Source organism: Hyperolius riggenbachi, chromosome 4 (genome assembly GCF_040937935.1).
Source record: "Hyperolius riggenbachi isolate aHypRig1 chromosome 4, aHypRig1.pri, whole genome shotgun sequence".
NCBI lineage: Eukaryota > Metazoa > Chordata > Amphibia > Anura > Hyperoliidae > Hyperolius > Hyperolius riggenbachi.
In genome coordinates, this window is record NC_090649.1 from 53,741,492 (window position 1) to 53,813,580 (window position 72,089).

Below are 72,089 nucleotides of genomic sequence, written 5' to 3' on the forward strand. Positions count from 1 at the left end.
GAGGAGACACATCACTTTTTGAAAAAGGTTAATTTTTTTTTCTTTTTTTAAAAATGTAAAGCTGGAGAAAGAGCGAGATTGAGAGAGAGAGAGATCATGAAGCATTAAAGAGGAACTCCAGCCTAAACAAATATACTGTCATTAAGTTACATTAGTTATGTTAATTAAAATAGATAGGTAATATAATCTCTTACCTACCCTGTTTTAAAAGAACAGGCAAATGTTTGATTTCATGAGGGCAGCCATCTTTTTGGTTGAAAGGAGGTGACAGGGAGCATGAGGCACAGTTCCAACGGTCCTGTGTGCTGATCACCCCTCCCAGTTGCTAGGCAACGTAAATAAGAACATTGGAAATCCCGTGTTGTGGCGACAATTGTAGCCCGTGATTATGGGCCATTAGACAACCTCTGAGGCCCTCACAGAGCAGCTGTATTTGTACTGACATTAGATTGCACACAGGTGCACTCTATTTAGTCATTAGCACTCATCAGGCAATGTCTATAGGCAACTGACTGCACTCGGATCAAAGGGGGCCGAATAATTATGCACACACCACTTTGCAGTTATTTATTTGTAAAAAATATTTGGAATCATGTATGATTTTCGTTCCAATTCTCATGTGTACACCATTTTGTGTTGGTCTTTCATGTGGAATTCCAATAAAATTGATTCATGTTTGTGGCAATAATATGACAAAATGTGGAAAACTTCAAGGGGGCCGAATACTTTTGCAAGTCACTGTATGTATGATGCAGAGGCCATAGGGAACGCCTACGTAATAAAAAGGGCGCATGGATATTTAGGTGCCCACAATAAACTATAGTAGAATATCGGTAAATGTAATCTACTATTAAAGTGTAAAAAAGGATTGTAAAATACTGGTATTAAATACCGATATTTTACTATAGTTAAACCTGAAAAGACTTGGTGGTGTTTCTTTAACATTTTCAGATCATCAGAACTTTGTTTTTCTTACCTAAGCCTCATTTTTAGCTCCACAGAAGAAAACTGCCTAGGCATTTTTCCCCTGATGCTGTGCAAAGCATGATGGGATTTCTGATGTTGTTGTTCTTCTTCTGTTTTTTTTAATTTTTTTTTATTTTGAATTTGAGATTTGAAGCATAGCGCGCGCAGCTGGGAAGGGTGATCAGGACACAGGACAGTTGGAACTGTGTCTCATGCTCCCTGTCACCTCCTTTCACACAAAAAGATGGCTGCCCCCAGGAAATCACAAACATTTGCCTGTTCTTTTAAAACAGGGTGGGTAAGAGATTATATTGCCTATTTTAATTAACATAACTAATGTAACTTAATGACAGACACACACACACACACGCAAAAAACGAAGAATAGAATTGATTCAGCCAGTAAGTGCAAGTACCGCAAAATATTTCCTCATTCAGAATCAATAGTTCAGCAGATCCCTTCCTTAAAGGGACTTAGAGACGAAATAAGATAAAAGATTTATACATACCTAGGGCTTCCTCCAGCACCATGCGTTCCATCTGTAGTGCGCAGGCACCGGAGAGACGAAGGGAGTCACTGCGTATGAGTAAAACTGGCCGAGACTGGCCAAAATTCTGAGACCCGGTACCGGCAACAGAGAAGGCTGAGGATTGCGGCTTGGGAGCAATGGGGCTGGAGGAAGGCCCAGGTATGTATAAATCTATTATCTTATTTCGTCTCTGAGTCCCTTTAAAGGGAAGGTACGAGGTGTTTAAAAATCAAAAATCTACTTACCTGGGGCTTCCTCCAGCCCCATGCAGCCGTCCTGTGCCCTTGCCGCAGCTCTGCTCCCTGCCAGTGGCCCGGGGTCTCCTCCGGTGCAAGATGTCTACTGCGCACCAGCGTGCGGCTCACGTAGTCGCACTGACGTCATCCGGACTGTACTGCGCATGTTCAGTAGTTCCGCACGCTGGAGCGCAGTAAGATGCGGACCTGGCGAGGTCGGCATCTGCACCGGAAGGAACCGGAAGCCACCGGAGCTGCGGCCAGGGCACAGGACGGCTACCAGGGGCTGGTAAGCAGGGGCGCCTCTAGCCATTTTGTCACTCCAGGCGAGAAATCCCCCCACCCCCATGGCGCCCTTCCATGAAAATAATCGTAATGCGGCAGCGTTTCACCAGGAAATAATCATAATGCGGCAGCGTTTTTCATCAGAAAATTCGCAATGCGTGCAGTCAGTGTTTCACCAGAAAATACACGTAATGTAAGGCTGCAGAAGTGAGCATACGGGCTGCAGGCCAGTAAACTATTAGACGCCGCAAGCCTGTTCACCACCTGGGGACACAACATCTGGCAGGGAAGGGTGTGACCACGGTCCCCCTTGCACAGCAGTCATGATCGCCTGGTCGGCCTGGCACCCTCTACAATGGGTCAGAAGGAGGCACAAAGGGGGACAGAAGGAGTCACAGGGGGACTAAAGGAGGCACATGGGGACAGAAGGAGGCACAAAAGGGGCACGGGGACAGAGGAAGGCGCAGGGGACAGAGGTGGCACATGGGGACTGAGGAGGCACATGGAGACAGAGGGAGGCACAAAGGGATACAGAAGGAGGCACAGGAGGACAGATGGAGGCAAAGTGGGACTGAAGGAGGAACAGTAGGGCAGAGGTAGCACAGGGGGGCAAATAAAGGCAAAGGAGACATAAGGAGGCACAGGGGGACAGGAGGAGGCACAAAGGGCACAGAAGGAGGCAGAGATGGCACAAAGGATGAAAGAAGGATGCACAAGGCACAGAAGTGTCAGCTGCCTGCAACTTACGCTAAGCAGATGCAGCAGAAGCAAGAAATAGAACACCCACATGGGTGTGACTTAATTTTGGATGGGGCTTAATTTTGGGGCGGGGCTTAATCCAGCAACATGGCGCCCCCCAGGACCAATGGCACTCCAGGCAATAGCCTGTACTGCCTATGCCTAGAGGCGCCCCTGCTGGTAAGTAGCCCCATGACACAGAGATAGCAGATTCCAGAGTTCCAATCAGCAAGGTGAGCTGATTGTCACTCTAGGCACTAGTAACAGAATGTCATTTAGCTAGGTAGAATATGGAAGAAACCGGGTCAAGTCAAGAAAACTTTAGCTCAGGTTTGCTTTAAGCGCGGAAACATCTTCCCGAGGGAGCAATGTCGTTTAATACACAGCTGTGCAGCAGAGGCACTTATCTCACCGCCTCCATCAGCTAACACCTTATCCCGCTATGTAGAAATTATCTTCCTGGTGCACAGCCTAATTTATTTGTGATCATTTTGCCCACAACAATTTCCTTATCTCTGTGCTCCGAAGTGCTGATATCAACGGCGTCATGGCTGAAACGACCAAGTAATCAGTGTCACAGGCAGCCTCATTCCCCGCCTTGTCTTCTAGCCTTACTGCGCAATTTACCGACTGTGCTAGGCTGCTGGGATTATACTGCGATGTCACTGCAGTGTGCCAGTCCGTAGAAGGACGTGTCTTGATGCAGGGAGCATGCTATAGGACAGTGTTTCTAGACACTATGGTGTTATGTACCCACTTATGAAAACCTCTGCTTGCCAAATAACCCCTGGTATAATAATTATTATTTTTAATCTATATAGTGCCAGTATCTTCCGTGGTATAATTATCTCAAGTACCCCCTTACGCATGCACCAATCAGGCACAACAAACGACTGACTACTGGTGAGATGAAAAACATTGATCAATGTGTTATGATGGCACTTGTCAAGGGGTGGGAGATATGAGACAGCTAGTGGACAGTTCTATCTTTAATGTGATTTGTTGGATCTAACGTAAGCATCTTTGCACAGGCCAGATTGTGATGGCTAGATAGCTGGATCAGAGCTTCTCTAGAACGCCAGGTCCAGTGAGGTGTTCCTGGTAATGCAGGGTTAGTAATTAACAAAAGGAAAGACAACCGTGAACCTGGAAAAGAGCCATGAATGACCAAAAGCCCATATTTTCACAGTATATACCATACCTCCCAACTTTTTGAGTTTAGAAAGAGTAGCAAACCCCTTCTACACTGCTAGATATGCCCAGCCACGCCCCTAGTTAAGCATATCACAAAAAATTCAAAAGCTTAAGAAGCAGTTTTATTATGAAAACCACACTGGTCCTTTTTTATCATCATCAGTTTTATTTCATAATAACATTTCAAAGAAAGAAATATATTAATGTAACCTCTTAATCCAAACTGGACAACTATAGTCGTCCAGGTAGGAGCCGCTGTAGTCTATCTGGACACATATATACGTATGATCTCACAACAGAGATGCTGCAGCACAATTAGCTGACAAACGTAATGCTGGCAGTGAGAGAAAGAAGTCAGAACAGATAGTGCTTCACAACCAGCTGTATATGAATAAACATAGACACAGATTGCTATAGAATGACAGCAAGCACTCCTCCGTGCTCACATCATGGAGGGCTGCACACAAATTGCACATTGCTGAGCTGATTTCAGCAATACATATCAGTGTGGGATGTGCAGGCATAGCAGAAAGACCCAGTAGCGTAGCTTAGGAGCTCTGGGCCCCAGTGCAAGCTTTACACAGGGCCCCTTCAAGCGCTCTATAGATATCAAGTTAAATGGTGCACCAAGACCTGACAAGGACAGCTGCAGTGTCAGAGAGGTGTATGCAGGGGAGGGGATAGCTGCAGTGTCATAGAGGTGTAAGCAGGGGAGGGGACAGCTGCAGTGTCAGAAAGGTGTAAGCATGGGAGGGGACAGCTGCAGTGTCAGAGAGGTGTAAGCAGGGGAGGGGCAGATGCAGTGTCAGAAAGGTGTAAGCTGGGGAGGGGACAGCCATAGTGTCAGAGAGGTGTAAGCTGGGGAGGGGACAGCTCAGTGTCAGAGAGGTATAAGCAGGGAAGGGGACAGCTGCAGTGTCAGAGAGGTGTAAGCAGGGGAGGGGACAGCTGCAGTGTCAGAGAGTTGTAAGCAGGGGAGGGGCAGACGCAGTGTCAGAGAGGTATAAGCTGGGAAGGGGACAGCTGCAGTGTCAGAGAGGTGTAAGCATGGGAAGGGACAGCTGCAGTGTCAGAGAAGTGTAATCAGGGGAGGGGACAGCTGCAGTGTCAGAGAGGTGTAAGCAGGGGAGGGGACAGCTGCAGTGTCAGACAGGTGTAAGCTGGGGAGGGGACAGCTGCAGTGTCAGAGGTGTAAGCAGGGAAGGGGACAGCTGCAGTGTCAGAGAGGTGTAAGCAGGGAAGGGGACAGCTGCAGTGTCAGAGAGGTGTAAGCAGGGGAGGGGACAGCTGCAGTGTCAGAGAGGTGTAAGCAGCGGAGGGGACAGCCACAGTGTCAGAGAGGTGTAAGCAGGGGAGGGGACAGCTGCAGTGTCAGAGAGGTGTAAGCAGGGGAGGGGAGAGCTGCAGTGTCAGAGAGGTGTAAGCAGGGGAGGGGATAGCTGCAGTGTCAGAGAGGTGTAAGCAGGGGAGGGGACAGCTGCAGTGTCAGAGAGGTGTAAGCAGGGGAGGGGACAGCTGCAGTGTCAGAGAGGTGTAAGCAGGGAAGGGGACAGCTGCAGTGTCAGAGAGGTGTAAGCAGGGGAGGGGACAGCTGCAGTGTCAGAGAGGTGTAAGCAGCGGAGGGGACAGCCACAGTGTCAGAGAGGTGTAAGCAGGGGAGGGGATAGCTGCAGTGTCAGAGAGGTGTAAGCAGGGGAGGGGACAGCTGCAGTGTCAGAGAGGTGTAAGCAGGGGAGGGGACAGCTGCAGTGTCAGAGAGGTGTAAGCAGGGGAGGGGATAGCTGCAGTGTCAGAGAGGTGTAAGCAGGGGAGGGGACAGCTGCAGTGTCAGAGAGGTGTAAGCAGGTGAGGGGAGAGCTGCAGTTTCAGAGAGGTGTAAGCAGGGGGGGGGGAAGCTGCAGTGTCAGAGAGGTGTAAGCAGGGGAGGGGACAGCTGCAGTGTCAGAGAGGTGTAAGCAGGGGAGGGGACAGCTGCAGTGTCAGAGAGGTGTAAGCAGGGGAGGGGATAGCTGCAGTGTCAGAGAGGTGTAAGCAGGGGAGGGGACAGCTGCAGTGTCAGAAAGGTGTAAGCATGGGAGGGGACAGCTGCAGTGTCAGAGAGGTGTAAGCAGGTGAGGGGAGAGCTGCAGTGTCAGAGAGGTGTAAGAGGGGGGGGGGGGAAGCTGCAGTGTCAGAGAGGTGTAAGCAGGGGAGGGGACAGCTGCAGTGTCAGAGAGGTGTAAGCAGGGGAGGGGATAGCTGCAGTGTCAGAGAGGTGTAAGCAGGGGAGGGGATAGCTGCAGTGTCAGAGAGGTGTAAGCAGGGGAGGGGTCAGCTGCAGTGTCAGAGAGGTATAGGCTGGGGAGGAGACAGCCACAGTGCTAGAGCGATGTGAGCAGGGGAGGGGTCATATAGTTTCTCAATAGCACCCTCAGAGCACCTCAGTTGAGTGTTGGTCAGCGGCAGCCAGCACATGGAGTAGAGAGTAGACAACCAGCACAGTAAGAGAGTCACTCACCCCTCCACTCGCCTCCAGCGCCAAAGCTTCCTCTTTCCCTTCGTCATCAGCCACCATTGTATATCTGTCCCTGCAGCCGGTGTCTCTCACATGTGACTTGCCGGTAGGTTATCGGCGAATCACATGATAGGAACCACCGCTGCAGAGATCAATACACAGCGGTGGCTGATGGCAATGGGGAAGATGAGGTTTTGGCAGTGGAGACGAGTGTGCCATCCTGGAGGCGCGCAACCAGGGTCACATGTGCGCAATAGTCACAGTTGCACACTGGGCTGACAGTGCAGAATGGAGGGGACTGGTCAGACACAGAGGGAGCTGACGGACTACAGGGGGCTGGTAGAAGCCCCAGGTAAGTATAAATTCTCTTTATGTGACAGGTACACTTTAATGTTTTTACTGGTCAGTATATGCATGTTTTAGTAGTATACTCCAGTTGTGCATGCATGATTTCAGGCACTCCCTGCCACCTTTAACCGCTTGCCGACCGTGTCACGCCAATGGGCGTGGGCGCGGCGGCAGCCCCAGGACCAGCTAACGCCGATTGGCGTAAAGTTCTGGGGCAGCAGTTTGCAGGGGTCGCGCGCAGGCTGCGCGCGCATCTCCCGCTTGGTGGGTGGAGCTGAGCTCCACCTTCTGTCTCCGAGCGGCGATCGCCGTGTATTTACATGTACAGCGCTGCGATCAGCAGCAGCGCTGTACTGGGGACAGCCATGTGACACGGCTGTCCCCCTGGGGGACAAGAGAGTGATCGGCTCTCATAGGCAGAAGCCTATGACAGCCGATCGCCATGATTGGCCGGCTGGAAGGAGGAAGGGAGGGATACAATTTAAAGCAACAGGTATTTTTATTAAAAAAAAAAAAAGAAAAGAAAAGAGGGGGATCACTTGTGTGCTGTGTTGTGCGGCCCTGCAGCTTGGCCTTAAAGCTGCAGTGGCCTATTTTACTAAAAATGGCCTGGTCACTAGGTGGGTTTAGCACTGCGGCCCTCAAGAGGTTAATCACCAGAGATACTTATTACGTTTTTGTTTATATATCACTTTGTAAAAGTCAAAATTTGCTCTATTTACTCAGCCCAGTGTCCCCTGTAGAGAACGCAGGCAGTAGGAGACATGCATAATTCCAGGCCCGGCGGGACTTAAGTGCTGGGTAGGCAAACCCTTCTCACGGCAATACTCCAGAACATCCAGTACAACTCTACATCCTGCAAAGCTTTGCAAGAATTGCCTCTGCCCAGCTGGAGAGAGAGATCAGAATGAGACACAAGAGGAACATCGGCTGCAGAAAGGAAACCTGCCGAAACACTGGCCATATGTAGCTCCATACATGAGAGAGCACATCTGCCTCTTCCAATTCAGGGAAGCCAAACTCCAGTTTAAGGAGGGTTTCAAACTTTACAATTCTTCACAGTACTGGTCCTTTAGGCCTCTTTTCCACGGGCAGTTGATAGGCAGTGAAATGCCTCTTAAACTCTCACAAATGCTTGGTGCTGCCTGGCAACTGTTTGCTGCAGCCTGATAACTGCAGACTGCTGCCTAGTAACTGCTTGCTGAGCACACAGGTCAACTGTCCGTGGAAAAGAGGCCTTAAAGTACAACTGAAGTGAAAGGGATATTGGAGGCTGGCATATTTCCTTTTAAACAATGCAAATAGCCTGGCAGCCCTGCTGATCCTCTGCCTCTAATACTTTTACCATGTATGCAGATTTGCTTCTCCATTCCAGTAATGCCCTCTCTTTCCTCCTGTTGTCACAGCTCTCTCAGGTTCTCCCTGTAGTATCCTCCATCACTCACTTTTATTATAGCACCATCCAGTGGCCCATGCAGTGTCCTCCATTGCCTCATGTTGTTACAGTAATTACTGCCTGAGCTCCCTCTGATTTTTTCAGATCAGAGGAATGCACTGCAAATGGAATGAAACTTCATATTAACTGGGAAAAATAAATCGTCCAGTAAGAAATTACTTATTTAGCTTACCTATACTGTTGTTTTTAGTGTTCACTGTCAGAATTTGGAGAAATGTGATATAAAAAGACATATTTTGATGGTTTCCATCTTAACTGTTTTTTCTGTGATGCCAAAAGTGACATCATTTTTGTCCTTATCTTTTTTTTTTTTTTCAACCCAGCTCCGTTAATTTTCTCTCCCTACCGCCACAGCTTACTGTCCCTCCCACAGAAAACATCACCTAGACAACACGCTTACATCAACTTCTGGCCATAGTATTCGTATCTTATCTGAAAGAGGAAGCTTTCTGTTATTTGCATGCTGAGATAAGCTTGTTACAGTATCTAGCAAAAATAAAACTTCCCACAATCCTGCTGGCACTGCACAGTTCCTCCAGTTGCAGTAGGCAACAGCACCCAGAGTAGGTATATTTTTGGAGCAGTAACCATTTTTTGGAATTTTTTTATTTTTGGTCGTTACAACTAGTGTTGGGCGAACAGTGTTCGCCACTGTTCGGGGTCTGCAGAACATCACCCTGTTCGGGTGATGTTCGAGTTCGGCCGAACACCTGATGGTGTTCGGCCAAACTGTTCGGTCACATGGCCAAACTAAGAGCGCATGACCGAACGTTCCCCGAACGTTCGGCTAGCGCTGTGATTGGCCGAACGGGTCACGTGGTTCGGACCCGACCGCGCTCTGATTGGCCGAACTGTCACGTGGTTCGGGTAAATAAATACCCGAACCACGTCATATCTCCGCCATTTGTCTGTGGGTTTAGCTTTGGGTAGGCAGGCAGGGTAGTTCACGCTCCAGCCACGCTAGCCAGGGTCCCCCCAGTCATTGTGTCGCTGCTGGGAATAGTAGTACACCGCTCGCTTAGCCACACTATATAGCATTCTGTTTACTGCCACTCTGTGTACCTCGCTCAGCCACACTATATAGCATTCTGTTTACTGTTCTGTGTCTGCTGGGAATAGTAGTACACCGCTCGCTCAGCCACACTATATAGCATTCTGTTTACTGCCACTCTGTGTACCTCGCTCAGCCACACTATATAGCATTCTGTTTACTGCCACTCTGTGTCTGCTGGGAATAGTAGTACACTGCTCGCTCAGCCACACTATATAGCATTCTGTTTACTGCCACTCTGTGTACCTCGCTCAGCCACACTATATAGCATTCTGTTTACTGCCACTCTGTGTCTGCTGGGAATAGTAGTACACCGCTCGCTCAGCCACACTATATAGCATTGTGTTTACTGCCACTCTGTGTACCTCGCTCAGCCACACTATATAGCATTGTGTTTACTGCCACTCTGTGTACCTCGCTCAGCCACACTATATAGCATTCTGTTTACTGCCACTCTGTGTCTGCTGGGAATAGTAGTACACCGCTCGCTCAGCCACACTATATAGCATTGTGTTTACTGCCACTCCGTGTACCTCGCTCAGCCACACTATATAGCATTCTGTTTACTGCCACTCTGTGTCTGCTGGGAATAGTAGTACACCGCTCGCTCAGCCACACTATATAGCATTGTGTTTGCTGCCACTCTGTGTACCTCGCTCAGCCACACTATATAGCATTGTGTTTACTGCCACTCTGTGTCTGCTGGGAACAGTACTACACCGCTCGCTCAGCCACACTATATAGCATTGTGTTTACTGCCACTCTGTGTACCTTGCTCAGCCACACTATATAGCATTGTGTTTACTGCCACTCTGTGTCTGCTGGGAACAGTAGTACACCGCTCGCTCAGCCACACTATATAGCATTGTGTTTACTGCCACTCTGTGTCTGCTGGGAATAGTAGTACACCGCTCGCTCAGCCACACTATATAGCATTGTGTTTACTGCCACTCTGTGTACCTCGCTCAGCCACACTATAGAGCATTGTGTTTACTGCCACTCTGTGTCTGCTGGGAATAGTAGTACACCGCTCGCTCAGCCACACTATATAGCATTGTGTTTACTGCCACTCTGTGTACCTCGCTCAGCCACACTATATAGCATTCTGTTTACTGCCACTCTGTGTCTGCTGGGAATAGTAGTACACCGCTCGCTCAGCCACACTATATAGCATTCTGTTTACTGCCACTCTGTGTACCTCGCTCAGCCACAGTATATAGCATTGTGTTTACTGCCACTTTGTGTCTGCTGGGAATAGTAGTACACCGCTCGCTCAGCCACACTATATAGCATTGTGTTTACTGCCACTCTGTGTACCTCGCTCAGCCACACTATATAGCATTGTGTTTACTGCCACTCTGTGTGTGCTGGGAATAGTAGTACACCGCTCGCTCAGCCACACTATATAGCATTGTGTTTGCTGCCACTCTGTGTACCTTGCTCAGCCACACTATATAGCATTGTGTTTACTGCCACTCTGTGTCTGCTGGGAACAGTAGTACACCGCTCACCCGCCACTGTATAGCATTGTGCTCTGTGTCGCTGCTGGGAATAGTGGTACACCGCTCACCCGCCACTGTATAGCATTGTGCTCTGTGTCGCTGCTGGGAATAGTGGTACACCGCTCACCCACCACTGTATAGCATTTTTGTACTGCCACTGTACTGCTGCCAGTCAGCGTGTACTTTAAGGATAAGTGAAATGAGGAAGAAATCCGATGAAAGAGGGAGGGGCAAGGGAAGAGGTGTTTCCCCTGACGGTTCACGTACAGGCCACAGGGGAGCACCCAAGAAAACCCACTCAATACTGCCCATGTTGTCCAGGACAACAACCCTCACAAATCCAAAAGAACAGGACCAGATAATTACTTGGATGACCTCTCAAGCGTCCAGCAGTGGGTTAAGCAGCACCAGCACATCACGCACGAGGTCCGAGTCCTCAGCCAGTTACAAGGAGCCAGTGGGCACAAAGCTGACACAACCGGCAGCGACACCACGCACACAACTGCCAGATAACCAGTCCGATGAATTACCTCAGGACACAATGGGGTATTCGCAGGAGCTATTCCCAGCCCAACAAACTTCCACCTTTCAAAGGTCAATGGAGGAACAGCCAGAAATGTTGTGCCCGGATTCACAACCATTAACTGTGGGAAATGCACCGCGCACTGAAATACAAGGCGAGTCCGAGGAGGACTCGGAAACCCAAATCCCAGAGCAAGTTGGGCAGGAGGGGTTGCAATTGCAGGAGGTCGGCCGACAAGATCTGGAAGACGACGTTGGAGTGAGCTGCGCAGAGGTTGTTCTGGGGAGCTCTACTCCACGGCGGCGGCCCCCCACAATGACATATGACGAGTTTCAGGAGATGGAAGAGGAGGGTATGGACAATGTGGACATAGACCCAGATTTTGTTTGTGAACGAGAACATCGCCGTCGTAGCAGCAGCACAGATGAGTCTGTTGAAGAACCCACTGCTGCACGAGTTCGCCTTGTGCCACAAGGTAGGCGGCGCGCAATTTCAGGCACCACAAGCGTGGAAGTTCAAGTGAGAGGCAAAAGAGGCGCAAACAGAAATCGCCAGCAAGGCAGGTGCTCCAAAGTCTGGGCTTTCTTTGAAGACTGCACTGAGGATGGTACTATGGCGATTTGCAAGGTGTGCAAGACCCGCCTGAGCAGGGGGAAAAGTATTAACAACCTCTCCACCACCAGCATGAGCCGCCACATGCTATCCAAACATCCCACTCTGTGGGCAAACGCGGCAGGACAGGGTACCAGCAACACTGCCTCCCTTGGGGTCACCAGACTCACCACCAGACCCGCCTCAGCAGCAGCAGTAGCCCAGCCATTGCGTGGTTCACAACATTCACAAACATCAGACGCCGACACTGTCACTTTCCGGAGTAGTGCTCTTGAGGTCTCCCAGTGTTCATCAAACACAACAACCAACAGCCCTTCAGTGTGCAGCCCTACGATTCAGTTGTCTGTCTCGGAGATGTTTGATCGCAAGAGGAAATTGCCAGCAAATGACCCCCGGGCCGTGGCAGTAACAGCCAGCATAGCCAAGCTTCTGGCCTGCGAAATGCTGCCATATCGAGTGGTGGAGACAAACAGCTTCAAGGGCATGATGTCAGTGGCCATCCCACGTTACGTGGTTCCCAGCCGCTACCACTTTGCGCGCTCTGCAGTGCCTGAGTTGCATAAGCACGTGGTCAGCAAAATAACCCGAAGCTTGAAGAATGCCGTTGCCTGCAAGGTTCACCTCACCACTGACACCTGGACGAGTGCGTTCGGCCAGGGTCGATACATCTCCCTTACCGCGCACTGGGTGAACCTTGTGGAGCCTGGCAGCGATTCCTCACCTGCTACGACGCGGGTGTTGCCCACACCGCAAACAGCTGCACCGCCGTCCCTCCCACTGGATAACAACAGCAGCACCTACCTCTCTGACTCCTTCTCCTCCAACGCATCTCAAAGCTGTACCTCATCCGGAGACGCTAACCCAGCAGCAGTAGGATCGTGGAAGCAGTGCAGCACAGCTGTTGGCATGCGTCAGCAAGCGTTGCTGAAGCTGATCTGCCTTGGGGATAAGCAGCACACAGGGGAGGAAATTTGGAGGGGAATAAAGGAACAGACGGATTTGTGGCTGGCACCGCTGGACCTGAAACCGGGCATGGTTGTGTGTGATAATGGGAGTAATCTCATTCGCGCTTTAAGGTTGGCTAAGCTGACACACATCCCTTGCCTGGCGCACGTGATGAACCTAGTAGTTCAGCGGTTCCTGAGGACATAACCAGGCGTGGCCGATCTTCTGTTGAAGGTGCGACGAGTGGCCAAACATTGCAGAAATTCCAGTACTGCTTCGGGGGCACTCGCCAAGATGCAGGAGCGCTTCAATCTCCCCCACCATCGCTTGCTGTGTGATGTCCCTACGCGCTGGAATTCTACGCTGCACATGCTAGCCCGCTTTTGCGAGCAGAAGAGTGCAGGGGTCCAGTACATGACGGTGCAGTACCGAGGCGCATCCGGACAGCTGCCAAGCTTCTGTGGATCCGATTGGGCCAACATGTTGGACCTCTGCCAAGTCCTCCAAAATTTTGAGCAATCCACGTTGCTTGTGAGCAGTGACAACTCTTCAGTCAGCATTACCATACCACTGCTGTGTTTACTGAAGAGGTCAATGTTGAAAATCAAGGAAACAGCTGTCATGATGCAACTGGGGGAATCGGAAGGAGAAAACGATCAGCGTGATGGTACCAACATCAGGCCATCCGCATCAGGAAACGCTGGCCCCAGCAGCTATGACGAAGAAGAGGAGGAGGAACAGCTGGAGTTGGAGCAGGAATTTCCTGCCACCACTGACGAGGGCCAGAGCGGTGCACTTTGGACTTCCACAATTCAGCGCGAATGGTCAGCAGAAGCAGACCAGGAAGAAGGTGACGACTATGATGCATCACAACAACTATCACAACGCTCACAAGAGGATGATGAGGATTCTGGCAGGACTCTGGCACACATGGCTCAATTCATGCTAGACTGCATTGAACGCGACCCACGCATTGTGCGCATTCTGGACAACACCAATTACTGGGTTTATACCCTTCTGGTTCCACGGTACAAACACAATGTTCCAAAACTGCTTGAAGAAAGAGTCAGACAGGTCAAAATGGAAGAATACCAGCAGGCCCTTGTGGAGACTTTAGAGAGGAGATTCTCTAGCCAGTTGTACGCCGACAGACTGACTTCCGCAAACCCAGGACGACCAGGAGGGCAGCAAACAACACAAGCCGCAGCTAGTGCCCAAAAGGGAATGGTATCGGCAGTGTCCTTGGAGTGGGAAAATTTTCTGACACCCATGCAGCAGCAGCCCACAGAACAGCAAGCGTGCAGATCCACCTCCAACACCGATCGCCTGGAGAAGATGGTCAAGGACTACATGTCAGATGGCGTAGCTGTGTTGAACAATCCATCTGCACCCTTAAACTATTGGGTATCGAAGCTAGACACCTGGCAAGAACTGGCAATGTACGCAATAGAGGTGCTGGCTTGCCCGGCAGCCAGCGTTATGTCGGAACGCTGTTTCAGTGCTGCCGGAGGCATCGTCACAGATCGGCGTATCCACCTCTCCACAGAAAATGCAGACCGTCTGACTCAAATTAAAATGAATCAATCCTTTATTGGAAACGACTGCGCAACACTCCTGGACCCCAACCAAGTAACATGAACAATGACCATCTGTGATGGGTTAGCGTTTCCGGTCCCTGTTTATTGAACCTCTTATCTGCATTACATTTATGACTGCATGTCGGCAAAAAGCATTGCTATATCCGCACGCTATTTGTCCTCATGCAAGGCCTGGGATGCTGTGTCTCAAAAAGTGTGGCCTTCTCCTCCTGCGCCTCCTCCTGTTCCATCACGTGTGCTGCTGCTGCTGCTGCTGCTGGGTTAGCGTTTCCGGTCCCTGTTTATTGAACCTCTCATCTTTATTACATTTATGACTGCATGGCGGAAAAAAGCATTGCTATATCCGCACGCTATTTGTCCTCATGCAAGGCCTGGGATGTTGTGTCTCAAAAAGCGTGGCCTTCTCCTCCTGCGCCTCCTCCTGTTCCATCACGTGTGCTGCTGCTGCTGCTGGGTTAGCGTTTCCGGTCCCTGTTTATTGAACCTCTCATCTTTATTACATTTATGACTGCATGGCGGCAAAAAGCATTGCTATATCCGCACGCTATTTGTCCTCATGCAAGGCCTGGGATGCTGTGTCTCAAAAAGCGTGGCCTTCTCCTCCTGCGCCTCCTCCTGTTCCATCACGTGTGCTGCTGCTGCTGCTGCTGGGTTAGCGTTTCCGGTCCCTGTTTATTGAACCTCTCATCTTTATTACATTTATGACTGCATGGCGGAAAAAAGCATTGCTATATCCGCACGCTATTTGTCCTCATGCAAGGCCTGGGATGCTGTGTCTCAAAAAGCGTGGCCTTCTCCTCCTGCGCCTCCTCCTGTTCCATCACGTGTTCTGCTGCTTGTGCTGGGTTAGCGTTACCGGTCCCTTTTCCTGGAACCTCTTCTCTGTATTACATTTATGACATTTTCCACATTTAAAAGACAGTTTTTCCTTTGAAACTTTACAATCAATTTTCTCAAAAACTATAAGCTCTTTTTCAAATATTTTTTTTCCTCTTGTACCCACTCCCAAGGTGCACATACCCTGCAAATTTGGGGTATGTAGCATGTAAGGAAGCTTTACAAAGCACGAAAGTTCGGGTCCCCATTGACTTCCATTATGTTCGGAGTTCGGCGAGAACACCCGAACATCGCGGCGATGTTCGGCGAACGTTCGCGAACCCGAACATCTAGGTGTTCGCCCAACACTAGTTACAACCCACTTTTTAGACTGGGTATAAATCCTTGCTGTGCCTATGATAAATCTTTTGGGCTTAGAGAAAGAAAACCAACAGTAATTTGGGAGGGATCGAGGGGAAGGTGTACACCCCCATTTATACATTTTCAGAACGCTGCTGGGATCATGCAATACAATCTATTTTAGTCTCCAAAAAAAGAGAATATTTTCTATTTTTCTTGTATTTCTTTTTGACACAAATATACTCTTTTCTGCCTTAAAAATGGAGTAATAGTTTAAGAATGGTGTTTCAGTGATTTGGGCTCATTTTGTCTAATGATCAGAAACCAGAGTAAATATGCCATAATAGGAACAATCAGAGAAGAGGCACATTTTCATATTATTGTAATTGTACTTTTCTATAGTATATTTTTTAGTTAGCAATGATTATTGGGTAAAACTACACACAGGCACAGATGGGGATTGAACCCATGATCTTTGGTTTACGAGACCAATGCCTTACCACTTGGCCACTGTGCCACATCAACAGCTTATACTTCCTTTACTCTTCTGGTATTTCCACCCTCTGGGGTTTCTGACCTTGTACAGGTAGGGTCATGTGCTCACTTTACATACTGTATATATTGGGGGTTTCTTCTATGCCTTATGATTCCTGGGCCAAACCATCTCCAGGCAAAGATGGGGCTTGAACCTAGGGGCATCGTTCATCTACTTATGTTTCCTCCTCGGACATTGCAACCCTCCATTGGGTTGTGGTCTCAAACAAGAAAGGGTCATGTTTTCACTTCACACATATGGTAGTTTTATTTTGTTTTCAGTCATATCTGGATAAAAGTTATTAAAGCACAGATGAGGATCAAACCAATGATCTTTGGCTTGATTGCATGCATGGCGATCATTGAGCATGACCAACCCACAGCCGCTGTCCAGCAGTAAAAAAGTGTAAAACACTACTCCCGGTTTGTCCCGGCCTCCTCTGCCACCACCCCCATGTGGCACGTATGTGAGGTGCATGCAGGACAGGTGAGATTTACACTGCACAGGCACTAGGGGGGACATTTACACTTGGGAGGCAGCCAGGCAAGCAGTGGAGGTGTTGTCGCTAGGCCGATTCTTGATATATTTAATGCCTAAATTTATCGGCAATCTGCCTGTGGTGTATGGGCAGCCAACAGATCTGTCTCTTGGTTGATCTGCCTACACACCACTAGATGTATGGGCACCTTTAGTGATATCTGGATAAAAGCTCACTCAGGCCCAGATGTTGCTCAAGCCCATGCTTTTAGGTCTACTGTTAGGCTAACACCTTACTGCATGGCCACTGCATCACATGGACATTGCTGAAGCCTCTTACAGTCCAACCCTGTGGGTTTTAACTTTGCATGCATGGGATGCTATTTTGTGGCAGTATTTATCTGACATGGATGAGGATTGAACCCATGATCTTTAGTATAGGTGACCAACGCCTTACCACTTGGCCACCATGTCCCTTCATAAATTTTTGCTAATTTTTGCTTATTTTTGCTTATTTTTGCTTACTTTTGCCCCACCTAACATTGCAACCCTCTGTCAGGACAGTTTCTAGGCTAAATTGCACCCGGGTAAGGGTGTAAAATTGAGCCCCCCCCCCCGTCGGACCCAGGTATAGGTGCTTGTAGGATAGATTGGCCAGGTATAGGTCACCCCAGTATAGCACATTTTCATATGATTGTAATTTTCTATAGTATATCTTGTAGTAAGTGAGGATTACTGGGTAAAACTACACACAGGCACAGATGGGGATTGAACCCATGATCTTTGGTTTACTAGACCAACGCCTTACCACTTGGCCACTGTGCCCCATGGACAGCTCGTATTTCCTTTACTCTTCTGGTATTTCCACCCTCTGGGGTTTCCGACTTTATACAGACACAATTAAAGTGGACCCAAATTAAAAACACAAGATTTCAGAAATGAAATCTATTTTCTAAATTATAATAATAAATAGCAGCCTTTTTTCAGCGGCATGATGACAAATATAAAATATTTTACATTTATTGGAGAAACCCCTCCCTTCCTTTCAAATTGCCGGGACAGAATCCGGCAGACTGGTGGAGGGGATGGTGTCCAGCAAAGGAGGAATTGCTAATGGCTGCCACCTGTATAACCCTAGTTATGAAAAGAGAAGGTTGAAAAGCATGCACTGAAATGCTCATAGGCTTGAAGGAGTGTTTATTTATCTTTGTATGTGTCAGAGTGGTGCAACTAAATATTTTGAATTAAAAAAATGTTTGGTTTGGGTCCACTTTAAGCCCACAATCTTTGGTTCTCTAAACCAACACCTTACCAGTTGGCCACTATGCCATATGGTCATAAGGCCCATGCTTACTTTCAAGCTGCTCATACAATGGTAAATGGCCGCACGATACCTCCAAAACATAGATCCATCTCTCATCAAAATCTGATCAGAGAGGGATCTATTCTTGCCACAAACTGCACATAGATTTTGAAAAGCTTTCAGACTGAAAGACTGTTATTTTTTAGTGGCTTTTGTTTTAGGACAAGCACTAGGTTTGCTCTTTGTGGAGAGGATTTCTTAGCATCATGTTTGCCTAGTAGCCCATTCAGTGGTAAGGTTATTGTTTATGTTTTATAAATAGTATAAATACTATATAAATAGTTGCACAGCACAAACAAACCTTGATGTTGATGAATCACAGACTTGCTTGCAGCTCACCCTATTCCAGTAGCCAAACCCTGCACTACCCAGCTCTTGTGTGACAAGTGGATTCATTGTTTGTATATAAAAATCAGAATCCACAAAATTTTTAATCCATTTAGAATGCAGTACAAAATGTTTTCATTTCAACAGATTCAGAATCCAGCACTACAGACTGCCTCTAGTGTTGTAGTCAAATGGTAAGGTAGCCAAGCTATTCCTCTAACCTCATCCTTGAGATTTCAAACTTCACCTGCAATAGGATCTCAACTACCAATAGCTTTCTTTTTATGCTGTATAAACCAGTATTGGGCATAGTGAATCTAATATTAGATAGGCCATCAGAACTAAAAGCTCTTTGCTCTTTTGTGAGCTAAAATAAAATGTACATAAGCAGGTTGAATCTTCCAGCTCCAAGATCAGAGACCTACAGAGATGTACAATGCGGTGAACAGCTCCCCCTGGTGGCAGTTGACTGAGAAACAGAGGAAAGCAGAGTTGCAGGCTTTAAAAACAAAATACTGACCTAATTTCATTTTTAAAGCGGACCTGAACTCAGAACTTCTTCATTGCTCTAAAAGATATGCAACAGCATAATAATCTTTAAAGAAAAACATTTCTTTGTTACAGTTGATACAAATCATGCAATAAATCTGCAGTGTGTCTACTTCCTGCTTTTGGAAGCAAACACATTGTTAACATCCTGTGCATTCAAATGAGCTTATCTGCCATCTCCGCCATGGCAGTCAGCTGATACGGGGAGAGATGAAATTACAAATTGTGATTAGACACAGATGAGGGGGAATTAGACAGGCTAAACTCTCTAAATACATACAGGGTGCATTTTCTTTGTTTTCCTTCTGTCCTGTGCAAGAGTTCAGGTCCTCAGAGCGCCGTCAAAAAAACCCCAAAAACTTAATTTTTCAGGTACCGGCAAAAGCGCCCATTGAAATAGCGGCATTGAGGGCTAAATTGCACTGGGCTCCCCGGGCACCCAAATTTCTCCTCATTACTGCTATTTCAATAGCCTCGTATGACGGCACCCAAATTGCCAGCTTCACACATTCGCTCCAGTGGACTCACCTCCATCCATTTTCATAGCGCTTTTTGGAATCACTGTTGATCACTGGCGTCCCAAGACGCTGCTGAACACGCTCTAGTGGGTCCCAGGCCTTCAGCAAATCTAATTTCAAGGACAAGTCTCTTAAAGGGGCACTATGGCGAAAAATTGTAACAATTTAAAATATGTGCAAACATAAACAAAGAAGAAGTAGTATTTTTCCAGAGTAAAATAAGCCATAAATTACATTTCTCCTATGTTGCTGTCACTTACAGTAGGTAGTAGAAATCTGACAGAAGCGACAGGTTTTGGACTAGTCCATCTCTTCATAGGGGATTCTCAGCAAGGATTTTATTCTTTATGAAGATATTCCCTAAAAAAAGATTTAGGCTGGTTTCAAACCAGGATGGTTGCGTTTTAGGGGACGTTAAGGTCGCATAACGTGCCCCTAACGCAACGCCTGGTGCTCTCTGGTGTGGACGTCAGAGTGAGCCGCGTTGTGCAGCTCACTCTGGTGTCCGTGATGCGCACTCTTGGACACATGCGGCATCACGTGGTCCCGCCAGCCAATCGCCGCACAGAGCGGCCGCTCCAGGAAGTAAACACTGCAGGTCACTGAGTGCAGTGAATATTAATTAGCCATGTGCCCGGCCGCTCTCCCCTCCTCCCCAACATTACTGAGCATGTGCAAGCAGTCTAACGCTGCTCTGCCGCGTATAAAGTACTGCATGCAGTACGTTGTGTTATGGCGCAGCGTTACAATGTAACGCAACGTGGGCACTGTGAACAGCCCATTGATTTTTCATTGCTGTGCGGTGGGGTGCATTACAGGCTGCTCTGACGTGCGCATGTAACGTCCCACTGTGAAAACAGCCTTAAACAATGATGCTGGCCAGCTTCCCTGCTCGCTACACAGTTTTTTGGCAGTTGGGCAGAGCAACTGCCATTCACTAAGTGTTTTTGAAAATAAATAAATCCCTGAGAATCCCCTATGAAGAGATGGACTAGTCACCTGCCGCTTATGTCAGATTTCTACTACCTACTGTAAGTGACAGCAACATAGGAGAAAAGTAATTTACTCTGGAAAAAAACATACTTCTTATTTGTATATGTTTGCACATATTTTAAATTTAATTTTTTTTTTTCCGCCATAGTTCCCCTTTAAACTGGAAAGTATTCTGGTTACGGGCACCACCACTGATACAGATGAGCCAGGTTCGAATCCTGCCGTGGCAAGCGCCTAACCAATAACAAGTCTTTGTGCAAGACACAGATTGTGTAGATAAACTCTCATTGTACATGGAAGTGGGAAAATTGGTCAGTCAAGATCAGAAGTGTGTAAGTAACTTAACACCCTAGGCAGGTGTATTGATTGTGTACTAAGGCCTTGTCCCCACTTTAATGCTGTGTGCAACACAGGTTGCCATCACAACGCACAACACTTGCGTTGCTAAGCGATTCTCTGCAATGCAATCGTGATAACATTCATTATGGTGAATGGAATTGCGCTGTATTGCACAAAAAAATGCATGAAACCATGCATTGCGATTCCGCGCATGAGTGAAAACATCAGACAGTGCAGTCTATGCACCTCTGATATCCTTGCAGATCTCTACAGTACGATTCAGTGTGAGAGTAAGGGCCCGTTTCCACTAGTGCCGCGTGCGGCTGCGAGATGCTCGGCGGCACTTCCTGGTCTGCGGGAACGCTGACAAATCCCATATGGAAACTGATGGCAATGTCGGCCAAATCGCTAAGGTAAGCGATTTGTACGACGGCGCCTTTGTTTCCTATGGCAGCGTTTCCCCGCGCGGTTTGCCTGCGGGGAAACTCCGTGAATTCCGCCCGGTTTACGCACTAGTGGAAACGACGGGCCCTTAGGGCCCATTCACACTTGAGCGTTTTGCCGGCGATTTCGGCAAAACGTTCAAACGCTAGCGCTTTTGAAAGCCCTAGTGCAATAAAAGTCTATAGGCCCGTTCTTACTTGGGTGATTTGCACTAATCGTCGCAAATCGCCCAAAATCGCAAAACGTGAATGCGTAGCCCGCACCATTATCAGGCGATTTCCCGGCGATTACGTTTCAGTGCTATAGAAACGCTAAACGCGATCACGAAAAAAATCGGCAAGTGTGAATGCCGATTTTTTCCGCGTTAGTTGCACAAAATCGCCATAGTAAAATGCTAGCAAAAGCGCTAGCGTTTTGCGAACAGCAAGTGTGAATGGGCCTTCACTCATTTAGTCTGTTTTTTGCAATGAAGAAAGTGCTCTCTTCCAAGAACAAGGCAAATCTGCCATCTAGTGGTTACAGTGAAATTAACAAGACAAATTTAGATTTTTGTACTTTAGGCAGCATTCACTAAGCATTACCGCATTCAGAAATGCTAAAAACAGATGATTTTACCAATCACCTTCCCAAATTCCAATTCACTAAGGGCTCGTTTACACTGCAGGCATTTTCTCAATTTTTCTCATTCTTGCGCTTTTTAAAAACGCCCCCTGAACGCTTGTGCAATGAATGTCTATGAGAAGGTTCATATCAGTGCGGGTCGTGCGCTGTGCGGGCAGCAAAGCAGTGCGTGGACCATTTTTGAGGCGATTTCGCCTCAGTGGAAGGTATAGGAGAAATGCAAAAAGCTCACAAAATCGCTTTGTGCATCAATTGCATTCTCGTTTTTAAGAATAAATACATTGTATTTATTATTTTCCAGGTCAAAAAGATCACTTCCTGACTTGCATCAGAGAGTGAATTAAAAAAAAACGCTTGGGAAAAGCACGTAGAAATGCGCATTGCACAAAATTGAATCTGCCACCCGAGCGCCGGGCGGAGAAAAAAAAAAAACTCCTCCGAATCTGGCCAATGCGGATGGACACGCAATCGAAACGCGATGTGAACAAGGCCTAAGGGCCTGTTTCCACTACATGCAGATTGGATGCAGAATGAATGCAGAAAAACTGACTCCAATGAATGCCTATGGGAAAATCTGCATCAGAAAAGTCGCGTTCAGTGGAAACAGGCCCATAGGCATTCATTGGAGTCAGTTTTTCTGCATCCAGTCTGCGTGTAGTGGAAATAGGCTCTAAACCTGTTACTGCACGTAAAATTAGAATTACAGACTAGTGAGGTAAATTACAGACTTGTGCGGTAATTGCCTCAAGAAATTGCAATTCACAATGGCTACAGCAGTCGGTAAATCGGGCAAAAGTGTTCAGTATTTTCCCCCAGCTCTTACCAGCTGATAACTTACTCTTTCCATGCTTTCTCTGTACTGTATAGGGGAGAGAAGACCACTAGAAACAAGGGAACTGTATAGGAGAGGGTGGAGGCCACTAGGTGGCAAGGAACTGTCTAGGTAGGACCACTAAACATCAGGAGGGAGGTCACTAGACACCAGGGAACTGTATAGGGGAGGGAGGGGGTACTAGACACCAGGGAACTGTATAGGGGAGGGAGCGTGGCACAAGTCACCAGCAACTGTATAGGGGAGCGATGAATTGTTGAATCTACGGCCTGTCAGAGCCGCACATCCACCAGCAGGATTTCAACTACGTCTGTCCGGAAAACGTTAAAGAGGAACTGTGGTTAAAAAAACATCATTTTTTTTTCAATATTCATATATAAATGTAGTCATCGTTTCCCATTGAAAAATCTACCCTCACCCTGATTTACTTTCCCTGATATCACAGGATGCAACATCTTTAGTACTGGCAGGTGATCTCTGCAGAATATTTGACTACTGAGAGTTTTAAAGCCAGAAGGAAAGAACTCTGGTCTCCCAGAATGCTCGGGGAGGGTGGAATTCCACATAATAAAAAAGCCTAGGCTAAGCCCCAGTGAGAGGGGGGGGGGCTACATAGGTATATACAGCAATATATAGATATAGGAAATGTTTCTGTTGCCTAAACCAGGAGAATGATCACAGAAGTGGGTATCCTGGATAATTTACTGCATTCTACTATATGCCGTTACTGTTCCTCTTTAACAGCAACACATACATTTTTTGTGCATAGCATATTGGTATTTTTTACAATGAATATATTAGAAATATCTGTCTGGGTCTATTTCTTGTTAAGATAAAGGAGCAATTTTAATGGAGACACAGCTGTCTGAACTGATCCCCTTTTCCCATCATCACCCACTAGGCCCGGCCGGATCACTGTAGGCCATGCAGGCCACAGCCTGGGGGGGGGGGGATCTATACAAGGGGGAGGATAGATATGGAAGAGCTACTCATTGAAGCCCAGGATACAATTGAAAAAGCATAGGAGGACTGCCTATGGAAGGGAAGGGTTTCTGTACTTGGAAGAAAGGGTTAATAGCGGCACCGGATTTACAGCTCAGGAGCCTGTAGGCACAAGTGTCCTGGCGCCCTAAACTCCGCCCTTCAACTCAGGCCACACTCCCATTTTAGGAGGGCTCCCCTTCCCTGACTAGGTAGCCAGATTTTCCCCAGTATTTAGTAACCCCATTAATCTAGGTAATAGATGTGCTTTCCCCAAGTATAGGGAGCCAGATGTGCCTCCCCCCAGTATTAAGTAACCCCCCCAATAGGTAGGGGGACATTTGGTTGAGGGAGCCGCCTCTACTACATAAGGTGCTTGTAGGCACAAGCCTACAGTGCCTTATGGTAAATCCAGCCCTGGTTAACAGACTTGGAAGTCTCACATGGATGTGAAAATAGGTGGGATTACGGTGGCCTAGTGCCACCCTGTGTTGTGCCACCTCCATCATTCTATCTCAGATGACACAGTTGGTGAGAGTGGTATACCAGCATAGGACTTGCACCAACTTATAGGCCTTGGAAAGCTGGGTGTGACCAAGACTTGTAAAATCTGTTACCTGAAATTGGGGGGGGGGGGGGGGGGGTGGTGCAGTACACAGGGGGCTGCACACAGAATGGGGACTTCACAGAAAAGGGGATGGAGGGGAAAGAGAAGGCACAGGAAAACTGGTTTGAAGGGCAAAAACATTCAGCCCTACAACCCACGGAGGGGAGTAACTACAACGGAGCAGCTGCTGCAACCACAGTGGGGGCCAGAGCTGTAAGGGGGCTCCAACTACAAGTTCACGCCCTCTGATAAAGGGGGACATCCTTCAGATCAGGTGTTTTTGTGGCTACATTTGTTATGGGTGTGAAGTTTATGATTTCCACACTTGTTCCATGACCCTTGTGAGATGGGCCTTCAGGCTATGAGGGTCACAAGGGGTTGGCACTGGGAAGAGTGTGAACATTGGGGAAGCCCATCAATGTTTTGCTGAGGGGAAGGCATTATTTATAGTTCTGACCCTGCTCCCTTACTAGCATAGCTAAGGAGCTGTGGGCCCCGATGCAAGTTTTACAATGGGGGCCCCCAAGCACTCTAAACATTTGATATGGCGCACCAAAACCTGCCAATGGCAACTACGGTCCAGAAGGGGATGGGGAACAGTCTGTTAATGATTAACACTATACAAAGTATTGAGGTATAGAAGTGATTATTATGAGCACAGGACCAATAGAGAGCTAATACTGTAGTTGAGGGAGGGCCCTTTGGGGTCCCTCTGGCCCAAGGGCCCCGATGCGGTCGCAACCTCTGCAACCCCTATTGCTACGCCCCTGACTGTACATGAGATAGAGAGGAGGCAGCAGCCAGTCTTTATCTCTCTCTCATCACAGATTGCCTGACAGCTCTGCAACAATATAAAAACAAGAAAAAAAAACAAGGAACACCAAGAGCCCCAATAGTGTAAGGGCTGGTTCAGACGGACGCTTGCAGAGCGTTTACTGCCAGCGTTCAGGGCTTGGTGTTAAACGCTCCCATTCAAGTGAATGGGAGCGTTTGTACCAAGCTTTCAAGCGCGTTTACACAAACGCGGCGTTTGGGTCCCGATTTTCCCTGGCGTTCAAGGAGCCCCTGGAAGCTACATGTAGCTTCCAGGGGAGGTTAACCGCGACGGGTTATGTTCCCCTACGGGAAGAAAAAACGCGACCGCATCCAAACGCACACGAACGCTGCTGAACGCGACGCCAGCAAACGCAACGCCTCCAAACGTCCGTCTGAACCAGCCCTAATATGTACTGGTAAATGGTTACTAGATAGAGTAAATATTAATACTCACAAACTAGGGTTACCATTAGGCAACCACTGTAAAGGCAGGTGGGGAGATTTTCCTGACCCCACTCAGGAATAAGAAGTCGCTCTCTGTAGATGAGAAAAAAGGGGGTGCAACCCTCCACCCAGGGTGGACTCAATATTATGCAGGAGAACAGAGGCGCCAAAAGGATAAAAGGAAGCTAAATGAGCTTAAAAAACAAATTATTGGTAAATAGAGGAGGTAGTGGTGGACTTACCTCCTCCAAGTAGACACACAATGACTGTAGTAAAGACAGTCAATATATTTTATTTATGAACTCCAAATATGCAACGCGTTTCGCAGGTTTGATCCCGCTTCATCAGGCAATAACAACGGAGCAATAGCATATGTGGTCAGTAGAAGAGCCAGGCACCTCTGTTGTTGTTATTGCTTGATGAAGTGAGCTCTACAACAATAGTTCAATTGTAAGATAATATGAATCTACTGAGTTACAGTGCTGGCCACAAAGAGTTAATCTATTGGCAGCCTAGTACAGCTTTTCAGAAGCTGAAGAACACCCACCCTCCTGCCAGGTCCATGCTTGCCAGGTATCTCTGGGTTACATGACTGACTTTAGCATAGGGCTGTGTAGAAAGATGGCTTTAAAGGGAACCTGAAGTGAGCAGGATATGGAGGCTGCCATATTTGTTTCCTTTTAAACAATACCAGTTACCTGGCAGTTCTGATGATCTTTCATGCTCCATTAGTGTCTGAATCATGCACCTGAAACAAGTATGCGGCTAATCCAGTCAGACATCTGATCTGCATGCTTGACCTGGGTGTATTAGAGGCAGATGATCAGTAGGACGGTCAGGAAATGTGCATCGTTTAAAAATGAAATAAATATGGCAGCCTCCATATCCCTCTCATTTCAGGTGTCCTTTAAGTATGAGCTGGCACACACTGCAGAGAGGCTTCTTTCAGCCTCCGCACCAGAAGAGTTTCCCATCTAAAGCAATGAGGTGACATGGTCACCGTGACAACATCCTCAAAAATATTGCAGGAGTTTGTTATACAGCAAAGTCCCCAGTATCCAGCGGGAATAGCCTGATGCCGGATACATGTGCCTGCCAGTTGCTTGAGAAAGCGACCTAAAAAGCACAAACCTCTCTTCCTGTGCAGCATTAAATACGTACTGAGCCTCCAGCATCGTCCTCTAACCATCCTGTAACTCCTAGCAGCTTCTGGCGTCCTCTGTGCATGCCTCCCGTTGTGTCACCTGACCAACATTGGGTCACGTGACCAGGGCCGGATTTGGGCCAAGGCCTGCTAGGCCATGGCCTAGGGCATCACATTTGTAAGGGCACCAAAGCAGAAGGCTAAACTGGTACAGCATTTGCAAGCTTGCAAATGCTGCAGTGCAGGGAGATCATGAGAGACAGAGAGGAAGAGGGAGCTTCTGTGCTGGAGACGAGCGGAGAGGTGACACTGAGTTCTACTGCGGTGTGGAGGTGAGCTGGCTACCTATACTGAAAGGTGGGAGTGGGAAAGAGGGATTAAGGGAGTCCTCATACTTGAGGGGGAGGGGTTATCAGGCTACCTATACTAGAGGGTAAGGGGAAGGGCCATCAGGCTATCTATAGTTGAGGGGGAGGGGTCATCAGGCTACCTATAGTTGAGGGGGAGGGGTTATCAGGCTACCTATACTAGCGGGTAAGGGGAGGGGCCATCAGGCTACCTATAGTTGAGGGGGTGGGGTTATCAGGCTACCTATACTAGCGGGTAAGGGGAGGGGCCATCAGGCTACCTATACTTGAGGGGGAGGGGTTATCAGGCTACCTATACTGGAGGGAAAGGGGGAGGAGTCATCTCGCTACCTATACTGAAGGGGGGCGGCTGGTGACAGTGGCTTTGGGCGGTAAAGAATACAAATCCAGCCCTGCACATGACACACTGTAAATGAAAGCTAGAAAGCTGCTTAGGAGCTAGAAGACCCAGAAAACCCACCTTCAAACTCCTTAAAACACCGTCCCTGTTATCCCTCAGGCATGCCGGTTAGTTGAGACTTCCGGTTGCTGGAGTTTCAGATAACAGGGACTTTGCTGTAATATGAAGCAAAATGCCAACAGTTACTTTCACATAAATGTTCATTTAACGGCGTAAATTGAATCCTTAGAACATACCAGAAAGCTTCCTTTAGTGGTTTAGGATTAAAACAGTAATTGACGCTCCAGGTGCCATTTTGTCTCCCTGCGGAATAGCGTTGGCTCTCGCAGGAGCCGCCTCCCCCTCCTCAGCGCCTTGCCTGGCGCTTGTCACTTTCATCGTCTACTAGGAAGCTATTCAAAGTGTTTCTTCTTATTATTTCCCTGCAGTTGTGTGGGCTTGAGGTGGGTGTTGAGAAGCCGTGTTTTGTGCTTTGAGTGTCATCGTCTGCCAAAAAAGAAAGGGTAAAAAAAAATAGCTGAAAAACAGACAGAAGATGTGTTTTTACCGCAGAACAATTGCAAAAGTTTCTCTTGTGTTCATTAGAAGTGATGAGTTTTGTATGGAACACCTGTCTCAGCACCCCAGCCTGCTCTGCGTTTCATGTCATGATAAATACACCTCCGGCTCTTCTAATTGAAAGCCCTCTGCCCAGCAAAGTGGATCTAATACAGAGTAAAGACACTTCTTACATTTTTGTATTATATGGCACCTGCACAGCGCTAATGATTGGGTTTCTGTGAAGTGGAGGGGGTGTAAACATTTAAAAAAAGGCAGGAAATCATCAACTCAAACAGTGGATACTGGCTGCAGAACAGGCGTGTGGTTGGCGCAAGTCATTGCAGCAAGTGATTTAGTCAGTGTGCTAACAGAACCCACATTCAGGTGCTGTTGGTTTTTATATACTGTACCAGGGGCTTTGCTAGCCCCAAAAATCAGTGGCACATGCAGAGGCGTATCTAGAAGGGTGCAGGCATGGCTCATGCCATGGGCGCCACAGCACCATGGGCGCCATGGCCGTCTCCTCCCTCTGCCCCCTCCTCTCTCATGCTCCACTACCATACTGAGGGATGCCGCTTGTTACTTATACTTGGCGGGCTAACTCTAGCAACCTATACTGGGGAAGCTACTTATATGGAGGGGGGGTTTATCTAAATATCTATGCTGGGAGGGGGGCACCTCTGGCTACCTATACTGTGATGGACACACCTCTGGATATCCATACTGAAGGGAGACCTCCGGTATGGATATGGGGCACAATTTCAGTGTTTGCCATAGGCGCTATATTACCCAGATACGTCCCTGGGCACATGCCCCGGATCTATTCTGGGGTGCCCCGGATGTTCCCCAGGCAGAGTCAGCTGTGGTGCATCAATAGGGGGTATTCTGGGTGCTGTGGTGCCTCTATGTGGGCATGCTGGGTGCTGTGGTGCCATGCATGGCGCTGTGGTGCCTTAAAGCGGTATAAAACCCTGACATAACATTCAATAAAAACATGTTTTCCTACTTTTTTTATGCCATACGGTTATCATATTTGCATTCAGGGCCGCCATCAGAAATTTTGGGGCCCGTCACACATCATCAGGCCTGGGCCCCCCCTCCCTAGGTCCACCCACTGGTTGCTGTGCCCACCCACTAGCCACCCCACCTCCATGCGCGAATTGCGCTGCGGCGAAAAATGTGCATGGCTCCGACACTGAAGGTAACGGCATGCACAGCGTGATGCAGCAAAAAGTGGGCGTGGCCATGGCATGTTGTGGGTGGAGCCAAATACTAGCAAAATACAGGTAGGAACTTGGAGATAGGAACTTGTAGGTCCATTCTTATCCTTTATCCGTTCTCTTTTGTCCCCCTCTTTTCTTCCTGTGCCTCTTTTGTCCTCCTCTGTCTTACCTCAGTTTGTGCTTCTTTTGTGTCCCTCTGTGTGACGTCATGTTCCCATCTCATCCCTTTTCTCCCTGTGCCTCTTTTGTCTGCCTCTTGTAACGATCGGTGTAACACAGAGAGGGTCTGATTACCGGTGATCTGCAGTATCACCGAGAATACAGATATATACCCGATTATTGATGATCTGCAGTATCACCGATAATCAGATATATCTCTAACCTCTGGACACCTGGGTAATAAGAGTGTTTGGTGCAACAGAAATACTTTGAGGACTGCACCTGTGGAGCAGGCGCACAGCAGTAAGGAGTACTGCACAGAATCACGTTCCTTCCGTAAGCCTAAGACTCTCCCGAGGGAGGGGTCAGGCTAGGAGTAGGAAGGACAAGTGTGAGTGACACCAGGGGGAGTGTCACCCACAGGTCTGTGAGCTATCTCTTGGCTGAAGAGATAGCTCTCGAGGTTGGACAAGCCAGGTCGGCAACAGACAGACAGATCTGGGACAAAGACAGGAGACAGAAGCGGAATCCTAAGACAAGCAGAGAACGGCAACAGAGTATCAGATATAGCGAAGTACCTAATCAGAGATCAGAAGAGTAGTCAGGAAAGCAGAAGGTCATAACAGATAAACAATGCAATTAGTACTTTAAGCTATCAAGAATCTGACTCAGTGTGGATTCCCAGCTCCAGCCTGTTCTGGCACACTGTCGGATCTAGCTAAGGTCTGAGAGCTAGCACATATAGCTTTCCCTAGACTGAGGTGTGAGGTCCTTGATCATCAACACCTAGGAACTGGTCTAGATAATAACACAGATAATATCACAGATACTGACAAGGTCTGAGTGCTACCACGTAGTGATCGCAACGCCAGACACCAGAGAAATGACCAGCACCCAGTATATATACACAAGCGCTCTCCAGCGCCTCCCCTAAGTGCTGGACCAATGAAACCTGATAGAATTGTCACCCTTCTGACTGCCATAAAGGCTCTGCCTCTCAGCGCGCGCGTCCTTCTGAACCTGTGTGGACTATCACTCCCAGCCACACCAGACATGTGTTGTAATGCACGCTGTCAGAGCATGCGGCGGCTTCCCCGCGTTCATCCACACTGCTAGTGGTAGGCTCATGCGTGCAAACCGCCGCGTCGGATGCGGAATCCGCCGCCTTGTTCACTGGGCATGCGGCGGCTTCTCTGCGCTCCGTCAGGCTAGTGGATACAGGCCCATGTGCGCAAGCTGCCATGTTGAACGCGGAATCAGCCGCCCTACTTTGAGTACTTGCGGCGGCTTTTCCACGTTTTCTCACACCTCTGTTTCCCCTGTGCCTCTTTTATCCCCCTGTGTTACCTCTTGTCCCCTGCTGTCTCAACTCGTCCCCCTGCCCTAGCCAGGTATAGGTGCCCCCAGTATACGTATCCAGGCATAGGTGGTGCCCCCGTATAGGTAGCCTGGTATAGCTGGTGCACCAGTATATAGGCCAGCAAGATACAGGTGCTCCAGTATAGGTATTCAACTATAGGTGGTGCCTCGGTATAGGTAGCCTGGTATAGTTGCCCCCAGTATAGGTAGCCTGGTAGGGGTGGTGCACCAGTATAGGATAGCCAGGTAAAGGTGCCCCAGTATAGGTAGCAAGCTATAGGCACCCCAGTATAAGTAGTCAAGTATAGGTGGTGCCCCAGGATAGGTAGCCAGGTACAGGTGGTGCCCCAGTATAGGTAGCCAAGTATAGGAGGTGCCCTAATATAGGTAGCCAGGTATAGGTGGTGCTCCAGTACAGGTAGCTAGGTATTGGTGGTTCCAGCTCCAGTATAAGTAGCCAGGTATAGGTGGTGGCCCAGTATAGGTAGCCTGCAGCTAGATATAGGTGGTGCCCCAGTACAGGTAGCTAGGTATTGGTGGTTCCAGCTCCAGTATAAGTAGCCAGGTATAGGTGGTGGCCCAGTATAGGTAGCCTGCAGCTAGATATAGGTGGTGCCCCAGCATAGAAAGTCTGCTGTAGCAGGCTCACTCATCTGCTTCCCACATTCAAGCGCTGATGTCACTCTTCTCTCAGTGCTGGAACGCGGTGTGCTGGTCAGTGAGCCACAGGCCCGCAGCCAGCACATGTGGCCCTTCCAGTGCTTTGGGAGGGCCCCTGGGCCCCTCACTGCAGTGTCAGTTGCAACCCCCCCCCCCCCCCCCCCCCGATGGCTGTCCTGCTTGCATTTGTGCATAAGTATTATTATTCATTTAGAAATTATACGTTCCCAAAAGTACAGTATTTTGCTTTGTGGGCTAACTTTGCATGTTATTAATAACTGGTTTTATTCATTATGTATTGAATTCAGAAATGCTTTGAGTCTGTCTGTGTCTAGGAGCTTCTGCACAGTCAGTGAATGTGTCACATTCCTCACTTGATACAATTAAGTAAACACAAGATAACATAATCTACACTTCAGATGCCCTGTGTGTAACCCTTTGAATGCTGGTCTAGTAATAAAAAAAATGCTGGTTGTATATAATATGTGGTAAATAATTTTTTAGAGCAAAGAAGAAATGCTAGGTTTTATTCCGCTTTAAAGTGAACCTGAAGTCAAATGAAAAAAACGAGATTTACTCACCTGGGGCTTCCCTCAGCCCCCTGCAGCCGATCGGTGCCCTCGCAGCTCCGCTCAGATGCTCCTGCACCCGCCAGCGAACACTTCCGGTTTGGCCGTCACCGGCCGACAGGCATGGGAACACGAGTGATTCTTCGCGTTCCCAGCCTGTATATCGCCCCCTATGCTGCTATTGCGGCCAGGAGGTCGCAATAGCAGCATAGGGGGCGATATACAGGCTGGGAACGCGAAGAATCACTCGTGTTCCCATGCCTGTCGGCCGGTGACGGCCAAACCGGAAGTGTTCGCTGGCGGGTGCAGGAGCATCTGAGCGGAGCTGCGAGGGCACCGATCGGCTGCAGGGGGCTGAGGGAAGCCCCAGGTGAGTAAATCTCGTTTTTTTCATTTGACTTCAGGTTTACTTTAATGGGGGCATGCCGGGAGTTGTGATTCTTCTATGTGGCATGCTGGGAATTGTTATGCCTCAATGGAAGGCTAGTGGAAACATGGAAGGGGATCCACTAGAACAGGGGTCCCCAAACGTTTTTGGTTGAGGGCCGGGTCAGACCTCAGACTGCTGGAGGGCCGGAGTATACATAAAATGATGTCTTTGCGGGCCAGACAGTAAAGCATACCCAGGTGACAACCTGCAGTCCAATTGGACAGCAGTGTCACCTAATGTGGAATTTGATTGGAAATTAGCGAATGACTGCTTTCTGGCTTCCATGTGGATGGGTGGTGCCAGCACTGCTATTCTATATGCGGTCCACCAATATTTACAGATGTAGCTGACCACATCTGTAAGTAATAAATTTTGTGTGTGGGGGCCAGTAAAAAAGCCTCAGGGGGCCACATTCGGCCCGCGGACCTTAGTTTGAGGACAACTGCACTAGAAGATCAGGGAATACTATGGGGGAACTGCCAGATAACCTGGCGGCAGGTAAACCCGCCCAGCAGAAAGCCAGGTACTCTGCCTAGTTATGTTTAAGTGACACTGCCTATTTATATGTTTTGTTTTTTGTATTAATGGAGAGGGGGCTTCCTCCAACATTTTGCTGGGCAAGCCTTTCAGACGGCTCTTACGTTTATGTAAATTTGGCTCCACCGATGGCCACACCCAGATTCTGGTGCATGGCCACACCCAATTTTCAGGTGGAGTGCATAAAAGTGTCCCGGATCTCTTAGGGTCCTAGCAACGTCCCTGTTTAACTGTACATAGTAGCATAACCAAGGCCAGAATTATACATATTCTGGCCACAGGCCAATTTGTGTGGCTCTCTTTCCATACATGCAATGGATGTGTAACATCCTGTACATCTTCCTCCTCCCATTTCATGTGTAACATCCATGTACATCTTCCTACTCCCATCAGGGCTGGGCCGACACATAGGCAGGAGAGGCTTCGGCCTCTGAGCGCCAGGTCATCAGGTCAGGATGGGGCACTTTCAAAGGCATTTCATTCCACAGGCAGTCCTGAGAGACACAACTAAGGGTGCAAAGTGAAAAAGCTCTCTGCACAGTGGTTCTAAAGACTGCATCTGATAAGGAGTCATACATAGTTTTGTAGGAAAGCTTGGTAGACAGTTCCTAACTATTCAGGGAGCTCAGCTGGTCTGCAAGTTTGTTTGTTTTTTAAAGAGAATCTGTATTGTTAAAATTGCACAAAAGTAAACATACCAGTGCGTTAGGGGACATCTCCTATTACCCTCTGTCACAATTTCGCCGCTCCTCGCCGCATTAAAAGTGGTTAAAAACAGTTTTAAAAAGTTTGTTTATAAACAAACAAAATGGCCACCAAAACAGGAAGTAGGTTGATGTACAGTATGTCCACACATAGAAAATACATTCATACACAAGCAGGCTGTATACACCCTTCCTTTTTAATCTCAAGAGATCATTTGTGTTTTTCTTTCCCCCTGCAGCTATCTTCCACTGAAGTGTCAGGCTGTTTCTTCCTGCAGAGTGCAGACAGCTCTGCCTGTATGTAATTCCTCAGTATGTGAAAGCCCAGCCAGCTCAGAGGAGGATTTATCCAGCTTGTAAAAGATAAGAGAGAAGAGAGAAGCTGCTCTAATCTAAATAACACACAGGCAGTGTGCAGAGAGGGCCCTGGAAGGGTGAGTTCATAGCAGAACCACAACACTGAAGAACTTGGCAGCCTTCCAGACACAGGCTGACAAGTCTGACAAGAGAGAGATAAGTTGATTTATTACAGAGATGGTGATAGTAAAACGTGCTGCAGTAAGCCGGAACACCTTAGAATAGCTTTTGGAACTTGTAGGATGATAAAAAACAGGATGCAATTTTTGTTACGGAGTCTTAACTCTTCTTCACTGACTTTAGTCAGTGACATCATTCAGCCTTCTGTACTTTCTCACTACCCCCCTCCACTCCCAGTACTGATAAGGACCTGGACTAAGGCTGCTTTCACAGTGGGACGTTACAGGCGCACGTTAGTGCAGCCTGTAACGCAGCCCAACTCACAGTAATGAAAAATCAATGGGCTGTTCACAGTGCCCACGTTGCGTTACACAGTAACGCTGCACGTTCGTTTGAAGTGCAGCATACTGTGCGTTCTAGCGGCTTAAGCCACGTTAGACAGTTTGCACATGCTCAGTAGGGGTGTTTTTTTTTAATTTGTGTGTGGAGAGGAGGCGGGTAGAGGCCGCTACATAGCCAGGCACACGGCTACTTTTTTTATTCACTGCACTTGCAGTGTTTACTTCCAGGAGCGGCCGCTGATTGGCTGGCGGGACCACGTGATGCAGAGAACTCCGCTCACATGGTCTCCGCAGCGCATCCGACAGAGCAGGCGCACCAAGAGCTGCTTTTAACGCGGCTCTTGGTAGCGTCCTGCTCCAACACCACCAGGCGTTGTGTTAGGGGCACGTTTTGCGCCCTATAACGTCCCCTAAACGCAACGTCTTGGTGAGAAAGCAGCCTTACAGGAATTACACTGCAGGGTCCTAATGCCGCCATGCTAGAGTAATGCTAGCCATACATCTATGGTGATAGCCATACAGCGATGATGGGCAGATTCTACCAAGATACAAATCTCTCTCTGATGGAATCTGAATGGAGAGAGATCTGTCAGCTGCCCATACACCGCAGGCCAATTCCTGATCAGCCGAGTCCCCTGCATCTGCTGCATGATCCGCCGCCACCCCCTAGTGAATACATTTGCCCCCCGTGTATGCATTAATACATAACCTGTCCTGTGTTTCCCACCGTGCGCTGCTCCTCCATCTTCCACTTCCCGCTCCTCCATTTGCGTTTCACATGCAGCTGGCATTTAGCATGCCTGACATCACACATGCACCACACACTATATGCTGATGGCATGTGAGCCACAAATGGGACATGAAGAAGCTGAAGATGGATGGGCATCGTGTGGTAAACGACACAGGACAGGTAATGTATAAATGCACACCTGGGGGCACATTTATACACTTGGGGGAACCATAGTCATAGTCTAGTGTCCTACCATATTATGTATTTATATAGCACTGACTTCTTCTGCAGCACTGTACAGAGTACATAGTAACGCCACTGACTGTCCTCAGAGGAGTGCACAATGTAATTCTACCATAGTCATAGTCTAGTGTCCTACCATATTATGTATTTATATAGCACTGACTTCTTCTGCAGCACTGTACAGAGTACATAGTAACGCCACTGACTGTCCTCAGAGGAGTGCACAATGTAATCCTACCATAGTCATAGTCTAGTGTCCTACCATATTATGTATTTATATAGCACTGACTTCTTCTGCAGCACTGTACAGAGTACATAGTAACGCCACTGACTGTCCTCAGAGGAGTGCACAATGTAATCCTACCATAGTCATAGTCTAGTGTCCTACCATATTATGTATTTATATAGCACTGACTTCTTCTGCAGCATTGTACAGAGTACATAGTAACGCCACTGACTGTCCTCAGAGGAGCTCACAATCTAATCCTACCATAGTCATAGTCTAGTGTCCTACCATATTATGTATTTATATAGCACTGACTTCTTCTGCAGCACTGTACAGAGTACATAGTAACGCCACTGACTGTCCTTTAGAGGAGTGCACAATGTAATCCTTCCATAGTCATAGTCTAGTGTCCTACCATATTATGTATTTATATAGCACTGACTTCTTCTGCAGCACTGTACAGAGTACATAGTAACGCCACTGACTGCCCTCAGAGGAGTGCACAATGTAATCCTACCATAGTCATAGTCTAGTGTCCTACCATATTATGTATTTATATAGCACTGACTTCTTCTGCAGCACTGTACAGAGTACATAGTAACGCCACTGACTGTCCTCAGAGGAGTGCACAATGTAATCCTACCATAGTCATAGTCTAGTGTCCTACCATATTATGTATTTATATAGCACTGACTTCTTCTGCAGCATTGTACATAGTAACGCCACTGACTGTCCTCAGAGGAGCTCACAATCTAATCCTACCATAGTCATAGTCTAGTGTCCTACCATATTATGTATTTATATAGCACTGACATCTTCTGCAGCACTGTACAGAGTACATAGTCATGTCACTGACTGTCCTCAGAGGAGCTCACAATCTAATCCTGTCATAGTCTAATACCCTACCATATTATTATTATGTATTTATATAGCACTGACATCTTCTGCAGCACTGTACAGAGTACATAGTCATGCCACTGACTGTCCCCAGAGGAGCTCACAATCTAATCCTAACATAGTCATAGTCTAATGTCCTACCATATTATTATGTATTTATATAGCACTGACATCTTCTGCAGCACTTTACAGTGTCACTGACTTTAACTACTTTAGGACCTTAGTGATTGAAAACTACGCCCTGTTTTGATGGTTATCTGGCTGCCAGAACCCAGAACATAGATTTCAATCCACCGATGCTGCGCGTTTTCCCCGTCGCAGCTTACTTGCTCTGCCGTCTCTATAACGGCAGAGCCCTGTGGGTGGGTCAGAAGCCGATTTCATTGGCTCCTGACCCTGTCTATCAACGTAAGGCTTACATTGATAGGCAGGGTCAGGAGCCAATGAAATCGGCTTCTGACCCACCCACAGGGCTCTGCCGTTATAGAGATGGCAGAGTGGGTGGCCCAGGTTCCCGACTTCCGGCAGTGACCGCGATTGCGACGATAATGTGCGGCGATCCATCGTTATTCGTCGGTGTTCCGCTTTTTCTGGTACCATCGGTCTCGGGTCCTTAAGGGGGCAGAGACTGCTCGAGGCACTACAGCGAAAAACTGTGAAATTTAAAATATGTGCAAACATATACAAATAAGAAGTACGTTTTTTCCAGAGTAAAATGAGCCATAAATTACTTTTCTCCGATGTTGCTGTCACTTACAGTAGGTAGTAGAAGTCTGTAGAAGTAGTGACAGGTTTTGGACTAGCCCATCTCTTTATAGGGGATTCTCAGGGATATATTTATTTTCAAAAGCACTTAGTGAATGGCAGTTGCTCTGTCCAACTGCCAAAAAAGTGTGCAGCGATCAGGGAAGCTGGCCAGCATCATTGTTTAAATCCTTTTTAGGGAATATATTTATAAAGACTAGAAGCCTTGCTGAGAATCCCCTATGAAGAGATGGACTAGTCCAAAACCTGCCACTTCTGTCAGATTTCTACTACCTACTGTAAGTGACAGCAACATAGGAGAAAAGTAATGTATGGCTCATTTTACTCTGGAAAAAACGTATTTCTTATTTGTATATGTTTGCACATATTTTACATTTTACAGTTTTTCACTGTAGTGCCCCTTTAAGTGGTTAATGAGCTCACTATCTAATCTCTACCATAGTCATAGTCTAATGCCCTACCATATTATTATGTATTTATATAGCACTGACATCTTCTGCAGCACTTTAAAGAGTACATCATAGTATAATCCCTACCATAGTTATAGACTAATATTTTCACTACAGTATTGTTTGAGGGGAAACCAGTTGACTTAGTATGTTTTGAAGATGTAGGAGAATACGATGTGTCTGAATGAAATCTGGGGGCACTTATTCCTGGCTTTCTATACTGGGGCCCCTATACCTGGCTACCTATACGGGGGGCGCATCTATAACTGGCTACCAGGGCCGGGCCGAGGTAGAGGCGAGAGAGGCTCCAGCCTCAGGGCGCAGAGTAGGAGGGGGCACAGAGCTCTCTCAGCTATCATTCCCCTGTTGTACTTGACGCAGAGACAAATAAGAAAAGGGGATATATGGCAGTGACTGCATGCCAGATAACTAGAGATTACTGTTGTTGAGGGAGGGCCCCTCTGGCAAAAGGGCCCCGGTGCGCTCCCCTATTGCTAAGCCCCTGAGCAGTAGGGATGGTCAATGAGATGAAAATAATTTAGAGTTGATGCAGTGTTATGCAAATTTTGTATGCAAATGTCTGCAGCTTGAACGTAACCAATCAAATCCTGCTGAGGTAAAATTCGATTTGTCCATTTTTAAGCTGCATAAATTTACATACACAATTTACAATAAATTTGCATACACAATTTGCATAATTGTGGCAGCTGAATTATGCTGTTTTTATAGTCATTTGGGCTCTTTCTTTTGACAGTGCCCAAATTACTGCCTGAGCGCATCACATTACAGCCTATGGCGGAGCACAGTGTGGTCAAATTTCCTTCCCTGTTTGACACAAAAACCTATGGTGGGTTACGATGACAAAGCTGTAAAAGTACTGTAAGTACAAGCAACCATACTGGACATGTGGCAACACAAAGCCAGTGTAGCACAGTGGCCAAATGGTAAAGTGTTGGTCTCGTAAACCAAAGATCATGGGTTCAATCCCCATCTGTGCCTTGGTAACTTTTACAGAGCGATAATGAGAGGTTAGAAAAAAAATAGCAATATGTACCAGGTTGTAATGTCTGAGAATTAAAAATGAAATACAGGATCCTATTGGGGTTTCCTTTGGTGCTATGTTGTCCCTTGTCATTGAGTGCAACCCTGTGGAAGATTAGCGACAAGTCATTGTCACATATCATATTGGGACAGCGCATCTTCTCTACTTTCTGCGGGGCCGTATAAATGCTGTTACACTTGTGCCTGTTTGACACAAAAAACCATGGTGGCTTGCAATGACAGAGATGTAAGAGTAAGTACAAGCAGCTATACTGGACAAATGCCTCTGTAAAGCCCATGTGGTGCAGTGGCCAAGTGGTAAGGCGTTGGTCTCGTAAACCAAAGATCATGGGTTCAATCCCCATCTGTGCCTAGGTAACTTTTACAGAGATATGTAGAGAGGTTAGAAAAAAATTATAATACAGTATGTACCAGAGGTTTGTAATGTCTGAGAAGTAAGAGCAAGACAGTGAGCAAAGTCCATGTGGTGGCCTGGCCAAGTGGTAAGGGGTTCTCCTAACACCTAGTTTTCTACATGTACCCCAGGGGATACTTTTAAGGGGTACTTGGGCTTGATATACTTAATTAAATATAACAAATTTAAGAGTTTTAGAAAATGATAAATCCTATATAAACAACAAGAAACAAACCTTTCTTGTTTGAGTATTAAACCCGTGGAGGGCTGCAATGTTGGAGGAATAAGAAAAATTAACCCATTCATGTTCTGTCGTTTTCACTTGAGAAATGTTCACCTCCCATTCATTAGCCTATAACTTTATCACTACTTATCACAATGAACTGATCTATATCTTGTTTTTTCCGCCACCAATTAGGCTTTCTTTGGGGGGTACATTTTGCTAAGAGCCACTTTACTGTAAATGTATTTTAACAGGAAGAATAAGAAAAAAACGGAAAAAAATCATTATTTCTCAGTTTTCAGCCATTATAGTTTTAAAATAATACATGCCTCCATAATGAAAACTCACGTATTGTATTTGCCCATATGTCCCGGTTATTACACCGTTAAAATTATGTCCCTATCACAATGTATGGCGACAATATTTTATTTGGAAATAAAGGTGCATTTTTTCCGTTTTGCATCTATCACTATTTACAAGTTTAAATTAAAAAAAAAATATAAGTATTTCATCTTTAAATTGATATTTAAAAAGTTTAGACCCTTAGGTAAATATTTACATGTTTTTTTTTTATTGTAATGTTTTTTGTTTTTTATATTAAACATTTTATTTGGGTAGTTTTGGGAGGGTGGGATGTAAACATGTGATTTAAAATGTAAAAGTGTGTTTGAATTTTATTTTTTTTACTTTTAGTTGTAGTTTTACTTTTTGGCCACAAGATGGCGGCCATGAGTCTGTTTACATGACGTCACTCTAAGCGTAACACACGCTTAGAGCGACGTATGGGGTACGTTACAGCCAGAAAAAGCGAAGTTTCCGAGAGAAGCTGTCGCTTTTTCAGCGGGGGAGAGGAATCAGTGATCGGGCACCATAGCCCGATACACTGATTGCCTGGCTAACGAACCGCGGGCCGGGAGCGCGCGTACACGCGCGCGATCGGCCGCTGGAGCGCGCGGCAGCGCGCATGGTTCCTGGACGTAGTTTCTACGTCCAGGAACCAAAATAGGTTAAGTCAACAAAGTCCATGTGGACCTATAGTTCATGAGTTAGAGCCCCATCTCTGCCTGGGGTTGATTTGGCCCAGAAATCACTAGATGTAGAAAAAATAGGGTTGTTTCTTGTTGTTTATATAGGATTTATCATTTTCTAAAACTCTTAACTTTGTTATATTTAATTAAGTATATCAAGCCCAAGTACCCCTTAGAAGCATCCCCTGGGGTACATGTAAAAAACTAGGTGTTAGGAGAACCCTTTACCACTTGGCCGGGGCACCACATGGACTTTGCTCACTGTCTTGCTCTTACTTCTCAGACATTACAAAGCTCTGGTACATATTATATTGTTTTTCTAACCTCTCTATATATCTCTGTAAAAGTTACCTAGGCACAGATGGGGATTGAACCCATGATCTTTGGTTTACGAGACCAACGCCTTACCACTTGGCCACTGCGCCACATGGGCTTTCAAGAGGCATTTGTCCAGTATAGCTGCCTGTATTTACTCTTACATCTCTGTCATTGGAAGCCACCATGGTTTTTTGTGTCAAACAGGCACAAGTGTAACGGCACTTATACGGCCCCGCAGAAAGTAGAGAGGATGTGCTGTCCTGATATGATATGTGACAATGACTTGTCGCTAACCTTCCGCAGGGTTGGTTGGGCCGAACGGTTCGCCGGCGAACGTGGTTCGCGCGAACTTAGGTGGTTCGCGTGCGGGTGTCGCACGCGAACGTTTTGCGGCAAAAGTTCGCAAAAAATCGGTTCGCCCCATAATGCACCTGAGGGTCAACTTTGACCCTCTACATCACAGTCAGCAGGCCCAGTGTAGCCAATTAGGCTACACTAGCCCCTGGAGCCCCACCCCCCCTTATATAAGGCAGGCAGCGGCGGCCGTTATGGCCACTCGTGTGCCTGCATTAGTGAGAGTAGGGCGAGCTGCTGCAGTCTCTCATAGGGAAAGATTAGTTAGGCTTAACTTCTTCCTGGCTGCATACCTGTTCTGTTCAGTGAGCCCTCAGCCCACTGCATACCTGTACTGTGATCCTGCCACTGCATACCTGTTCAGTGATCCTGCCACTGCATACCTGTTCATTGATCCTGCCACTGCATACCTGTTCAGTGATCCTGCCAGTGCATACCTGTTCATTGATCCTGCCACTGCATACCTGTTCAGTGATCCTGCCAGTGCATACCTGTTCATTGATCCTGCCACTGCATACCTGTTCAGTGATCCTGCCAGTGCATACCTGTTCATTGATCCTGCCACTGCATACCTGTTCAGTGATCCTGCCAGTGCATACCTGTTCATTGATCCTGCCACTGCATACCTGTTCAGTGATCCTGCCAGTGCATACCTGTTCATTGATCCTGCCACTGCATACCTGTTCATTGATCCTGCCACTGCATACCTGTTCATTGATCCTGCCACTGCATACCTGTTCAGTGATCCTGCCAGTGCATACCTGTTCATTGATCCTGCCACTGCATACCTGTTCAGTGATCCTGCCACTGCGTACCTGTTCAGTGATCCTGCCACTGCATACCTGTTCATTGATCCTGCCACTGCATACCTGTTCAGTGAACCCGCCACTGCATACCTGTTCTGTTCAGTGAACAGTTTGGTGTGTCAGTGTGAAGCAGTACCTTAATTACACTACCTGATTGATGTATACACATGCAAGATGTTTTAAAGCACTTTAGGCCTGTCATTTAGCATTCAATGTGATTTCTGCCCTTAAAACGCTGCTTTGCGTCAAATCCAGATTTTTCCCGGGGACTTTTGGCATCTATCCCACTCCGCCATGCCCCCCTCCAGGTGTTAGACCCCTTGAAACATCTTTTCCATCACTTTTGTGGCCAGCATAATTTTTTTTTTTTTTCAAAGTTCGCATCCCCATTGAAGTCTATTGCGGTTCGCGAACTTTAACGCGAACCGAACCTTCCGCGAAAGTTCGCGAACCCGGTTCGCGAACCTAAAATCGGAGGTTCGGCCCAACTCTAGTGCTCAACGACAAGGGACAACATAGCACCAAGGGAAACCTCAATAGGATCCTGTATCTCATTTTTAATTCTCAGATATTACAACTGGTACATAATGTTATTTGTTTTCTAACCTCTCATTATTGCTCTGTAAAAGGCACAGATGGGGATTAAACCCATGATCTTGGGTTTACGAGACCAACGCCTTACCACTTGGCCAATGGCCACTGTGCCACTTAGTGAGCTTAATTTGCTTGGCTTGCACTTCCTCCTCTGCCACACCCTCTGGGGTTTCTGACCTTGCACAATTGGGGTCATGTTTTCTCTTGACATACGGTACATATAATTTCTTGTTTGAGTATGAAACCCGTGGAGGGCTGCAATGTTGGAGGGATAAGAAAAATTAAGTCAACAAAGTCCATGTGGAGCTATAGTTCATGGGATAGAGCCCCATCTCTGCCTGGGGTTGGTTTGGCCCAGAAATCACTAGATGTAGAAAAAAATATGATATGTATGTCAAGAGAAAACATGACCCCAATAATTGTGCAAGGTCAGAAACCCCAGAGGGTGTGGCAGAGGAGGAAGTGCAAGCAAAGCAAATCAAGCTCACTAAGTGGTATAGTGGCCAAGTGGTAAGGCGTTGGGCTCGCAAACTGAAGATGATGGGTTCAAATCCCCTCTGTGCCTAGGTAACTGTTACCCACGTATAGCTAGGAACAATAGAGCCCCAACACTCTACCATTACCATACACGTGAAGTGAAAACATGAACTTTTCCCTCAGTGTAACTTAGAATAACTTAGAGACAGTATGGGGGGCGGGGTGATCTATAAGATGCCCCTGCTCTATAGACACGCTAGGTGTAGTATTTTTATTTTTCCCCGAATTTTTTTACCTCTACACTTAGGTGCATCTTATAATCCAAATCATTATGACGATGTGTCTTAAAGGCTCAGTCACATTGGGGATCGCAAAATGCTAGCAACATTGATTGCGTTTTGCTGTGTGTTTTTTTTTCACTGGACAGAATTTTTGAGTGACTGCGATTTTCTCAATCTCTCCAAAATCGTGGAAAAGCGCTGCATGTACTACGTTTCCAATTTCTGCAATTTGGCAATCACTGGTGATCGCTGCATTGAGATCACTGCCATATACTATATATTACACTAGCCCTTTTCAAAGCTCTACTGATCACCAGCGATTCAAAGAGCTGCAGAAATCTCCTCGGTGTGCATGAGACTGTCTGAATTATTATCCACCCACATAGCTGTATCATTAACAAGGCAGTTGCCTAGGGCCCCGGAGAGAGTCTAGGGGCCTGGTGAATGCTAGCCCCCCACCAAATCTTACAAAAAAAAAAACAGGTGGCCATAGGTGGTGAGCAAAAAGTGCTATTTTGCCCAGTACCCCATTTCATCTTAAAGAGGACCTGAACTCAGTCAGAACGTCCTCTCTCCTCTAAAAGATACGCAACAGCATAATAACCTTCAAACAAAAACATTTCTTTGTTACAGCTGATACAAATCTTAAAATCTGTCTGCACTGTTTTTACTTCCTGATTCATGGAAGCAGGCATATTGATAACTAACACCCTGTGCTTTCAAATGAGCTTATCTGCCATCTCTACCATGGCAGTCATGTGACACAGGGGATAGATCAAATTAGACACAGATGAGGGGGAATTAGGGCGGGTGCACATCAGGGCAGTTTTGGAGCGTTTTTAGAAACGCTAGCGGTTTGAAAACTGCTTGGGTAATGTATTTCAATGAGCTGGTGCACACCAGAGCAATTAGCTTTTAACACAAACGCAAACTCGGGGGCTGCAGCATTTTTTAGATTTCTGAGGCATTTCTGCCTCAATGTTAAAGTATAGGATAGTGGAAAACCGCTCTGGAAACCCTAGATCAGAGCGGTTTTCCAAGCGTTTTTGTTACAGAAGCTGTTCAGTAAACGCTATACGGCTGGTGCACATCAGAGCAGTTCTGGAGCGTTTTTCTAAAGGGACTCCGAGCTCAACATAGAATAGAAAATGGTACTCACCCGGGGCTTTCTGCAGCCCAGTGTAGGTCTGGAGGTCCCACGCCGGCGTCCTGGCTCGTCTCCCAAGGGCCCCTCAGAAATGGCTGGACAGCGGCAACCGGGCGACACTGGCCCCGAGTGTCGGGCTCCTCTTCCTGATACATCATGGCTGTCGACATCACACCGGCCGCCTCGCGTCATCACGGCCGGCCGCCGTGTAACAAAAAAAGTAACAAAACAGATGCCAAAGATGGCAAAGCTCACAAACTTGGTCATTGAGTAATTGTGTGTTAGCGTTAGGAAAAGTGGGCGGAGCCAACACCAGCCAAATACATACCCGAGCAACGCAGGAAATAAAGCTAGTGTATTTATATAGCACTGACATCTTCTGCAGAACTTTACAGAGTACATCTGTGAGGAAACGCGGAAAAGCCGCCGCTAGTACTCAGAGTAAGGCGGCGGATTCCGCGTTCAACATGGCAGCTGGCGCACAGTCGGAGCGCGGTGGAACCGCCGCATTCCCAGACAACAGGGCTGCGGATTACGCGTCCGACGCGGCAGGTTGCACGCATAGGCTTACTCCTATCAGCAATGCTGAATGAGGAGAAAACGCCACACGCACAGACAGAGCTGCGGCGGATTACGCATCAAACACGGCAGAAACATTACAACACATGTCTGGTGTGGCTGGCACTGATAGTCCACACTGGCTCAGGAGGACGTGCGCGCGCGCAGAGAGGCAGGGCCTTTATGACAGTCAGAAGGGGGTCAGCTGACCAAGCCGGTCAGATGACAAATTCAGCAGCTTTCATTGGTCCAGCACTTAGGGGAGGCGCTGGTGAGCACTGGTGTATATATACTGGGTGCTGGTCATTCCTCTGGTGTCTGGTGTTGCGATCACTACGTGGTAGCACTCAGACCTTGTCAGTATCTGTGTTATATTAGACCAGATTCCAAGGTGTTGATGACCACGGAACTCACACCTTAGTCTAGGAAATTCTGTTATCATCTGTATTATTATATAGACCAGTTTCCAAGGTGTTGATGACCACAGAGCTCACACCTTAGTCTAGGAATTGATGATCATTTGTTATGACCTTTTGCTTTCCTGGCCATTCTTCTGATCTCTGATTCTGTACCTTTGTCATTCTGATACTCTGTTACCAAACTCGGCTAGTCTTAGGATTCCGCATCTGTCTCCTGTCTCTATACCTGATCTGTCAGTCTGTTGCCGACCTGGCCTGTCCGACCTCGAGAACTATTTCTCCTGTTGGGTGCGCAAAAGGTGGATCAGCGCAACACCAGGCCGCCTCCGAATGGCCTCCATCAGAGATGCGCTGAGCCCCCCCAGGAACTACAAACGCACCTTGAACCCAAACAGAAGCTCTGCATATACACCAAAAGCATGGCTGTTAAGTGAGAGCAGCTGACCAAAAAACGAATTACATTAGTACACAGCAAGGAAATGAGCAGCGCTACTTAAAAACAGACTAGTGCCTACCTGCAAAAGAGTGCAAGCCCCACTTGTGGGATCGAATACACACGGAGCATACACATGACCTGTCTACCACTAGAGGAGGATGTTGGTTTCCATTAACAGCTTGCATGCAACCTATTAAGTACTCGTCCCTCCCACTGCGAAGAAGTCAATCCTCCATGGGAGGAGCCTAACACTAACTAAATCCTAACCTGTGTATATGCATAGCCTGGGTGCGGCTAATCAAATAAAATCGAAAATTGCGCAAAAGGTGGATCAGCGCAACACCAGGCCGCCTCCGAATGGCCTCCATCAGAGATGCGCTGAGCCCCCCCAGGAACTACAAACGCACCTTGAACCCAAAACAGAAGCTCTGCATATACATCAAAAGCATGGCTGTTAAGTGGGAGCAGCTGACCAAAAACGAATTACATTAGTACATAGCAAGGAAATGAGCAGCGCTACTTAAAAACAGACTAGTGCCTACCTGCAAAAGAGTGCTCCTGTTGGGAAATAGTTCACAGACCTGTCAGTGACACTTCACCTTTGGTGTCACTCACTGATCCTTCCTACTCCCAGCCTGGCTCCGCCCCTTGGGGAGCCTCAGGCCTTGGAAGGAATCTGTTTTCAGGGCAGTACCTCCTACTGCCTCGCACCCACTGTAAGGGTGCTCTCCTCAAAGTATTACTGTTGCACCAAACACTCATATATTACTCAGGTGTCCAGAGGTTAGAGATATATCTGATTATTGGTGATACTGCAGATCATCTATAATCGGTTATATATCTGCATTCTCGGTGATACTGCAGATCACCGGTAATCAGATCCTCTCTGTGTTACACCGATCGTTACAACATCATAATGTAATCCCTACCATAGTTATAGACTAATATATTCACTATAGTATTGTTTGAGGGGAAACCAGTTGACTTATTAGTATGTTTTGAAGATGTAGGAGAATATGAAGTGTCTGAATGAAATCTGGGGGCACTTATACCTGGCTTCCTATACTGGGGGCCCCTATACCTGTACCTGGCTACCTATACGGGGGGCGCCTATAACTGGCTACCTATACGGAGGGGCACCTATACCTGGCTACGTAAAAACCCATAGCAACAAATAGACTTCAAGTGATCTCTACTACTGATCATTACTATATGCGTGCCAAATGCAGTCCTATGGAGCAGCTCACTATATACACCACCCCATAAAGAGGAACAATAACAGAGAGAGACTGGCCACGAATCCATGTCAGTGACATAGTTGTGGTCGATAGGAGGGGGGGGGGGCGCACTTGGGCAGCTCAGCCTCTGTTGGTGGTGGACCTTGTTCCAGCCCTGCCTCCCATTCCATATGTAACATCCATGTACGTCTTCCCCCTCCCATTCCACGTGTAACATCCATGTATGTCTTCCTCCTCCCATTCCATGTGTAACACCCATGTACGTCTTCCTCCTCCCATTCCATGTGTAATATCCATGTACGTCTTCCTCCTCCCATTCCATGTGTAACATCCATGTACGTCTTCCTCCTCCCATTCCATGTGTAACATCCATGTGCGTCTTCCTCCTCCCATTCCATGTGTAACACCCATGTACGTCTTCCTCCTCCCATTCCATGTGTAACATCCATGTACGTCTTCCTCCTCCCATTCCATGTGTAACATCCATGTACGTCTTCCTCCTCCCATTCCATGTGTAACATCCATGTACGTCTTCTTCCTCCCATTCCATGTGTAACATCCATGTACGTCTTCCTCCTCCCATTCCATGTGTAACATCCATGTACGTCTTCCTCCTCCCATTCCATGTGTAACATCCATGTACGTCTTCCTCCTCCCATTCCATGTGTAACATCCATGTACGTCTTCTTCCTCCCATTCCATGTGTAACATCCATGTACGTCTTCCTCCTCCCATTCCATGTGTAACATCCATGTACGTCTTCCTCCTCCCATTCCATGTGTAACATCCATGTACGTCTTCCTCCTCCCATTCCATGTGTAACATCCATGTACGTCTTCCTCCTCCCATTCCATGTGTAACATCCATGTACGTCTTCCTCCTCCCATTCCATGTGTAACATCCATGTACGTCTTCTTCCTCCCATTCCATGTGTAACATCCATGTACGTCTTCCTCCTCCCATTCCATGTGTAACATCCATGTACGTCTTCCTCCTCCCATTCCATGTGTAACATCCATGTACGTCTTCCTCCTCCCATTCCATGTGTAACATCCATGTACGTCTTCCTCCTCCCATTCCATGTGTAACATCCATGTACGTCTTCCTCCTCCCATTCCATGTGTAACATCCATGTACGTCTTCCTCCTCCCATTCCATGTGTAACATCCATGTACGTCTTCTTCCTCCCATTCCATGTGTAACATCCATGTACGTCTTCCTCCTCCCATTCCATGTGTAACATCCATGTACGTCTTCCTCCTCCCATTCCATGTGTAACATCCATGTACGTCTTCCTCCTCCCATTCCATGTGTAACATCCATGTACGTCTTCCTCCTCCCATTCCATGTGTAACATCCATGTACGTCTTCCTCCTCCCATTCCATGTGTAACATCCACGTACATCTTCCTCCTCCCATTCCATGTGTAACATCCATGTACGTCTTCCTCCTCCCATTCCATGTGTAACTCCCATGTACAGCTGCCCCCTATGTATCTGTGGTCCGAGAGTCTAGAATGCTGGAACCTACTCTACCTCGCCATTTTGTAGTCATTTTTCAAACTCCCTGACCACTGGAGTTACGCAGATGTCGTCCCTGGTACAATAAGCAGTAACAGTGGCGTAACTAAGAAGCAATGGGCCCCAGTGTGAATTTCACATAGCCTCCCCCAACCCCCCGCCCGCCCCCCAGCACTCTATACATAACAAATGATACGCGCACCAAAACCTGCAAAGACAGCCACAGTTTAAGAGGTGCAAGAAAGGGATGGGGAACAATATGTTAATGATTACCACTATTCAAATCATCTATAGAAGTTCTTATTACTAGCACAGGACCAAAAAACAGCTAATACTGTTGATGAGGGAGGGCCCCTCTGGCACAAGGGCCCCGGTGCGCTCCCCTATTGCTATGCCCCTGAGCAGTAGGGCTGGTCAAGGAGATGAAAATAATTTAGAGTTGATGCAGTATTATGCACATTTTACATGCAAATGTCTGCAGCTTGAACGTAACCAATCAAATCCTGCTGAGGTAAAATTCGATTTGTCCATTTTTAAGCTGTATAAATTTGCATACACAAGTTACAATACATTTGCATACGCAATTTGCATAATTGTGGCAGCTGAATTATGCTGTTTTTTTATAGTAATTTGGGCTCTTTCTTTTGACAGTGCCCAAATTACTGCCTGAGCGCATTACATTACAGCCTATGGCGGAGCACAGTGTGGTCAAATTTCCCTGCGCCGTTTTGCGCTGTCTCTTTCCTTCCCTGTTTGACACAGTGACAAAGCGGTAAAAGTACGTATAAGCAACACAAAGCCTGTGTAGCACAGTGGCCAAGTGGTAAGGTGTTGGTCTCGTAAACCAAAGATCATGGGTTCAATCCCCATCTGTGCCTTGGTAACTTTTACAGAGCGATAATGGGAGGTTAGAAAACAAATAACATTATGTACCAGGTTGTAATGTCTGAGAATTAAAAATGAAATACAGGATCCTATTGAGGTTTCCTTTCCAGAGCCGGGACAAGGTCCTCCAGCACCCAAGGCTGAGACAGCAAAGTGCGCCCCTCCATCCCTCCCACCCCAGCCATCACGCACTGATTGCTATTAGACTAAGAGGTACCCCAGGCCCCCAACACCTTAATCTCTAGTTATCTGGCTTGCAGTCACTGCCATGTATCCCCTTTTCTAATTTCTCTCTTCTTCAAACACAATAGTGGAACGATAGCTGAGTGTGTTGTGCGCTCCTCCTACACTGCAACCTGAGGCTGGAGCCTCTCTCGACTCTGCCCGTCCCTGGTGCTATGTTGTCCCTTGTCATTGAGTGCAACCCTGCGGAAGATTAGCGACAAGTCATTGTCACATATCATATTGGGACAGCGCATCTTCTCTACTTTCTGCGGGGCCGTATAAGTGCCGTTACATTTGTGCCTGTTTGACACAAAAAACCATGGTGGCTTCCAATGACAGACGTAAGAGTAAGTACAGGCCGCTATACTGGACAAATGCCTCTTGAAAGCCTATGTGGCACAGTGGCCAAGTGGTAAGGCGTTGGTCTCGTAAACCAAAGATCATGGGTTCAATCCCCATCTGTGCCTGGGTAACTTTTACAGAGATATATAGAGAGGTTAGAAAAAAAATTATAATATGTACCAGAGGTTTGTAATGTCTGAGAAGTAAGAGCAAGTCAGTGAGCAAAGTCCATGTGGTGGCCTGGCCAAGTGGTAAGGGGTTCTCCTAACACCTAGTTTTCTACATGTACCCCAGGGGATGCTTTTAAGGGGTACTTGGGCTTGATATACTTAATTAAATATAACAAAGTTAAGAGTTTTAGAAAATGATAAGTCCTATATAAACAACAAGAAACAACCCTTTCTTGTTTGAGTATGAAACCCGTGGAGGGCTGCAATGTTGGAGGAATAAGAAAAATTCAGTCAACAAAGTCCATGTGGAGCTATAGTTCATGGGTTAGAGCCCCATCTCTGCCTGGGGTTGGTTTGGCCCAGAAATCACTAGATGTAGAAAAAAATATGATGATATGTATGTCAAGAGAAAACATGACCCCAATAATTGTGCAAGGTCAGAAACCCCAGAGGGTGTGGCAGAGGAGGAAGTGCAAGCAAAGCAAATCAAGCTCACTATGTGGTATAGTGGCCAAGTGGTAAGGCGTTGGTCTTGTCAACTGAAGATGATGGGTTCAAACCCTGTCTGTGCCTAGGTAACTGTTACCCACGTATAGCTAGGAACAATAGAGCCCCAACACTCTACCATTACCACCATACACATGAAGTGAAAACATGAACTTTTCCCTCAGTATAACTTAGAGACAGTATGGGGGGGGCGGGGTGATCTATAAGATGCCCCTGCTCTATAGACACGCCAGGTGTAGTATTTTTATTTTTTCCCGAATTTTTTACCTCTACACTTAGGTGCATCTTATAATCCAAATCATTATGACGATGTGCCTTAAAGGCTCAGTCACATTGGGGATCGCAAAATGCTAGCAACATTGATTGCGTTTTGCTGTGGTTTTTTTTTCACTGGACAGAATTTTTGAGTGACTGCGATTTTCTCAATCTCTCCAAAATCGTGGAAAAGCGCTGCATGTACTACGTTTCCAATTTCTGCAATTTGGCAATCACTGGTGATCGCTGCATTGAGATCACTGCCATATACTATATATTACACTAGCCCTTTTCAAAGCTCTACTGATCACCAGCGATTCAAAGAGCTGCAGAAATCTCCTCGGTGTGCATGGGACTGTCTGAATTATGATCCACCTGCAGAGCTGTATCATTAACAAGGCAGTTGCCTAGGGCCCCGGAGAGAGTCTAGGGGCCTGGTGAATGCTAGCCCCCCACCAAATCTTACAAAAAAAAAAGCCAGGTGGCCATAGGTGGTGAGCAAAAAGTGCTATTTTGCCCAGGACCCCATTTCATCTTAAAGCGGACCTGAACTCAGTCAGAATGTCCTCTCTCCTCTAAAAGATACGCAACAGCATAATAACCTTCAAACAAAAACATTTCTTTGTTACAGCTGATACAAATCCTAAAATCTGTCTGCACTGTTTTTACTTCCTGATTCATGGAAGCAGGCATATTGATAATTAACACCCTGTGCTTTCAAATGAGCTCATCTGCCATCTCTACCATGGCAGTCATGTGACACAGGGGATAGATCAAATTACAACTTGTGATTAGACACAGATGAGGGGGAATTAGGGCGGGTGCACATCAGAGCAGTTTTGGAGCGTTTTTAGAAACGCTAGCGGTTTGAAAACTGCTTGGGTAATGTATTTCAATGAGCTGGTGCACACCAGAGCAATTAGCTTTTAACACAAACGCAAACTCGGGGGCTGCAGCATTTTTCAGATTTCTGAGGCATTTCTGCCTCAATGTTAAAGTATAGGAAAGTGGAAAACTTCTCTGGAAACACTAGATCAGAGCGGTTTTCCAAGCGTTTTTGTTACAGAAGTTGTTCAGTAAACGCTATAGGGCTGGTGCACACCAGAGCAGTTCTGGAGCGTTTTTTAAAACGCTTGCAGGGGGAAAACCGCTTGGCTAATAAAAGTGGATGGGATGGTGCACACCAGAGCGGTTTGCTTTTTTCCACAAATGCAAACTCGGGGGCTGCAGCATTTTTTAGATTTCTGAGGCGTTTCTGCCTCAATGTAAAGTATAGGAAAGTGGAAAACCGCTCTGAAAAACGCTAGATCAGATTAGATTTCCAGGCGTTTTTGTTACAGAAGCTGTTCAGTAACAGCTTTTACTGTAACAATATTTGAAATCTGCTACATAAAAATGCTCCAAAAAACGCTAGGCATGTTTTGAAAACCTCTCCATTCATACTTGAGAGTTTTGCCAGCGATTTTGGCAAAACGCTCAAATGCTAGCGCTTTTCAAAGCGCTAGTGTAATTAAACCCTATGGGCCCGTTCCTACTTCGCCCAAATCACCCAAAATCGCAAAATGCAAACGTGTCGTCTGCACCATTTTCTGGTGATTTTCCGGCGATCACGTTTCAGTGCTATAGAATACTCGTGCAAAACGCCGGCGGTAAGTAAGTGTGAATGGGGCCTAAACATGCCTAGAATCGCTCTGAAAATCTGCTTCACAAACCTCTAGCATTTTGCGGATCTGCTAGCGGTTTTTGGTGTGCACCGGGCCTAAGACAGGCTAAACCCTCTAAATACATACAGGGTGCATTTCTCTATGTTTTCCTTGCGTCCTGTGCAAGAGTTCAGGTCCACTTTTATCCCTTTCTGACTGCCTGAACTCCTGTGTGTTGTAAATGTGCTGGTCACCAGGTCTCACTGATTGCTAATGGGCAAACATTGAAAAACAATTGAAATATACTGGAAGCCCCCTCAGTGCACAGCCATATTGTGCGTAAAAATTTACGCATTGAACCAGTAACGCGTAAAAACGTATGTGTTAATGTTCTTGCACTAGCGGGAATGCGTAAAAACGTACGCAATGCGGCCCGCCGACCTCCGAGGTCGGAAAGCTGCCAGCGGGGGACTGGAGCAGCAGTGAGTGACTACGAGGGCACAGGATGGCTGCATGGAGCTGGTAGAAGCCCCAGGTAAGTGAAACTCATTTTTTTATTTTGCTTGAACCTTCCCTTTAAGCAGGTGAGCTGTTGAAAGAGCTGCTTTCACAGGATCTCGCATGAAAAGACTCAGCAGTCTAAGGACAATGAGGAGCATGTATATGGAAAACATCAGTGGTACTTATCCGTTAGCCGGGCGCATCCTCTAGGTGGCGACAAAACTCCACCAGAGTTACAGCTTTCCCTACTATCCATGTCGGCCTGGAGGGGGAATAGTAATTAGCGCCACCTGCCGGATGCGCCCGCCGCCCGGCTAACGGATAAGTACCACATCAGTATTTCCACAGTGGCTGACCTCACAATAGGAGATAACCCCGTGATATACCTTGAGGCCTCATTCACACTGCAGCGATTTAGGGCCCGTTTCCACTATCGCGGTTTCCGCCGCGATTCTGCAGAGTTTCCCCGCACATGAATCGCACGGGGAAACTCTGCCATAGGGGATAACGGTGCCGCGGCCGAATAGCTTGCGGGAGCGATTCGGCCGGAACCCCCCGCAGAAATTGCGGCGGAGGCTGCGAATCCTATAGTCGTGCATGGCACGGCTCATGGGATTCGCCTGCGATCCCGCCCACCCGCTCAGTGCCGGCGTGCGTCTGTGAGACGTACGCCGCACTAGTGGAAACGAGCCCTGACTAGTGATTTCAGCTTGTCTGTAAATCGCTAGTGCTTGAAATAGCGTTATGGCAATCCAAATGAATGGTAGTGTTCACGCTGTAGTGATCGCCAGCGATAAGCAATTTGCTGAAATCACAAACATGGTGCATGAAGCATTTTTTAGTGATTTTGGAGTGATTGCATTTCATTGTTAACTGCTCTGCGAGCGCCTCACGCCAATTGGCATCAAGTCATGGGGGCAGAGATTAGCAGGGAATGCGCGTGCGCATGCACGATCGTTCCCTGCCAAGAGGCGGAGCTCCATGATCAGCCTGCCAGCCATGATCGGAGCTTACAGGCTGTAACACGGTACAGTGCTGCGATCTAGTGTAGCGCTGTACTGGGGACAGCTTTGTCACTTAGCTGTCCCCTCGAGTGGCTCACAATATGATCCCTCTCATAGGCTGATGCCTGTGAGAGGCGATCATGGTGAAAAGATCTAGGGGGAGGGAGAAAGTAAAAAATTTAAATTTTTATTTAACCTCCTGCCGATGGGCGTGGCCGCGGCAGCAGCCCCAGGAACGCCTAACGCCGATTGGCATAAAGTCCTGGGGCCAGCTAATGCAGGAGATCGGACCTGTTGGAAATTATAAATTGAGCCACCAGCGTTTTCGCTATTTTCGCGATTGAAATTGCCGCGGCCGCGATTTCGATCGCGAAAATAGAGAAAACTAAAAGGCGTAGGGCAACGATTTAGTTGTCGTCAGAAAGAGGAGAAAGAGAGCTTTAAAATGATATCCATCTTGCCATAGTTATATTGTATTAGGCTGCGTCCACACTAGGTCCGGAAACGTATCCGTGGCTGCGTTTTTCAAACCTGATGAAAAACGGAGTCCCGGATACTAATGTTTAAAATAGCAGCCAGCCTCACCCAAGTAAAAAACGGATCCGTCTGCGTTTGCGGGGACCCGTTTTCAAAACCTGAACGGAAGGTCCGGACCTGCTGCATTTTCACGCAACGGATCAGGACCACGGATACACGCAGGGGTAGTGAAAAGCAATGAGAAAACGCAACTCCAGCTCCACAGGCAAAAAACGGATGTGAAAACGGATAGCCTGAGCTTTATGATTGGCCCAAAAAAATCCTCCCACTCCTTCCTAATGATAGAGACGTTTTCTGTCAGGAAAAAACTGAACGGAAACTGATGCAAAACTGATGCACTTTCATCAGTTTGCAGTACGGATTTTACTTCCCCTAATCTTCCCCTGATCCGGACTGCAGTGTCCGTCCTGCAACTGTGTCTAGTGTGGACCTAGCCTTAGGGCTAGTTCACACTTGATTTAAAAACGTATCCGTAGCTACGTTTTTTGTCCCGGACGAAAAACGTAGCCACGGATACCAATGTTAAAAATAGGAACAGTACACACTCAAGTTAAAAACATATCCGCGTGCGATCCGCGGAATACGTTTTTAAACCCGGAACGCTGAGTCCGGACTTGCAGCATTTTTCACGGACCCGTATACACGTACGTGTAGTGAAAATCAATGGGGAAACGGGCCTCCCTCTTCACTGACATTTTGGGACACTGGAAACAGATCAGTTTCCAGTGTCCCATGGTGAAGGAGGGGGCCGCCATGCTGGAGGGGGTAGCAGCCAGGACAGGGGGCTGCGGGCAAAGCGGCGGCCAGGGGGGGTCACATCCCCCCCCCCCTTGCTCACCTGGGTGCCCCCCCTCCAGCTCGCATATAATGTAATAATTTGTACCTAAGGAAGTTCGGCGAGCCGGGCACTTCCGCCCACACCGCTCGCCGTCACTTCCTGCGATGCCGCCCACTGAAATACAGAGGGCGACATTGCAAGAAGTGATGGCGAGCGGTGTGGGCGGAAGTGCCCGGCTCGCCGAACTTCCTTAGGTACAAATTATTACATTATATGCGAGCTGGAGGGGGAGCGGGGACGGGGGGCACCCAGGTGAGCAAGGGGGGGGGGGATGTGACCCCCCCTGGCCGCCGCTTTGCCCGCAGCCCCCCGTCCTGGCTGCTACCCCCTCTAGCAAACAAAAAACACGCAAGCGGATCCAAAACGTGTGCTGCAAAAAAGGCAGCACGGATCCGTTTGCGTTCCGGGTTTTGAAAATCGGAGCCCGGACCGCGGATGCGTCCCGCACCCGGAGCTAGTGTGGCCCTAGCCTTACACAGGGCGACTTTTTCTAAAAGTCAGCAGCTGCATTCAGCAGAATGGAGCTGCTGACACTGGGGAAAGTGTCGTCCTGTGTAATACAATGTAACTATGGCAAGATGGATATTATTTTAAAGCTCTCTTTCTCCTCTTTCTGACGACACCTAAATCGTCGCCCTACGCCTTTTAGTTTTCTCTATTTTCGCGATCGAAATCGCGGCTGCAGCAATTTCAATCACGAAAATAGCAAAAACTAAAAGACGCAGGGCGGTGGTTTATATATCATTGGAAAGAGGAGAAAGAGCACTTTAAAATGATATGCATCTTTCCATAGTTTCTGCACTGCTCAGAATCCCTTTAATGGTGGATACCGACACTCTGAATGCAATCACATCATGAAAAAATTGAAGAAATATTTCATGAATTTCACAGGAATGAGGACCAAGGAGATCAAGCGTATAAGAAGAAGCAGCGCCGTATTTCACTGCCGATCACAGAGTACACGAGCCAGCAGAAGCTGAACCTGCTGAGATAATAAAGAGGCCCAAGTGCAGTACTATAAATCACCAGGGAGTGTAATAATAAAACTGCTGAGCATTCAAAATATGGTGGTGTTATGAAGGAAAATACATGAATCGGTACTAAAGAGAATGCCAGAGCAGTGGAAGGAGGGTGAATTAGCTGCAACAACTACAGAGAAATTACATTGCTGAATACCATTTGTAAAGTGCTCTCCACTGTCTCCAGTGTATTGTATGGTAGACAAAGCCGGCGGTCATCGAAGGCTAGCAGCCAGCGTGGACTATGTGTAGGCAGAACTACTAATCATGTAGTTGTTCTGCCAAACAAACTTTCAATGCAAGTGTTTTTGTTAACTTGAGTCTCGTTCACATTACACGCGATGCCGTCTGTATTTTGGCAACGCATGCGGGAGGCCGACACGCGTGCCTAGACTGCACTGTCTGATGTTCTCACTGCATGCGTTGCGGACCAGTGCGTGCATTGTTTACCCAAACACATGGCTGTCCCATTCACTACAAGTGAATGTGATCAGCCATGCAACGCATGTAAACGCAGATGGTGTGCGATCGTACGTGTTGTGTTCCGATCGCACAGCCATCACCGTTTGATAATGTGAACAGAGCCTAAAAGCGAACTTTTGAGAGCGTCTGAAGAGGTAAAATGATTAATACCGTATATACTAGGCTATAAGTCAACCTCATGTCATGTATAAGTCCACCTCAAACTTTGACCCCCTTAAGCAGGAAATATGTCACTTTCGCACCAGAGAGAGCAAGTAAGCTAGGAAAGTGAGTGGACAAAGCTAATGTGGTGCTATGTGGATTCAAACCCCATCTCTCCTGGTTGAAGGCTTAGCCCACATATCACTATATGTAAAAAAAAAAAAAAAAAAAAAAAATTGACCCTATTTGTACAAGGTAAGAACCTCCAGAGGGTGGCAAGGCCAGGGAAGAAAGGATTACCAAGAGAGTGTGTCATTCATGTGGCGCAGTGGCCAAGTGGTAAGGAGTTGGTCTTGTAAACCCAAGATCTTGGGTTCAAGCCCCATCTGTGCCTTTGTATTTTTTAACCAGATTAAAGTACAAACAAAAATCTAAGAAAAGTTTATTTGTTAAGTGAAAACATGACCCAAACCAATGTAGGGTTACAATATCAGAGAAGGCAGTATACAGGATCTTCTAAAAAAAATTAGCATATTGTGATAAAGTTCATTATTTTCTGTAATGTACTGATAAACATTAGACATTCATATATTTTAGATTCAAATACACACAACTGAAGTAGTTCAAGCCTTTAATTGTTTTAATATTAATGATTTTGGCATACAGCTTATGAAAACCCAAAATTCCTATCTCAAAAAATTAGCATATTTTATCCGACCAATAAAAGAAAAGTGTTTTTAAAACAAAAAAGTCAACCTTCAAATAATGATGTGCAGTTATGCACTCAATACTTGGTCAGGAATCCTTTTGCAGAAATGACTGCTTCAATGCGGCGTGGCATGGAGGCAATCAGCCTGTGGCACTGCTCAGGTGTTATGGAGGCCCAGGATGCTTTGATAGCGACCTTAAGCTCATCCAGAGTGTTGGGTCTTGCGTCTCTCAACTTTCTCTTCACAATATCCCACAGATTCTCTATGGGGTTCAGGTCAGGAGAGTTGGCAGGCCAATTGAGCACAGTAATACCATGGTCAGTAAACCATTTACTAGTGGTTTTGGCACTGTGAGCAGGTGCCAGGTTGTGCTGAAAAATGAAATCTTCATCTCCATAAAGCTTTTCAGCAGATGGAAGCATGAACCCACTTTTGAACCAGAACCAGCGGCAGAAGCGCCTGACCTGGGCTACAGAGAATCAGCTCTGGACTGTTGCTCAGTGGTCCAAAGTACTTTTTTCGGATGAAAGCAACTTTTACATGTCATTCGGCACATGGAGGCCAACACGCACGACGTCAGAAGTGCCTAGACTGCACTGTCTGACGTTCACACTGCATGCGTTCCGGACCAGTGCATGCATTTTTTGCCCAAACGCATTGGCTGTACCATTCACTACAAGTGAATGTGATCAGCCATGCAACGCATGCAAACGCAGATGGCGTGCGATCGTACGTGTTGCGTTACAATCGCACAGCCATCACCATTTGATACTGTGAACAGGGTCTAAAAGTGAACTTTTGAGAGCATCTGAGGAGGTAAAATGATTAATACCGTATATATACTAGGCTATAAGTCAACCTCATGTCATGTATAAGTCCACCTCAAACTGTGACCTCCTTAACCACGTAAGGACCGAGCTATTTTTGGCAGATCTGTGCTGGTGGGCTCTTCAGCCCACAGCACAGATCAGAATTAAGGCAGGGCGATCAGACTTACCCCCTTTTTTCCCCACTAGGGGGATGTCCTGCTGGGGTGGGTCTGATCGCCGCTGCTCTGTGTGGCCTAGCGGGGGGGCTCCTCAAAGCCCCCCTCTGCAGCGATATTTCGCCTCCCTCTCTTTCCCTCCCCTCCTTCCCATGGGTGGTACAGGACAGCGATCCATCCTGTACCGCCTCTGATAGGGTTCAGCCTATCAGATGCCGGCGATCCCCGGCCAATCAGAGGCCGGGGATCGCCGATCTCCTTTACGGCGCTGCTGCGCAGCAGCGCCGTGTCACGTAAACACCGGGGATTTCTTCGCCGCGTGTTTACATTTAGCCTGCGAGCCGCGATCGGAGGCTCGCAGGCTGTACACGGAGACACCCTCCGTGAACTGACATGGAACGTTTCCATGGAAATCAACTTACGACCTGCCGCCGCCTATCGGCATTAGGCGGTCGTTAAAGGGACTCCGAGCAGTGCAGAAACTATGGAAAGATGCATATCATTTTAAAGCTCTCTTTCTCCTCTTTCCAATGATATATAAATCGCCGCCCTACGCCTTTTAGTTTTCGCTATTTTCGCGATTGAAATTGCCGCGGCCGTGATTTCAATTGCAAAAATAGAGAAAATTAAAAGGCGTAGGGTGACAATTGAGGTGTCGCCAGAAAGAGGAGAAAGAGAGCTTTAAAATGATATCCATCTTTCCATAGTTATATTGTATTACACAGGGCGACTTTTTCTGCTGAATGGACCTGCTGACACTGGGGAAAGTGTCATCCTGTGTAATACAATATAACTATGGAAAGATGCATATCATTTTAAAGCTCTCTTTCTCCTCTTTCTGGCGACACCTAAATCGTCGCCCTACGCCTTTTATTTTTCTCTATTTTCGCGATTGAAATCGCGACCGCGGCAATTTCAATCGCGAAAATAGCGAAAACTAAAAGGCGTAGGGCGGTGGTTTATATATCATTGGAAAGAGAAGAAACAGAGCTTTAAAATGATATGCATCTTTCCATAGTTTCTGCACTGCTCGGAGTCCCTTTAAAGAGAACCCGAGGTGGGTTTGAAGAATATTATCTGCATACAGAGGCTGGATCTGCCTATACAGCCCAGCCTCTGTTGCTATCCCAAACCCCCCTAAGGTCCCCCTGCACTCTGCAATCCCTCATAAATCACAGCCACGCTGCTGACAAACAGCTTGTCAGAGCTGGCTGTGTTTATCTCTATAGTGTCAGTCTGCTGCTCTCCCCGCCTCCTGCAGAACTCCAGTCCCCGCCTGCATCCCGTCCCTCCCTGCTGATTGGAGGGAAGGGACGGGGGCAGGGACCGGAGCTATGCAGGAGGCGGGGGAGCAGCTGAGACTGACACTACCGATGTAAACACAGCCTCACAGCATGGCTGTAATTTATGAGGGATTGCAGAGTGCAGGGAGACCTTAGTGGGGTTTGGGATAGCAACAGAGGCTGGGCTGTATAGGCAGATCCAGCCTCTGTATGCAGATAACATTCTTTAAAGGGAACCTAAACTGAGAAGGATATGGATTTTTCCTTTTAAAATAATACCAGTTACCTGACTCTTCAGCTGATCCTGCGTCTCTAATACGTTTAGCCACAGCCCCTGAACAAGCATGCAGATCAGGTGCTCTGACTGAAGTCAGACTGGATTAGCAGCATGCTTGTTTCAGGTGTGTGATTCATCCACTACTGCAGGTAAAGAGATCAGCAGGACTGACAAGCAACTGGTATTGTTTAAAAGGAAACATCCATATCCTTCTCGGTTAAGGTTCCCTTTAAACACACCTCGGGTTCTCTTTAAGTGGTTAAGCAGGAAATATGTCACTTTCACACCAGAGAGAGCAAGTAAGCTAGGAAAGTGAGTGGACAAAGCTAATGTGGTGCTATGTGGATTCAAACCCCATCTCTCCTGGTTGAAGGCTTGACCCACATATCACTATATGTTAAAAAAAAAAATGTAAAAAAAGTGACCCTATTTGTACAAGGTAAGAACCCCCAGAGGGTGGCAAGGCCAGAGAAGTAAGTATAAGCAAGTGTGTGTCATTCATGTGGCGCAGTGGCCAAGTGGTAAGGCGTTGGTCTCGTAAACCAAAGATCATGGGTTCAATCCCCATCTGTGCCTTGGTAACTTTTAACCAGATAAAGCTACAAACAAAACTCTAAGAAAAGTTTATTTGTAAAGTGAAAACATGACCCAAACCCATGTAGGGTTACAATATCAGAGGGGTAAGAGTAAGTACGGTATGTGAACGATGACAGAGGAGGGAGTATATGTAAGTGATAAATGCCCATAGGTGTTGGTAAACCAAAGATTGTGGGTTTGATCCCCATCTGTGCCTGTGGTACTTTCACCAAGAGTTGTGATATCAGAGCAAAGTCCATGTGACGCAGTGGTAAGGTACTGCCTTACTAGACTGGAGTAAGCTTGAGCCACATCTGTGCGCGGTTTAAATTTTACTCAGATATCACTAACAGTACAAAAATATATACAGTATCTATATATACAGTATATAAACCACACATGCAAAATGAAAACATGACCCTTTTTATTTGACACCAAAACCCATGGAGGGTTGCAGTAAGCAAATGTAAGTAAACAAAATCCATGTGGAGTAAGGGCTTGTTCACATTATGAACATTTGCGTATTTTTTTAAGTGCTGGCGATTTTGGGAATCGTCCTAAAACTGCTTGTGCAATGATTCCCTATCAGAGCGTTCACATATGAGCAGCTCAATTGCGTTCCGCTCCCAAAAGTGCTGCCTGTACCATATTTTCTGTAATGTACTGATAAACATTAGACATTCATATATTTTAGATTTTTAAATACACACAACTGAAGTAGTTCAAGCCTTTTTGTTGTTTTAATATTGATGATTTTGGCATACAGCTCATGAAAACCCAAATTTCCTATCTCAAAAAAATAAGCATATTTCATCCGACCAATAAAAGAAAAGTGTTTTTAAAACAAAAAAGTCAACCTTCAAATAGTTATGTGCAGTTATGCACTCAATACTTGGTCGGGAATCCTTTTGCAGAAATGACTGCTTCAATGCGGCGTGGCATGGAGGCAATCAGCCTGTGGCACTGCTCAGGTGTTATGGAGGCCCAGGATGCTTTGATAGCGACCTTAAGCTCATCCAGAGTGTTGGGTCTTGCGTCTCTCAACTTTCTCTTCACAAAATCCCACAGATTCTCTATGGGGTTCAGGTCAGGAGAGTTGGCAGGCCAATTGAGCACAGTAATACCATGGTCAGTAAACCATTTACCAGTGGTTTTGGCACTGTGAGCAGGTGCCAGGTCGTGCTGAAAAATGAAATCTTCATCTCCATAAAGCTTTTCAGCAGATGGAAGCATGAACCCACTTTTGAACCAGAAACAGCAGCAGAGGCGCCTGACCTGGGCTACAGAGAATCAGCTCTGGACTGTTGCTCAGTGGTCCAAAGTACTTTTTTTCGGATGAAAGCAACTTTTACATGTCATTCGGCACATTGAGGCCGACACGCACGACGTCAGAAGTGCCTAGATTGCACTGTCCGTGCCTAGACTGCACTGTCTGACGTTCACACTGCATGCGTTGGCGTCTGTATTTCGGCAACGCATGCAGGAGGCAGACACGCATGACGTCAGAAGTGTCTAGACTGCACTGTCTGACGTTCACACTGCATGTGTTCCGGACCAGTGCATGCATTTTTTGCCCAAACGCATGGCTGTCCCATTCACTACAAGTGAATGTGATCAGCCATACAACGCATGCAAATGCAGATGGTGTGCGATCGTACGTGTTGCGTTACAATTGCACAGCCATCACCGTTTGATACTGTGAACAGGGCCTAAAATCGAACTTTTGAGAGCGTCTGAAGAGGTAAAATGATTAATACCGTATATACTAGGCTATAAGTCAACCTCATGTCATGTATAAGTCCACCTCAAACTTTGACCTCCTTAACCACGTAAGGACCGAGCTATTTTTGGCAGATCTGTGCTGGTGGGCTCTTCAGCCCACAGCACAGATCAGGATTGAGGCAGGGCGATCAGACTTACCCCCTTTTTTCCCCACTAGGGGGATGCCCTGCTGGGGTGGGTCTGATCGCCGCTGCTCTACAAACAAAACTCTAAGAAAAGTTTATTTGTAAAGTGAAAACATGACCCAAACCCATGTAGGGTTACAATATCAGAGGAGTAAGAGTAAGTACGGTATGTGAACGATGACAGAGGAGGGAGTATATGTAAGTGATAAATGCCCATAGGTGTTGGTAAACCAAAGATTGTGGGTTTGATCCCCATCTGTGCCTGTGGTACTTTCACCAAGAGTTGTGATATCAGAGCAAAGTCCATGTGACGCAGTGGTAAGGTACTGCCTTACTAGACTGGAGTAAGCTTGAGCCACATCTGTGCGCGGTTTAAATTTTACTCAGAGATCACTAACAGTACAAAAATATATATCTATATATACAGTATATAAACCACACATGCAAAATGAAAACATGACCCTTTTTATTTGAGACCAAAACCCATGGAGGGTTGCAGTAAGCAAATGTAAGTAAACAAAATCCATGTGGAGTAAGGGCTTGTTCACATTATGAACATTTGCATATTTTTTTAAGTGCTGGCGATTTTGGGAATCGTCCTAAAACTGCTTGTGCAATGATTCCCTATCAGAGCGTTCACATATGAGCAGCTCAGTTGCATTTCCCTTTCAAAAGTGCTGCCTGTACCATTTTCAGAGATTGCGATAGCACTGGCGATTTATAATGTGAACAGGGCCTAAAAATGGCCATACACCTATAGATGACCATCAGATATATCCCTCTCTGATCGAATCTGATCCATTGGCTGCCCACACACTGTACTCAGATCTCATCGGGCAGCATGGTGGCATAGTGGGTAACACTCTTGCCTTGCAGTGGTGGGTCCCTGGTTTGAATCTGCATGGAGTTTATATGTTCCCCCTGTCTTTGTGTGGGCTTCCTACTTACATTCCATTTTCCTCACGCATCCCAAAAACATACAGATAAGCAAAGTAGCTTTCTCCTAAAGTGGCCCTATACTATTACGGTACGGGAGGTACGATTTGTTACTTATTTAGAGTGGAGACATTTTGGGGGTAAGATCTCTGGTTGATTACTTTGACAGTAACAACCAGAATTTACAGTTCACTTATTCTGCCAGTAAGGATTCTATCAGTTATCTTTGAGGGGTGATCCCAATCGGGGCTCTGTTGTAACCACAACCTACAGGAAGCCATGCAGTGGCAACACTGTCTTGAGGGCAGATAGCTGTCATCCTGCTCATACTATACGTGGCATACCTGTGGGTGAATTTGTAAGGGCTAAGCGGAATTGTTCCGATACATGCAATTTAGAGCACGAATTGGATGTGGTGGAGACTCGCCTTAGGGCGAGGGGGTATCCAGGATGGTGCATTAGGCGGGGTAGAAGTCGGGCAGCTAGAAGATCTAGAATGGACCTAGTTAATCCGTCAGAACCTCGCCAACCAGAACCCCCTAGACCCACCTTTGTCACTACGTATTCATCCGAATACAAAAAAGTTATTGACATCATTGCCAGATATCTTCCAGTTTTGCAGGCAGATAGTGGCCTTACACCAGTTTTAAAAGATGGGGTCAGATTTTCGAGTAGACGAGCCCCGACTTTGGGACAAGTGTTGTCCCCTAGTTTATTTAACTCTAGGCCTGCCCATAAAACGTGGTTGTCAACTGTTGGTTCTCACAAATGTGGTATTTCGACTTGTAAATATTGCCGTGTACACGGTAAAACCAAGGTTGCTGTCTCTCTCTCAACGAACCGCAGTTTTAATATCAAACAATTTATTAACTGTGCCACTAGAAATGTTGTGTACCTCATTACTTGCGGGACATGTTCCCTGCAGTATGTGGAGTGCACTATCCGGCCCTTGAGAGAGAGGATAGCGGAACACTATCTGGGTGCAGGAATTCCAAAGTGAGGCAGGCACACCTTCCGTTTCTTGGGGTGCTTGGTGAGGTGGCATAGGCAGTGCCACACTCGTAATTCAATCTCAAAGATCTCACCAGCACACCTCAGATTAAAGCACACCCTTTATTGTGCCAGTATCCACAAAATTCCAACAATTGTTTCGGGGGCCACGCAGGGTCCCCCTTTATAAAGGCATATGGTTACATCACACATACATAACAGTCCCTCTATATACACTCCTACTACCCAATACCCCACCCGAAGGCTGTGACCTCACAAGTGACATCATGGTCATTAGCATAAATAAACACAATCTGTTTTGACCAAATGTAAATCATCAAGGGGCTGTTTATGTCAAACTCATATCTCTGAATATACCTCATGTAACTCTTTCTCCGCACCTACCATCATCAGGTGCGCCCAGATCGCCCTTGGCGTGTTATGGTCATGATTAAATATATTTAAACTTCTAATACCTTCCCCCTCCGTCCGTTATCTGCTTATCACTGTCCTCGTCCGGCTAGACGCTCCCCGCCGATGCCGCATATGGGCGTGGCCTCCGCGTGTCTCGATCCTTCCATAGGATAAATGACATGCTGATGCTGGTGCACGATGACGCGTATGCGGCTTCTACGTCGCATGCGTCACATGCCATGACAACACTGGCGTCTTGCGTAGTGTATGGAGGATCAAGGCGGGCGTGTCAACAGACCCCGACTCCGCCCCCATCCCTCCACCAGCCGAAGCATCCATTCAAGGAGATCGAGGCGGGTGTGTCGACAGACCTCAACCCCGCCCCCATCTCTCCTACCTGCCCGTACATCACTAAACATGCTATAAATATTGATGCAGACCACCGATCAAGCATCAAAAAGATGCTAATCCAGTGCATAAATCTGCAGTTACAACTGTCCACAGGACTAATTGTTTCCATCATGGTGGACTTAAAGAGGCATTCACCCCCCTACTTATAGCATAGATGTGCATTCACAACTGTCCTCAGGACTAGTAGTTTGCATCACAATGGGCTTAAACGACACTTCTGGTGGGGAAGGCTTAGAGCCAAAGGCGGGACAAGGTCCTCCAGCACCCAAGGCTGAGACACCAAAGTGCGCCCCTCCATCCCTCCCACCCCAGCCATCACACACTGATTGCTATTAGACTAAGAGGGCCACAGGGCCCACAACCTCCCCAACACCTTAATATCTAGTTATCTGGCTTGCAGTCGCTGCTATGTATCCCCTTTTCTTATTTCTTTCTGCTTCAAACACAATTAGGAATTACAGCTGAATGAATTGTGCGCCCCCTCCTACACTGCGCCCTGAGGCCGGAGCCTCTCCAGCCTATGCCTCGGCCCGGCCCTAGAGCCAAATAAACATAGTTTTCTTAATTTTATCACTTACCATTTGCGATCTCGGGGCACCTCATGATACAAAGCATTGCCTGGAGAAGTGAGAGGGACAGGGGAACGGTCTATCATAGGGGAATGGTAGAAGCAATTCTGAAAAATAAACAAAATTCTCGTATCACTCTAAATGCTAAACATGATGATGCAGTGAAAACATAAAATAAAATAAAAGTTTAAAAATCCAAGGTCATCCTGAAACAAAAGGGGTTAATAACAATATGATGACACCTGATAATACACTATCGTTCCCCCAAGAAGCATGTCAGCGGATTATTCTTATTCAGACCCCCCTGCTAATGACCATGATGTCACTTGTGAGGTCACAGCCTTCGGGTGGGGTATTGGGTAGTAGGAGTGTATATAGAGGAACTGTTATGTATGTGTGATGTAACCATATGCCTTGATAAAGGGGGACCCTGCATGGCTCCCGAAAACAATTTTTGGAAAATTGTGGATACTGGCACAATAAAGGGTGTGCTTTAATCTGAGGTGTGCTGGTGAGATCTTTGAGATTATATCTGGGTGCAGGCTGGCATACTTCAAAAATCAGCAATGTGGCGAGACATTTCCGGGAAGTTCACAGGGGAGACATGACTAGCTTCTCGTTTTGTGGTATCGAGAGAGTTATGCCATCTCACAGAGATCTATATAAAAGATTACTGCGAAGAGAAGCTATGTGGATCTTCGAATTGAGCACTAGAACTCCACATGGTTTAAATGTCAGATGGGATCTTGCCACTAATAACTGACTTTTCTATTTTCTGACTTTGTGTAATTTTGTTCTTATGGGTCAGATCTGAGAACGCTGTCTTTTGTTGTTTTTATCTTGCATTTATGTAGTTTTATATGTGTTTTAATTTTGCTCCAGCCCAAATTACTCCTTCCCCTTTGGGTAGGACTCATGGGCGGGCATTTTTTGCATACATACCTCTACTTATATGTCTAGATGGTCATTATCTTGTTAGCTATGATTAACCCATTCGCGTTCCGTCGTTTTCACTTGAGCAATGTTCACCTCCCATTGATTAGCCTATAATTTGATCACTACTTATCACAATGAACTGATCTATATCTTGTTTTTTCCGCCACCAATTAGGCTTTCTTTGGGGGGTACATTTTGCTAAGAGCCACTTTACTGTAAATGCATTTTAACAGAAAGAATAAGAAAAAAACGGAAAAAATTCATTATTTCTCAGTTTTCAGCCATTATAGTTTTAAAATAATACATGCCTCCATAATTAAAACTCACGTATTGTATTTGCCCATATGTCCCGGTTATTACACCGTTAAAATTATGGCCCTATCACAATGTATGGCGATAATATTTTATTTGGAAATAAAAGTGCATTTTTTCCGTTTTGCATCTATCACTATTTACAAGTTTAAAATAAAAAAAATATAGAAATATTTCATCTTTACATTGATATTTAAAAAGTTTAGACCCTTAGGTAAATATTTAGATGTTTGTTTGTTTTTTATTGTAATTTTTTTTTTTTTATATTAAACATTTTATTTGGGTATTTTTTGGAGGGTGGGATGTAAACAATAGTTTTATAATGTAAATGTGTCTTGAGTTTTATTTTTTTTTTACTTTTAGTTGTAGTTTTACTTTTTGGCCACAAGATGGCGGCCATGAGTTTGTTTACATGACGTCACTCTAAGCATAACATACGCTTAGAGAGACGCATGGGGGAGGCAACAGCCAGAAAAGCGCAGCTTCCGAGAGAAGCTGTCGCTTTTTCAGCGGGGGAGAGGAATCAGTGATCGGGCACCATAGCCCGATTCACTGATTGCCTGGCTAACGATCCGCGGGCTGGGAGCGCGCGTGCACGCGCGCGATCGGCCGCGGGAGCGCGCAGTAGCGCGCATGGTTCCTGGACGTAGTTTCTACGTCCAGGAACTAAAATAGGTTAAGGACGGTTAGTCCGAAACATGTCAGCTATCTGATGCTTGCCCTGGATGTTTTTGGATATGTCCAACAATAAAGAATATCTTCACTGACATGTGCGGACCTTTTCTCTTTGCCTATACTATTATACATATACTACACAATACCTACATAGACACAATGACTATGCATGACTATGGTATGGATTAGGTTATAAGTCCCTCTAATGCTGGGAATACACGGTTAGTTTCTGCCGCTCGATTCTCCTGTTCGATCGTTTTGACGCTCAATTCTGCAGTCGATTATTTTATCTTCCGCTTGTTTTTCTTATTTTTTTCTATTCACTTCTATCACAAATCGAGCGACGAAATGATCGGGTGGGAGATCGCTCATGTCGGAAATTATCTATCGAGCCATCTATCTGGCTCAGAAACGAACCGTGTATTCCCAGCATAAGGGACAGTCAAGTGACAAGACAATATACTCTGTGCTGTGGAAGATGTTGGCGCTATATAAATAATGATAATAATCAAGTGACACAAGTGGAAGTTCAAACACTGGTGTGTATGGTGTGCGTCCTACAATGTCCAGTGTCTTTAAAGACTCCGGACGACGTAGCATGTGTGCAAGTGAGAGAAGTTGAGAGTACTGCTGACACAGTGGTTACTTGGGGAAACCTGGGGGCAGGGCCACCATCCAGCCCTGCTCTGTGGCAGATCCATCTGATGAGATCTCAACCAGAGAGGGATCTGGGACACCAAGGGACCTGACACAATACTGAAAAAAGCTACAGGTAAGTAAAAATTTAAGAGGGTTGTAATGTCAGTGGAGTAAGAATAAGCAAGGGAAAGGTTCTTCATGTGGTGCAGTGGCTAAGTGGTAAGGTGTTGGTCTTGTAAACCAAAGATCATGGGTTTGAACCCCATCTGTCCCTTGGTGAATTTTACCCAGATGTAACTTAAAACAAAACTCAGAGAAAGCTACCGTCTGTGTAAAGTGAAACCAGGACCCTATCTTGTCTTAGGCCTGGAACCCACTAGGAGTGTTTTTCTGAGCGCTTTGTGATTCGAAAAGCTCTTGCTAATGTAATGCTATGGCTGTGACCTCACTTGAGTGATGTAATTCTAAAAATCTCCAATAGCATTGCATTAGCAAGAGCTTTTTCAGATCACTAGCGCTTATGCCGGGCATACACGGCTGCGATTATGCGCCGGATTGAGCCACTGGCTCGATGCCGGCGCATCCCCACTCATCCGCGTGTGCGCGCGGATCGGTCCCCGCTCATCCCCGCGGGCGGCTGCTAATCAGCCGCTCGTTTATTCTATTGTTCTCCTCACCGGTATCGAGCAAAGTATCGATCCGGCGGGGTATCAGACACGTCAGATATTATCAATCGAGCCATCAGGCTCGATTGATAATCCTCCTAAGCAGCCGTGTATGCCCAGCATTAGAAAAGGCTGCTAGTGGGTTTGGGTCCTGAGACTTATGCTCAGTCTACACATGCCGATTTGTCTTATCAATCAAGCCGCTGATGCGGCTCGATTAATAAGTTCCGACAGGTCCGATCTCGCTGCGGCCGATTCCCCGCTCGTTCCCCGCGAGCGGACAATAGCAGGGAATCGAGCGGAAGATAAGCGGCGCCAGCGGGGACGAGCGGGTATCAAATCTGACGCACACGCGGACGAGCAGGGATGCGGCGGGTATACGCGCGGATGCGGAAGAGTCGACCCGGAGGCTAATCAAGCCTGGATGAAACAGACATGTGCATACACAGTGACAAGCATACAGACACTTGTGCTGTGCTCCGTTTCTTTTTTGCCTGCCTGAAAGAGTATATAATTAGCTATGGAAGTGACAGTTTTTCTCCAGTCAGGACCCAGTCGGCTCACTGATAACAAATTGGGATTATGCTGGGAATACACCATGCGTTTTTCCAGCAGATCGATGGCTTGATAGATAATTTCCGACATGTCCGATCTTACGTTCGATCGTTTTACAGCACAATATCTCATAAAAGTGAATGGAAAAAGATAAGAAAAACGAGCAAAAGATAAGAGAATCAAGTGGAGAAATGAGCGGCAAAATTGATAGAGCGGAAAAAAAACGCTTCATGTATTCCCAGCATTAGATATCTCAAGGTTTTATTTTATGTATGAACATTTACAAAGCAGATTTAATGTTTTATAATCTCTGCTCAATTGCAGTGTCTCAAGAGTTTCAGAGTGAAAATACATGAACTATTGACCTTTTTATCTTTTCCTCTCACAGTACAAAGCTCAGGTATCTGCTTATGAAAGAGTTTAAAACTTTTCAAAAAAGTGTTTTAAAAAAGAGTCATTTTTAGGAGTAGAAGGACTGATCCAATTGTTTATCTCATTCGTTTATTTTCACCTCTGGTTCTCTGCATGGGGTAGAGTTGGCTCAAATATTACTAGGTGTGGAATGAAATGTAATACTGTATACTGTATATGCAAAGTGAAAACATGACTCTACTTGGTCAAGCTCAGAACCCTTGAGGATTGTGGCAATGCCAGGGTAGTAAAAGTAAACATCATGTGATCCAGGGGCGTAACAATAGACCCTGCAAGGGATGCAGCTGCAGGGGGGCCCAGAAGCTGCAGGGGGCCCCGTGGGGGCGGAGTTTCTTTTCCCTGTCCTTAGAGACTGACAACTAAGGGTATGGAGAAAAAAGAATTCTGCTCTCTACACATTCGTAATGACTGCATCTGCTCAACCACTGATAAGGAATTGTACAAAGTTTTGCAGACACAGATTTGCAGTCAGTCCCTATTCAATGTTCAGTAGGGTCAAGGGGGGCCCCATCCAAAGTTTCGCAGGGGGGCCCAATGAGTCCTAGTTACGCCACTGATGTGATCCACTACTCATGTGGCACAGTGGCCAAGTGGTAAGGTGTTGGTCTCGTAAACCAAAGATCATGGGTTCAATCCCCATCTGTGCCTGAGCAAATTTTATATAGAAATAATTTGGAACAACAATCAGAGGAAACTACCATCTGTGTAAAGTGAAAGCGAATTTGAGTACCCCGTCTGAACTCATGTGTGTGAGAACGCTGCAAGCCACTGGGTGGAAACAAGCCTTAAACGTAAAAAACCCAACAATCTATGTAAAATGAAAACATGGCTCTTTCTTGTTTGAGACTGGTACCTACAGGATCTTCTCAAAAAATTTGCATATTGTGATAAAGTTCATTATTTTCTGTAATGTACTGATAAACATTAGACTTTCATATATTTTAGATTCATTACACACAACTGAAGTAGTTCCAAGCCTTTTATTGTTTTAATATTGATGATTTTGGCATACAGCTCATGAAAACCCAAAATTCCTATCTCAAAAAATTAGCATATTTCATCCGACCAATAAAAGAAAAGTGTTTTTAAAACAAAAAAAGTCAAGCTTCAAATAATTATGTTCAGTTATGCACTCAATAATTGGTCGGGAATCCTTTTGCAGAAATGACTGCTTCAATGCGGCGTGGCATGGAGGCAATCAGCCTGTGGCACTGCTCAGGTGTTATGGAGGCCCAGGATGCTTCGATAGCGGCCTTAAGCTCATCCAGAGTGTTGGGTCTTGCGTCTCTCAACTTTCTCTTCACAATATCCCACAGATTCTCTATGGGGTTCAGGTCAGGAGAGTTGGCAGGCCAAATGAGCACAGTAATACCATGGTCAGTAAACCATTTACTAGTGGTTTTGGCACTGTGAGCAGGTGCCAGGTCGTGCTGAAAGATGAAATCTTCATCTCCATAAAGCTTTTCAGCAGATGGAAGCATGAAGTGCTCCAAAATCTCCTGATGGCTAGCTGCATTGACCCTGCCCTTGATAAAACACAGTGGACCAACACCAGCAGCTGACATGGCATCCCAGACCATCACTGACTGTGGGTACTTGACACTGGACTTCAGGTATTTTGGCATTTCCCTCTACCCAGCCTTCCTCCAGACTCTGGCACCTTGATTTCTGAATGACATGTAAAAGTTGATT

At 46.7% G+C, this 72,089-nt stretch overlaps 10 non-coding genes across 10 annotated transcripts; 6 read left to right on the forward strand and 4 right to left on the reverse strand.

The window, feature by feature from the left end:
• Positions 1-16,098: 16,098 nt before the first annotated feature.
• TRNAT-CGU (transfer RNA threonine (anticodon CGU)) lies at positions 16,099-16,170 on the reverse strand. The gene has a single exon. It is a non-coding gene; the product is annotated as a tRNA-Thr (tRNA).
• A 1,248-nt stretch (positions 16,171-17,418) lies between these two features.
• Positions 17,419-17,490, reverse strand: TRNAT-AGU (transfer RNA threonine (anticodon AGU)). Its single transcript has one exon. It is a non-coding gene; the product is annotated as a tRNA-Thr (tRNA).
• Positions 17,491-38,647: 21,157 nt separating this feature from the next.
• TRNAT-CGU (transfer RNA threonine (anticodon CGU)) lies at positions 38,648-38,719 on the forward strand. The gene has a single exon. It is a non-coding gene; the product is annotated as a tRNA-Thr (tRNA).
• A 343-nt stretch (positions 38,720-39,062) lies between these two features.
• TRNAT-CGU (transfer RNA threonine (anticodon CGU)) lies at positions 39,063-39,134 on the forward strand. Its single transcript has one exon. It is a non-coding gene; the product is annotated as a tRNA-Thr (tRNA).
• Positions 39,135-40,780: 1,646 nt separating this feature from the next.
• On the reverse strand, positions 40,781-40,852 carry TRNAT-CGU (transfer RNA threonine (anticodon CGU)). The gene has a single exon. It is a non-coding gene; the product is annotated as a tRNA-Thr (tRNA).
• A 1,680-nt stretch (positions 40,853-42,532) lies between these two features.
• On the reverse strand, positions 42,533-42,611 carry TRNAT-CGU (transfer RNA threonine (anticodon CGU)). Its single transcript has one exon. It is a non-coding gene; the product is annotated as a tRNA-Thr (tRNA).
• A 6,770-nt stretch (positions 42,612-49,381) lies between these two features.
• On the forward strand, positions 49,382-49,453 carry TRNAT-CGU (transfer RNA threonine (anticodon CGU)). Its single transcript has one exon. It is a non-coding gene; the product is annotated as a tRNA-Thr (tRNA).
• Positions 49,454-50,080: 627 nt separating this feature from the next.
• On the forward strand, positions 50,081-50,152 carry TRNAT-CGU (transfer RNA threonine (anticodon CGU)). Its single transcript has one exon. It is a non-coding gene; the product is annotated as a tRNA-Thr (tRNA).
• A 10,732-nt stretch (positions 50,153-60,884) lies between these two features.
• TRNAT-CGU (transfer RNA threonine (anticodon CGU)) lies at positions 60,885-60,956 on the forward strand. Its single transcript has one exon. It is a non-coding gene; the product is annotated as a tRNA-Thr (tRNA).
• Positions 60,957-70,973: 10,017 nt separating this feature from the next.
• On the forward strand, positions 70,974-71,045 carry TRNAT-CGU (transfer RNA threonine (anticodon CGU)). The gene has a single exon. It is a non-coding gene; the product is annotated as a tRNA-Thr (tRNA).
• The last annotated feature ends 1,044 nt before the right edge of the window (positions 71,046-72,089 follow it).